Source organism: Cucumis melo, chromosome 10, assembly GCF_025177605.1.
Source record: "Cucumis melo cultivar AY chromosome 10, USDA_Cmelo_AY_1.0, whole genome shotgun sequence".
NCBI classification, from domain to species: Eukaryota; Viridiplantae; Streptophyta; class Magnoliopsida; order Cucurbitales; family Cucurbitaceae; genus Cucumis; species Cucumis melo.
Window position 1 is genome coordinate 10,377,249 of NC_066866.1, and position 64,670 is coordinate 10,441,918.

At 32.1% G+C, this 64,670-nt stretch overlaps 3 protein-coding genes and 1 long non-coding RNA gene across 4 annotated transcripts; 3 read left to right on the plus strand and 1 right to left on the minus strand.

The window, feature by feature from the left end:
* Positions 1-4,358: 4,358 nt before the first annotated feature.
* Positions 4,359-5,159, minus strand: LOC127151134 (uncharacterized). The gene is made up of 3 exons (XR_007823880.1): positions 5,037-5,159; positions 4,906-4,935; positions 4,359-4,798 (listed from the first exon to the last, which is right to left on the minus strand). It is a non-coding gene; the product is annotated as an uncharacterized LOC127151134 (long non-coding RNA).
* Positions 5,160-19,033: 13,874 nt separating this feature from the next.
* LOC107992138 (zinc finger BED domain-containing protein RICESLEEPER 2-like) lies at positions 19,034-20,011 on the plus strand. Its single transcript, XM_017047855.2, has 2 exons — positions 19,034-19,202; positions 19,329-20,011. The coding sequence occupies exons 1-2, from the start codon at positions 19,034-19,036 to the stop codon at positions 20,009-20,011; spliced, it is 852 nt and encodes a 283-aa protein (XP_016903344.2).
* Positions 20,012-44,037: 24,026 nt separating this feature from the next.
* LOC127151319 (uncharacterized) lies at positions 44,038-46,599 on the plus strand. Its single transcript, XM_051090805.1, has 6 exons — positions 44,038-44,232; positions 45,026-45,142; positions 45,232-45,488; positions 45,579-45,794; positions 45,870-46,079; positions 46,161-46,599. Exons 2-6 carry the CDS (start codon positions 45,031-45,033, stop codon positions 46,506-46,508), a joined length of 1,143 nt encoding a protein of 380 aa, XP_050946762.1. The 5' UTR covers positions 44,038-44,232; positions 45,026-45,030; the 3' UTR covers positions 46,509-46,599.
* Positions 46,600-47,328: 729 nt separating this feature from the next.
* On the plus strand, positions 47,329-47,772 carry LOC103502886 (uncharacterized). Its single transcript, XM_008467008.2, has one exon. The coding sequence runs from the start codon at positions 47,329-47,331 to the stop codon at positions 47,770-47,772; it is 444 nt and encodes a 147-aa protein (XP_008465230.2).
* Positions 47,773-64,670: the final 16,898 nt, after the last annotated feature.

The window sequence follows — 64,670 nt, forward strand, 5'->3', positions numbered from 1 at the left end:
GAACATATATGTTTTGGTACGAACAAACTATTTAAATAAGTACATTTGAACCAAAATTTGGCTACCAAACTTAGAAAAAGGCCTATAAATCAATCAATTGCCGCAAATATGACTTCATTGCTCCAATAGATTCTTGCAAAATCTAGTAAGAAAACAAAATAAAATTTTAGAGTATGACTCTACACATCAAGATAAGAATATATGAAAGGTTTATATTCAGTTCATTTAACGGTAGCACATTCAAATACACAACATATTCACATACACAGAACATACACAATACATACACACCACCAGTTAGGAGGACGTATTGCTATTGTACCATGAACTCCTGCACGAGCACATGAGGGAGAACACCTTTAATCTGCAAACATCTAACATAGTATATATAAATCAAAAATCAATTTAAGATCAAAGAGAGAAATGAAGTAAAAAAAAGCAGTAGAAGCATAAAAGTATCTACAATCTAAACCAAAATATTTTAAAAGGCAATACTAAAACTGATCACAAGAACCAAAGTTTGGAATAATGTGTAACAAGGAACAAACCAGAGTTTAGAAGTGATTCACACAAAGCAGGATTCTTGGTGATCCTCTGGAATATTAATTCGAAATTTAAATCCTTTCAATATGAAATTTGTAAGGTAATTTCCAAGGAGAAAAGACAAAATAAAAAAACTTGAAATCGCAATGACAGTACCAATTTCCTGATCTTTACGACAAATAAGAGATTTTGTGTCAGAATAAATTAAAGTTTTACAATTGATTGAGTAAACTAAGTAGAAAATACTCACACTCTTCAAGATTCATTCAGAACATCATTTACAAATCCAAGCAATCTCATGAAACAAATAGATGCAAAGACTACATTGTAGTCAACGAGCCACATAAAATTTAAGGAATTATTATATAAAAAAAAGTCGATAAAAAACTAGAAGAACCTATGCTTTCATTCAGGAATATATGAAAGAATGTACTATGACAAAAAAGGAAAAAAAAAAAAAAAAAAACAACAACAACCTAACAAATGAAACTCAAAGAACCCACAAAAAGTTTGATGAAAAGTGTCAAAATGTTTAAATATCATTCCTTAAGACTTCAAGTCTTAATCTAAGTAAGCATCTTAGTCACTGCCCCAAATTCAAATCTATAAGCAATGCATAATTTTTTAAAACAAAAGAAAAAATCAATGAACTAAATAAATGTAACATAAAATTTTAGTGGCAGGCAACAAAAAGAAACTATCTACAAAACTGTGTACTCCCCCCCTCCCCCCTCCTTCACACACACTTTAAATTCACACTTAAATTTACCACTCAATATTAATAATCTCTTCGAACGATTCTCTGTATGTCAATGAAACATAACAATGCAAAACTTAAACAAATAAAAATAAACTAAGCTTACAAAAAGAAATAATGATATACTCTGATAAATATTTACCAAGACCAGTATTCAACGCAGATTTCAGACATTTTAGAGACAAAAATATTACTTAGCTTTCATTTCAGGAATGACCAAAGGCCAAAGCTGATTACATCTAATATCATCCAAGCAGTAGAAACAACTATGGAGGATTTAGGCAGTTTATTGAGATTTCAAGAGAACGTGGAAGATTTGAAGTAGAAACTCCTACAGACGACTTTTGAACTTGCCTCACTAAAAATGGAAGCAAATGAAGAAAGTATTAAGAACAAAAAGAAAGTGAAGAGCTTACTTCTTCTACTGCATGCAACATATGAAGAAAGAGATGAAACAAGAGATCAACTGCAGAAACTGATGAACAAGATTATGCCAATTTTAATTAACTTCATCGTCCATCGTGCTAATCAATCTCAACTTCAATTTTTTTCTTCACAGTAGAAAAATATGACAAGAAACAGTAACAACAAACTTTAACTTCTTGCATTATTATCTAAATATAATAACTAGTATTCAATATAAAAAAAAACTGATTACACAAAACACTAAAATGATATAACATTCTACCTTAGTAGCTGATAAACAGGGTTGAAAGGTTCTAGCAAACGACTCAAAGTCACAAAAGTAACAAACTTCCAAGTAAATTGAGGCCATAGAAGTAAAAAATATCCAAATATGAAGTCAGACTTACATAAACCAAAGTGACAAAACGATATGCTGCTGTTCTGTTGTGGAGTCCAAATATTAGGACACCTTCCAATGCCAGAGTATGAAATTTTTCTGCATAAGGAAGACTACAAATACTTGAAAATGAATCCAATAAAGAAGTTAGACTAAAAATATAACACAGTAAAAAGTAAATGATCACTTACTAAATAAAGGCAAATGTCATCTTGAAATATTACCCTCCAATACCAAACAACCCGAAGTAATCTACAGCTCCTAGAGGCAAATGTCATCTTGAAAGATCATTTGCTAAACAACCTGAAGTAATCTGCAGCTCCTTGAGGCTTGTCCCAGAGTTCCTTAAAAGAGAAAAACGCACATCCATTTGTTCCCAGTGGAACCTAAAAGTAGCAAAAATTGCTAAATAACAATATTGGAAGATATAAGTCACTTAAATCATCCTACAAAGAAATTTGGTGCTTACTTGCAGAACCCTGCCCATCACTTACCTCCACCTCTTGTTGACCAGGTATACTTTTAGCGATCAATTGTTGAAAATTCTGCTTAAGAAAGATAGATGAGTCGTTTCCACCTTCATAGAGTTCATCGGGAGTACGACTAGATTTTGCAACCAGGATCTACACTTCCCTTGATCAGATACAAACAACCTTAAAGTTATGTTTGAAACCAAACACGATATCTTTTAATGGTTGGAATATAAAAATAAATCGTAAAAGTAAGTATTTACAACGCCATTGCTAAAGAGATGTAGTATTTACAACGCCATTGCTAAAGAGATGTCCAAATAGATGATTTAGTATCAATGCATCAACCACATTTGTCACCTATAAAAGATAGAATACTAAGAAAATTTACTAATGTTACCAAAGTAAAAGGCAAGACGGTCAAGTTGATAATACACAACATGTTAAAAGATTGATGTCACATTCCACACAATCAGGCAAATTATTAGTTTATCAAAAGATAATACAAACATATTAATAGATTGATGTGATTACCTTCAAGCAGGATGCAGAGTGAGAAAAAAAGTAGGGTAAATCGAAGTATATTTAGTTTAAACTCAGATGATTCAATAGTTCTAACTTAAATGGTTTTTCAGTTATAAGTTACACAAACTTTGCAATAAATTATTAGTTTATCAAAAGATAATAAAATTAGCAATAAAAGTAGGTTAGTTGGAACTAATCTAAAGCTAACCTATCTATCCAAAAGATTAATGTTTTTTTTTAAAACTTATGCTATAACTATTTAGAACGATAAAAAAAAAACTTGTCCCATCATTATCTATTCACTCAACAATCAAAATCAAACAAGAACCTCAAATTTTTAAACAAAACATTCATCTTTAACATCATCTTCACCCTTTTATGATGTCGGAGTTGAGCATTCACCTTTTGTGACGTCGGAGCTGAGCATTCACCTTCAAACAAATATTTGAAACTAACTCTAACCTTCTAGATCAACATGATCCTAAGACAGATCAAAATGTTAACAATTTGAACCTAAAACTTTCAATATGACTAACAACTTATATAGATTTAAAAATAAAAAAAATCAAGAGGGCACACCCATTAGAGAGAGCATTTGGACATCGAAATGGAAGAGGGGGCGACAAAACTTTTTTTCAGAAATCTAAGTCAATATATTCCTCAGAATAATTAGAAACTGAGAAATCAACATTCAACATGAAAAAAAAACTAGTAAAACAGAACCCAACAACACAGATCGAAATAGAAATTCAAGAGAAGACACAAGCAAATTTAGAATTTACACGAAAACAATCAGAGAGAGCATTTGGACATCGAAATGGATCACTCGAATACACAGCACAAAAGCCCACATAAAAAAAGAAAAAGAAATTGCAATCTACGAAAGGGAAAAAGGGAAAATGAAATTAATAAATGATACCGAAATTAGCAAGAGAACCTTTGCGCAATGATGGTGCAAGGGTAGAGGATTGTCCCTCCATCACAGACATTGGTATTCCAGAATCGTAGTCCATCGCAGAGGAACGTGGTCATGAAATCACCGCCCCGTTGCCAGCGAAGAACTCATCCCATCAAAACCCACTACCCAAATCCCTATTTCCAACACAATAGAGCACTTAGAGAGCACACTAGTAAAAAAAAGGCCTAGGATGACAGTTAAATGCTGTCATAAAAATATTTCGTGACAGTTATTTGCAGTCATTGATGCGGCAGTCATGGAAAGTATTTTATGACAGTTCTACAAAACTGTCACGAAATGTATTTTTCATGACAGATAACAAATGTCACGAATTCTTTATTTTATGACAGATTATAAATGTCGTTATTTAGATTTTATGACAAGTAATAACTGTCATTGTTTATATTTTATGACAGAGAATAAGTGTCATTATTAATCTTGTTTAATAGATATTAAATGTCATTATTTATCATTTATGACTTTTATTAACTGTCATCATTTCACCTACCATTCTTGCCTTATTTTTAATTGAATCCCTATTTTTCTTGTCGCCCTGCCATTATACGCACCAATACAATCACAAAGTATTATACAACATATCCATATGGAAAGAAATGGTGAACGCTTTAATATATATACTTTAATATATGTACAATTGTTCGTAAAATGTTTGTACAATGAAGCAATGGACAAGAGCATCCTGAAGCCAAAACCAAAGGAAACTCCAAAGAAATAAGAGCATCCTGAAATAAGCCAAATCCAAGTACTAAGAAATAAGAGCATCTTGAAGCCAAATCCAAGGAATGCAAGTTAATATTCTACAATACAAAAAAAAAAAGTAAAGACATACCTCTCTTTCATGATAAACTTTGTTAATATTCTACAATACACAAACGAATCAGCTTGAAATTGATGTCAGAACAAAAAAAATACATCTTCCTCGTAATTGAAATTTACACAATAGACAAGAAAAATACACACCAAAACTAATGGACGTCCACTCCCAAGATACAGCCACTTGAATAATATGAAGGACATTTCTACAACAATCAAGTATTAACTTCAAAATCAGTCAACTATATCATGCCTCAAAGTAAAATTGATGCAGGTTGCCTCTGCCTTAAAGGTGCCACAACACAAAAATGCATCCATCTTCAAACTTCATTTTTGTACTTGAGATTAGAAGGAAAATTGTGGATAATGTAGACAATTAACATTTTAGAAATGCTCTCACATATTTTAGAATAATACCAAATTAGCACACTTGGAGATGGATTCTCCCAGATATTGTTGCTTTTTAACCACCACCTGGATCAAATAAAAAACCCACCATCCAATTTCCTCTGAGAAAACACAAAAACAAAAAGGGGAAAACATAGAAAGAAAAAGAAAAGTTTATGTATATAGGATTGACGTAGGATTGTGTAGTAAGTGGATTTTTTAGAGAGAGATAGAGAGAGAGAAGGGCATTCTCATAGAGAGAGAGAAAAGGGCATTCTCTTTTCCTCTCCACACAAAAAAAAAAAAAAAAACTAAAAAAAGAGAAAAAAAAGTAACAAAACCAACCAAAACATCCATCCCTCCATTGTTGTTTGACAACTTTTGGAGAGGAAAACCGGCGAGGGAGAGAGGTTCAGAGGGAGAAGAGGAAGGAGCACGAAATTTGGGATGCGGCAGTGTTGTTGTTGTGCCCTAGTGGAGCAAGAAGAAGAGGAAGTAGATGGTGATGAAACGACGAGAGAACAAGAGGGGGCACTTTAACAAAAAAGAAACTCCAATTCCCTCTCTTCTTTTTCTTTCTTTTTATGTAATCTAAAAATAAATACTTATAATTTGATTATTTATATTTAATGACATTTAAAAATTGTTATAGATTCATGACACTTAAAAACTGTCATAAATTCTTCAAATCCGAAAAATTTCGTCTTTTTCCACAAAAAACGCACTTTATTTCGAAAAACGCACTTTTTGACAGCACATGCATTGAGTCTAGGTTTTTCTTGTAGTGATGAAACATATATATATTTATGTAAATCTAGTTAAACCTAGTAAATCAATTTCCATTACTTATATTGTCTCCTTCTTTCCACCTTAATGAGCCTTATTGTTCGTAACAAAAATAGTCTATTAAAATAAAAATCCACAATTGTTAAAGATCTAAAAAGTCAAACAACAAATGTGTGTTATTTAACCATATTTTATGTTTGGTAAAAAAGAATTATTTACTAAATTTAATTTTTTTAAGGAAAATGTCATGGATTGAAAAAATTGAAACTATTTACGACATATGATAGAAAAAACTTGTTTGATTGATTTTGTTATAGTTTGTAAATAGTTTTTTTTTATTAATAGATATCAGATGTCAATCGACATTAAAATCCATTTTTATACTAATAATTTTTTATAATGGTTCTTTGTTAATTATAAAAAGTAGCTTCTACGTTTCTATAAACATAGTAATTTTTAATAAAATTAATTTTAAAATTTTAAAATAAACTAAAATTTCGTTTTTAATACATTATTTTTATCATTTAAAATAAAGATTTATTCTATTTATCTTATCTCAAACAATTATTTAATAAAAATAACATAAAGATCCATTTAGTATTTATATTTATTTTTTGTATTAAAAGAAGCCTAACAAGCTACGTAAATTTGAAACGAAATCCAAAATCAAATTAAACACTATCTATTTCTACATTGAAGAATGGAGCAACTACAATCGTCAGTGCATCGTTTGTCAGTTCCACGACAGTCGCATCTTCTAGTTTTGCAGTAAACGTCACATTCGCAATTATGTTGCCGTTGTTGGTTGACATTAGGAACCACAGCATTATCAACATGAGGATTGGGATTGGGCGCAGAAGCAATGTTTAAAGCAATAGAAGCCACTGAAGCAGAAATTTTTGCAAGACTAGCTGAAATAGTGGTGAGATTGGCCATAAGGGTTCCAGGGGCAGCAGCCACAACAACTTCCGATGCAGCTTTCGTAGCCAAAGCAGAAGCTTCAGCACGATAAACGGCATCAGCTGCATCGCCAAGATTACCTGCTGCAGCTGCTTTTGTCGCATCTGCTGAAGCAACAAGAGCAGAGGTGGAACCAGACATAGCAGCCATAACGTTAATATCCTCCATTTGCGATGAAAACCCTGAAGAAACAGTATTAAAAGAATATATATAAAATAAATATAAAAAATTGTAAGCTGGCTAGTACTATTGTCTAAAACATAATGCATTGTTTGAAAAGTAATGTATGAAAAAATATAAGATTATTTTTCTCTCATGAAAAACCCAGACTCAATGCATGTGCGCATTTGATATATAACAACTCATGATTGCACCTCAAACTTAATTAAGCACTAATTGTCAGCAATATTATATATCTCAAGAAGCGATAATCAAGGTCTTTCCTTAAGGGTCTCTATCAGGTTAAAGGTTTGAGTCTACTTGGTTTAGGTTAAGTGTGGTAAAGTTATGTCATCTACAATACCCATTGAAAAACATTTTATTTTGTTATATCCAATTTCTTTGTTAAAATAAGTCTTTAATTCTGGAGAGTTTTCATCTTCTTTTTTATTTCTCCTTGAAAATATCCCTAACAATATATAAAATAAGTAATTATGAGTATCTCAGCAGCAAGTTTGTTAGAAACTTCCTATTGAAACAAATTCAAAATTTATTTAAAACAAATTAGCTCAACAAATAAATCAATTTTTTTTTCTTATTTTTCTTTTTTAAAGAATCAAAATTTCAATTAGGACTTTAAAAAACATATTCATAATGAAAATTTTGAGTTAACAAATCTAGAACTGGTTACGGTAATTCCAAAATGAAATCAAACTAAGCTTTTATTTCAAAATTTCAAGAAGATTAATTCAAAGAAGAAAAAAAACTAAAATTAAAATCAAGTCAATTTATGGAATTCTAAATTAAAGCTAATGAAAAATGTTTTTGGAAGCTTAAATAAATAATGGTTAATCATTTTAGAATGGAGATAAAAATAAAAAGAAAAGGTAAATAAGAATGACTAAAGAAGTTTAATTGTTTTTAGAATGGAGATAAAAATGAAAAGAAAAGAAAAATAAGAATGACTAAAGAAGGTTAATTGTATTACCAATTTTCTTTTCCTCTTTCAATATCTTTTCACCATTCCCTCTTACGTTCTACTTTCTTTGCTTGCTGCAGGTCAATGATCGTCGCTTTAAGCTCGTCGGAGAGCGAGGGATGCGAAAGTTGGTAATCGGCACACTCGTGTGGTCACCGGAGTAGTCCCGTTTGGGTATCCATGTGTTTTCTATTTTTAAATAAGCCATTAATATAGCTTAAAAGAGCATGATTTATGGAAAGATAGTTAGAGATTACGAGGGAGAAATAAATGTGAGAGTAGTGAAGAAAGGGAAGACTAAGAACAATGGAGAAAAATAAGGGGAAAAGGAGAATATACTTAATTCAAATCAAATGAGTTTGTTACTATTATTTTAAGCTCTCTTCATTATCTAATTAATGGAAATTTGGTATCCTTAAATTTTAAAAAATATTTATTTATATTTATAATTCAAAGTTTCAAATATATATAATTTTCTAAATATGGTGATAAAAAAAATTATATTTTAGATGATTTACTCGCTTAAACTTTTTTTGAAAAAATAATCTTTATTAATTAAAATTTTAAATATGTTTTTATTTTTAAATAACAATATTCGATTTCAAGAAATAAATAGTTCCGCCAATGTGACTCAACAACGTTGTTATTGATCACTAAATCTATAGTTCAAACCGTGGACCTAATCATACTTTAAATTAAAAATGATATTTCATTTTCATTAAATATTGATGACTGATATTTAATTAAGAAATAAAGTAGAGAAATTATTGAAATGACAAAAAAAAAAAAAAATTTAGAATTATATCAATAAAATCTCTCTTAGACTTCTATTAGTGTCATCAATATCTACTAATATCTTGATAGGTATTAATAGAAATAGGGGTGTTCAAAAAATAGTTGAAAATCGAATCGGTTGACAAATCGAATGTATGCAGTTCGATCCGATTTGTGTTAAATTGAAAATGATTCTTTTGAGATTCAGATCGGTTTAAGACATTAAACCGATTCTAAAACCAATGATCCGCTTTATTAAAAAAAAAAAAATTAAATATATAAGTATAACTTAGGGTAAAGTATAAATGTAACTTTGTACAAATTATTTTGATACGCTTTCAAAACTTAATGTTTGAAATTTTTATATGTCTTGTACTTAATTATTTGTACAAAATAATTTAATCCATATTTATTTTGATTAGAGAATGCTCTAGAGTAGACACGGACAAAAGCCTTGCCAACGGGGTTCATTGTAGAACTTTTATTTAGGTATAATGTTTATAAAGAATTTCAATTCTAATATTTATGTATAAGTGGTTCGGTTTTGATTCGAATTTATTTATGTATAAACGGTTCGGTTTCGATTCGGTTTAATAAAGATGAGCGGTTTGGTTTTGGGTTAGATTTTTTTTGCACTTTTCAGTTTGGTGCGGTTTTAGCTTCAAATCGAACCGAACCGAACCGCAAACACCCCTAAATAGAAGTTTATCAATACCTATAAATATATCTAAATGATATTTTGATATATTTATGTTCGAATGAAGTATTTAATTTTCAAAGAAGTAGGCCAAAAAAATCCTAGGGTTTCTGAAAATTTTATTTTATTCCACAAAAATTTGGTTGATTCTAGTCTCCAAAACACCAGAGATGATGGTCTAATATTTTGGAAGTTTGAAGGGAAAAATCCACCACAAAACTTAGTCTCGCAAAATCCAAAATTTTCTCCTAAGAAGAAACAGAAACTAATTTGTGAAATTGTTGTTTTATTTTTCTGGTTGTTTCCTCAATTTTAGAATGGGTTGTTTGCCTAACAGTTCAAAATAAAAACATTAGCATATACCTCTCCCTATCAGTTAGGTTTAATGGAGGAGTTGAAAAGTAAGAGAAGGATTATTAACATAGATGGGGGCATCAAGCCTTCACCGATTGAATGTTGTATTAAGGTAATATTCTCTAAAGTTGTTATCTCTGATTTGTTGTTTGGTGAAACTTGGAATGATTTTGTCATAGATTATAGTTCATCACTCCTAGACTTGTTCGTGCAATTTATCGATAATGATACGATGAATTATGTAACTACCTCAATTGTTAGTCCTTGCAATGGCGAGCCTACTATTCATTTCCAAAATTATTGGTGATATTTTATGTGAGCACCTATTAAATTCGATGACCAATGAGTTTCCTGAACTTCATTAACCTCAAGTATATGAGGAGGATAATCCCACTAATGAATTTGGTTTCAACCTTAAGATAGAGCAGTACAAATTGTTGAAAGTTACCTGTCAGGGTAGAGATGAATTCCATTGTATAATGGAGATTATGAGGTTTGGTAATGGGAGTGGAACCAAGGAATGAAGGCATTTTTGAATGCCTGTCCATTTACATTCAACCTGCATATTTCATGATGCTTACCTGAATGAAGTCATTTGTTAGGTGGGATGAGAGAGAGCAAAAGAGTGATGCGATTGAAAGTTGTAATTATCTCACTATTTAAACATGAGGTGTTTTATTAACAAATTTTATATTGAGAGCATGATGTTGTGATAAAACTCCAATAACATATCTGCAAAATTTGAAAGTATAACAAAATCTCATTAAACTTTGGAAGAAAATTTCTTGGATTGTTGTTTAGAAATAAAAATGTAATTCGTAATGAGGTGTTGGTAGAATATTGTGTGTGAGACCATAATTATTCTACCATTGAAAAAAGGAAAAAAGTTAATTTTTGCATTTTGACAAAAGAAAATGAACCATGAATGGTTCAAATTTAAAAATCATATGGCTGTATACCAAGTTTTGATGTAGTCTTGACATGAGTAAGATTAAGGGATAAAGAGTTTTGAAAAGAATTTTTATGTAAGAAGTATTTGATTCCATGAGTTGAATTGATGGTTTTGAAATTTTTTTATTTTGAATAAGCAATCTTGTTTGGATCGTTTTGGACGTGTTATTTCTATTGAATTTTGTACTTACCAAAATTAACTCATAAAAGTTTCTTATTTTCTGAGCTCTACTAGAATAAATTGAAATCTGTAGGAAAGATTTTGAAATTGTCTCGTCAAGCGTTGTACTCTGGTTCTAAGATATGATCATAGACCACAATAGATTCTTGAAAATAGCTTTTCGAGCGTAGTGCTATAAGAATATGTGACTCTTGAATTAAAGAAGAATAGACAGGAGACCTCATTTGAACAACTTTGTTAGAAGGACGAATAAGGTTGGCTGAAGGCCTTGTAGGAGTATAAGACTCCACTGGAGATCCAATTCTTATGTCGGAGGATTGTGATATGGATTAGGTTACTATTATAAACCCTAGATCCATTGCATATTCATTTGCACTCATTGGTAAAGGTGCAACATGAGATGAAGATGGACGATTGCCCCTTGAAGAGAAGAAGTTGCCTTTTTCTCTACTGTGTCCTCTTTCACTACACATTTTTTTTTAGAGAGATGTATTTAACTTAGGAGTGAAGAACTCCTTTGAGAGGTTATTAGTTAGGGGCTTTTGTTCTCTTTTTTATAGGAAAAACCTTGAAATCGAAGCAAGAAAAATTGCTTGGCACCTGACAAAAATTTGTTTGAACCCAAGATTTTAACTAAACATCCTTTTGTAGAAATTTTTTTGAGGCTATGGAATCCATTTCGATAATGATTTTTTTTTTTAATTAATTCACTTTGAAACTTTTTAGCATAATAACAATGGCAAGTGACTCCTTTTTCTTTGTAGAGTAATTTGTTTGAGTATTGTTCTAAATTTCTGAGTTGAATTGGATTACTAACTCAATCTTATCCAGACACTATTTAAGGATTCCTCCATACCCGATATTGAAGGCAATGATTTTGATGATAAAGATTTGCTTTTGGATTGATAAGACAGCTTAGACAAGGGATTGGTTTGACTAAAGTCTTAATTTTTTGAATAACTTTGGTATAGTGTTTGTAACGACCCAGCTTCTTAAGCTAAGCTAGTCATTACTTTAACCCAAAAAAAATCATTTAAACACAAAGATTATGAAAAGGAATGTTTCAAAAATAAACATCAAAGAAAAATTTAATTTGTCCCTGTTTCAAACAAAATGAAATTCAAAAGTATTTACGTTTTGAGTCACCCAAAAACAAATAGTCGTTCTACACAATAAACTCATTTCAATCAACATATGGTGTTCACGAGATCTTATTGTCCCTTGTCGGTCTACCTCTTGTATTTACCTTTACTTGAAAAAGTTAAACATGGAAATGGTGAATAACGTTGAATAAAAACATTTAGAGACCTACAACACACTACAAGAAGTGGGACGACTCCCGACGCATAAAAACGTCGACATAAGTGTAAATAACATTGTAAATTGAATTACCGACGCAGAAAGAGACGTTAGAAAGATCGTCAGAAGAAATGCATCGGGAGATCAATTCCCGACGCGTCACTAACAAAGCGTCGGGAATATACTTCTCCCGACGTTATCGTTACCGACGTATTCGATGCATCGACAAGAAGACATCCTCGACGTTCATAGTTCTGACATCAACTATGCATCAAAAATAACGATTCCCATCTGTATATTGGACACCATCCATACGTCGACAATAACCATCTCCGATATGACGTTTGCACCATATTCTTGACGTATGTACTACATCGAGAAATATTTTAAATATGTAATTTTTTATTTTTTTCTGAAATATTTACCTGAAATATTTTCTAGTAAGATTTATTTCTTGAAATATTCGCATTCGTTTTGTACTCAATTAAAGAAAATTCAAAATAAATTAGTACATTGCGAAATACAAACACAAATTCAACAAAAAAAAAAAAAAATTAAATGTTCATAATACAAAGAAGTTTAAAAAATGTAACAAAACTTATAATACAAATTAAAATATTCTTCGTTAAAAAAAAAAGTGCAAAGAAAGCCGAACTTCATAACGTACGTTTTCTAACAAGTGTCGTACGCCATTCTACACCGCGAGTTCTACAATTATACAAAAGTGGCTAAGTTTAATACATATATATGCATATCATCACTAAATACTGTCAATTCAAAAACTTAAGAATATTGGAAACATACATACGTACCACGAAGCTAGGGATTATGTGGTGGCCCTTGTTGTGTCTGACTCGTGTCTTCTATGAGCTTCCACATTCGCTCCACTTTTGAAGCTAATGCATCGTGATTTCTTGTCTGTTCTTCAATTTGTTGCATAACATGATCAAGCGCAGCTCGTAATTAGAGCTCTACCGTGGACTATGAACATGAGGTCGAGGAACTGCTCGCACTGGCCGTCTTGCGGGCCTTGGACTTGGGTCCCTAACCAAGACCTTTTGAATAGTCCGATCGTTTATCCAACACCGTCTTGCATATCTCATCCCCAAAGAGTGGCTGAGTACCTTCTAGGGTAGGCTGGGACTGGAGTTCCAACATTTGATTCTGCAACAAATTTAGAAATTAAGTTAGTAAATAAATATATATTATTAAAGAGGACAAATAAGGGAAAAGTGTTGTTTGGATAATTTACATGCGCATCCTCCGTGGCTAGCGACACGAACGTCCCGTCTCGAACGTGTGTTTGTCGAAACAACTTTACATGATCGACCAGCTCCGCTCTTTGCTCAGTGAGTTTGTGCTTTCGTTGTAGAAACGACTTCGACCTGCTGCTATGATTGTAAGGCTACTTCTGTCTAACAGCCTTTTTCGTCCCTTGTTGCTCTTACATGAAAACAATTATGTTGTTTATTTCTTATACATATTAAAAGTTGAAATCATAATTAACCATTACAAAGGATTTAGTTGCTCACTTGGAACGCACGATTCATGTAGTGGTCACAGAGGTAGTGTCAATCCTTATTACGTCTTACCAAAAGGTGTGGTGGGTTGGCACGGGCCTCCTCAGGGTCGCTATACTTTTTGAAGTGCCTGTGATAGTCACCCCAGAACTCTTTAAAGGTGTTGAGCATCTGATGCTCAACGAACCTATTTATTGCTTGATCATTAAAATCAAACACAAAACACCGCTACACATCACAAAAGAAAAAAAAACACATTAGCTTGGTTAACTTAAATATGTTTCAAATGAAAACAGAAATGTGTAGTGGACTTACCTGAAGGTCACCCTTGACGACCTCGATGTATTCTCTGCCTATATGTCTGCCAACTTAAGGCAGCAGACGGGAAATGTCTTCGCACACACAGGCCTATCGCTTGGTTGAAGCGAACGACTTGTGGGAAAATAGACTTTTCCATGCCAGGGGCGATCATCATTGGAATCTGCCCATTGGCTGCAACGTAGCTCTCTAAAACCAAGAGTCGAGATTGCGCACGTCTCCTAAGAGTCGAAGTCGCAGATGGTTGAGAAGTATCTGTTAAATAAATTATAAGAACATATAATGTCAGAAAAATGTTCAAATAATCGTAAGTTAAAATGTATACCATTATTAGACTCACTCGAATTTTCGCCCATCGACGACGACCCTCCCGCAGGGTTATTTAGCTTATCTGCAAACTCGAGGAACATGACATCCGTCTTGTCGAAATCACTAGGGAATGACGACATACTGCTTGTGGACATAGAAAACAAACATTCAATAAGCAAATACTAACACATAACTAGAATCGAAATATATAAACTACATAAATATGTGCGTATGTGGTTCGTCACTATCATTCGTCGTCACTTGCTCAACTTTCATGTGCAAATGTTCATTAGCATCATCGATGAAGTCGTCAGTGACATGACGCATAATCGGTCTTTCAATGATTTTGTGGGATCAACGTCAGTCCTGCACAAAGTGTCATCCTTGTTGTGTTCATCCACTCGATGACTGACAACGATTTTTAGTACATTTAGGTACTCATTCTCAACATCATCCACTTCTGGCACGTCTCATATATGTTTATTTTGGACGACTTGCACAACTTTCCAATTACTACCATTTTTGGGTCATCTAGGTAAAAAACTTGTTGTGCTTGCATCGTAAGAATTACAGATTCCTCGGCGAACAAAAAACGGGACGTGTTGAGAGATTTGTACCCTAATTCAACGTGTGTTCTTTGGCTTTTATTGATGTCCATGTCATACTATCGGCACTTAAATAGCCAAACATTTCTTTCCATCAGATATTAAACGTGCAACACTTCGTTTAGAACACCGTAGAAATTATTGTCGCCGCTTCCGCTTACATTGCTTTCACCAATGACCATCACTCCACTATTTTGTGTAGTGTGTCGGGAATCACGTTCTGACATGTGAAATCGCAGCCACCCACGATGTATCCATTGTAACAATGAACATTAAATGATGGTCCGATCACAAGTGAGAAGAAATCGTGAGATAGATTTCCAGACTCAAGCAGTTTTATAACTTGAACTCAATATGACAACGATTATACACATTCACGTGCTTAAATACGTTACATTTTGATGTCGATGTATGAGCCTCAAATCCGTAGCATTTTGAGCATTTTGAGCATGTCGATGTATGAGCCTCAAATGTTTCTTGACGGGGATAATTATGAGTTTAATTTGTGTAACAACAATGTATAACAAATACTCAACAACTATACCTAAGAAATATGAAGCTAAGAAATGCTTACTTGTGATACTTCGATATTTTGTCTACATTGTTGATGATGTACCAATGGAAGAGGCGTTTCTCTTCTTGTGATAAAGTACGAAGACTTGACGCACCTAAGGGTCGTACTTTCTGCTTGAAAATTTCAAACTCACCAATCACCTTGTCATCTGGAATAGTATCATCATTTTGCTTATCTCTTGTGAATCGAGTGTCTATACCACTTAGGTAACATGGAAAAAAGGTGTTTGATTCATTCATCATATACACTTTTGCAATGGACCTCTCGAGACGTGCTTTGTTTCAAACATATTGTTTTAAAGTGCATAGACTTCTTTTAACTATAACCTCGATTTCATATGGTAAGTGAATGACTAGGTGTACCATAACGCTAAAGAAGGCAGGAGGAAATATTCTTTCCAACTTACAACGTATGATTATGATGTCTGTTTGCAATTTATCCAAATCACTTACTCTTATCGTTTTGTCGCACAAGTCACGAAAAAATTACATAGTTCGGTAATAGCAGTGTACACATTTTTCGGTAAGAATGCTCGAATACCAATAGATAGCAGTCGATGTAATAAAACATGACAATCGTGCGTTTTGAGTCATGATATTTTTCCCTCACAGATTGCAATATATTAAAAACAAATTTATCAGGAAACTTAACTGATTTCAGGAACTTGCAAAACTAAACTCGTTCACTACTAATCAATGTGTAGCTCGCGTGTGGCGTGACCAATTGGTTACCAACTCGTTCACTACTAGTCAACGTGTGTTCTTCTGTAAATCCTTTTCTTATCTTCAGATCTTGTAGGTCCAACTAAGCATTCGTGGTATCCTTGGTTTTCCTTCGATATTTAACAACATACCAATCAAATTGTCACAAATACTTTTCTCAATGTGCATTATGTCAAGTTTGTGACGTAAAAGTAATCTCGATCAGTAAAAAAGTTCAAAATAAAAAAAAAACTTCTCTTCGTCCAATTAAGAGCTCTCTTTCTGTCCTTATTCTTTATTGAAGGATGTTTACTCATAACTGGAGACTCCAATTGATCTAGCTTTTCTAAGATTTCGTACCTATTCATTACAACTAGAGAAACTCTGCGCTCTACCTTTCCATCGTGTAGCTTACTTCTACGCTACACGTGGTTCTCTAGAAGATAGCATCTATGTCCCATGAATGATATTCTACCTTGTATCCCAAACGATGATCTATCACCCATGCATATGGGACATGCCTGATACCCCTTTGTACTCAATCCTAATAGGTTACCATACGCCAAAAAGTCATTAATTGTCCACAACAAGGTTGCATGTAGCTGAAAGAACTGACATGTAAGAGATTCATATGTATGCACCCTGAAATTCCATAACTCTTTAAGTTCTTCAATCAATCATTAGAGACACATCGATTTCCCTATTAGGAGATTTAGGATTGAGTATGAGCAATGACATAAAGAAATTGATCTCTTTCATGCATTTTCATGGTGGAAAATTGCAAGGAAGTAACACAACAGGCCACATACTTTAGGGGTGTAAGAACAACCCAAGTAACCTGAAAACCCGGACTACCCAACCCATATTATGTGGGTTGGATCTCGAGTTGGAGGGTTAAAAAATTCGGTTCAACTCAACCCAACCAAATTAATATAATATATATATTATAGTATTTTTTTAATAAATTATAAAGTTGAAAACATAAAACCCTAGGCGAGAAAAACACGTCGACACCAGCCTTCCTTCGTTCATTCTTCACCCACGCGACGCGACGCCGACTTGCCTCTTGCATCTTCTTTTGTTATTCACTTTCAACTTTCAAGTTTCAGCATATCTTCTTTCTTCACTTTCAAATTTCAGCCTTCCTTCGATTTTTGTTTCTATCTATAGTTCACACGTCCCTGTTCGATTTTGGTCTCTCTTCGGTTTCTACCTACAGTCCACTCGCCATTGTGAAGATCCACGAAGATCGCCGTGAAGATCCTTTCTCTTTAGTTACAAAAGGTTAGTACAATTAGATTTTGTAGAAAATATTAATATATGAAGATGAAATCTACTGGTTTTTTTTGTGTGTTTTATAATCTTCAACGAATTTTGTTTGTGGGTTTGATTTGTATGTGGAAAAAACCCATGTAGAACCTTGTATTTGCACCTCGTATTTGAAAGATGAAGCTTCTTCAATGTTAGCCACCACCATGGGAAAGTTTTTTTCTTTCTTCTTCTTCTTGTTCTATATTTAAAGTCTAGGACTGCACAAACTTTGAATGAAACATTGTTATTCTAAAATCATTTTTTCCAATTATACACCTATAAACCTTGATTTCTCTAATTATATTTATACTTTATAATTGATTTTGTAGAACCAAAAGTCTTTTATATTCTGGATAATTGTAGTTACGAGGTTAAATTTAATGTATGTTTCATAATTATATCTACTGGATATAGTTTGTATGTTCTTTTTATGTCTAATTGCATAATCTTTTACAGTTATAAAGTTAAAATCATAGTTTGTAACTACAATTAGCCATAATGGTTGATCTGATTATGTTATTTTTATATCTAATTGCATAATTTGATTATACTTTGTAAAAGATTATGTTTGATCTGATTTGGCAAAGTGAGTATGATTGTGGATGATTGTATGATTGATCTGATTTTTAGTTTTTATATTCTTTTAGACCATGGAGATAAGTAGTGGACAACATAGTGAAACTAGCCTGAGTCTTAGTTCTAGTCCTGCCCCTTCCACTAATAACGCAACAGGAACTGTAAGTTCAAGTAAACCACCACTACTTGATAAGAAGAGAGCTAGAGCCACTAAGAAAACAACTTCCACTGTATGGGATCACTTCATAAAGTTGGAAAAGAATAGTTCTAGGTGCACATGCAATTATTGTGATAAAGAATATTGTTGTGATACTGCTTCATGTGGAACTAGCACATTAAAAAATCAGTGTAAGAAGTACCCATATAAGGAAGTAGAATCAGGACAAACCATTTTGACTCTTCAACCTTCCACTGGTGGAAAAAGTGGTAGTAATTTTGTGACTACTATTTTTAGTCAACAATTATGTAGGGAAGCATGTGCTAAAATGATAATTGTTGATGAGTTGCCATTCAAGTTTATCGAGAATGAGGGATTTAGACATTTTTGTAGAGTGGCATGTCCTACGTTTGACCCTCATTCAAGAGTAACAATTGCTAAATTGTACCTTGATGAAAAGAAGAAGTTGAAATCTTTCTTAGTTAGCAATTTCAAAGTGTATGTTTGACAACTGACACATGAACTTCTTTGCAAAATGTTAACTACATGGTACTCACTGCACACTTCATTGATTCAGATTGGGCTTTGCATAAAAAGATTTTAAACTTTTGTCAAGTTGCAAACCACAAGGATGAGACTATTGGAAAGCTCATTGAGAGTTGTTTATTAGAATGGGGGATCGATAAAGTCTTTTCTATAACTGTTGATAATGCAAGTTCGAACGATGGGGCAATTTCGTAATTTAAGAAAAAACTTAGATGTTGGAACACCTTAATATTGGAAGGAGAACTGTTACACATGAGATGTTGTGCTTACGTAATTAACTTGATTGTAAATGAAGGATTGAAAGAAATACATGATTTGATTGTTTCTGTTCGTAATGTTGTACGATACGTTAGATCATCTCCTAAAAGATTAACAAAGTTTAAAACTTGTGTGGAGCAAGAGAAAATTGATTGCAAAGCTCTTGTTTGTTTGGATGTTCCAACAAGATGGAATTCCACATGTCTTATGCTTAAGCATGCACTTGAATTTGAAAAAGATTTGCAAATATTAGAGGAAGAAGAGTTGGATTATTATGACTATTTTGCAGAAGATGAACATGGGAAGAAGAGAATTGGTCCGCCAAGTAATTTTGATTGGAAGAATGTTGAAGTGTTTGTCATGTTTTTGAAGGTGTTTTATAATGTCACTAATAAGATTAGTGGTTCCTTATATGTGACTGCCAATTCTTTCTTTCATGAGATGTGGGGGATTAATGATCTTTTAATTAGTTGGAGCAACGAACATAACTCTATTTTACGTAATATGACTATAAATATGAAGTCAAAATATGACAAGTATTGGGGGTCAATTGAGAAAATTAACAAGCTTGTATTTCTAGCTGTGGTGCTTGACCCTCGATATAAATTGGACTATGTTGGCTTTTGCATTGAAAGTGTACATGATGATGCCATGGTTAAAGTTCTTGTTGACGAGATTGAAGCTTATTTGATGCGTTTGTATAATTATTACAAATCATAAGTTGATGGTTTTGCATTTCGTAATGATTTGAGTGGTCAAGATGTTTGTAAACAAGTAGAATCAAGTGATAGTTTGAGACTATTGAGTTCAGAAACTACAGTGGAAACTGACGCGAGTTGTAGAGTATTATCACACTAGAAGAGAAGAAGACAAGAACAAAATACTTTAGAATTGAGGAATGATGCTGATTAGTATCTATCTGACCATTGTGAGGAGCTAAATGATGTTCTGACTTGGTGGAAGTTAAACGAGGTTAAATACCAAATTCTATCAAGAATTGCCTAAGATATTTTTGTCGTTTTGGTGTCAACTGTGGCTTCTAAATCTGCATTTAGTACTGGAGGAAGAATTCTAGATTCGGAGTTCCTTATCACCTAAAACAGTGGAAGCTTTGATTTGTATACAAAATTGGATTCGTGGCAAAACAACCTTATTGGATATTTGTTCAGAGCTTGAAGAAATAAAGATTTGTGAAAAAATTGAGAACGAGAAGTGTTGTCTTCAACTTTTATTTTTATTGAACATTGTATTCTTATTTAGTTATATGACACTTTATAATTTTATTTTGTGTTTTTAGATAATATTAAGTCTTCCGTCACATCACAAATATGATCTAAACATCATCTATGGGTTGACAATTTTCATGGTAAGTTGAATACTCGTATTTTCTTCATTTCGTTTATTTTATATATTTAAACTACTCACTTGGTATGTTTTTTGAATTTTCGGGATAAATTTGAATGCTTGGGATGCTTATTGGATCTTTAGAAATTTATATTTGGCTTCTCAACTAATGTTTAAGAACTTTCTTATTATTATTAAAGTTGTATTTCATGAAAATTTATGGGTACGTTTGGATTTATGTATGTTTAAGAACTTTGAATTTATATATGTTTATAACTCTTGAAACTTTGAATTTATGTATCTATGGAACTTTGAATTTATGTATATTTGATATTTGAATGTACAATGATTTTGAACATTTTTTAAAAGAAGAACAATATTGAACTTTACAAAAATTAAAATTTAGAAACGAAAAAAAAAAACAATACAACCCGACAACCCAACCCAACCCATATTTTACGGGTTGGGTTGAAAACTAAATTCGAGTTATTCAGGTTGCCAACCCAACCAAACTGAAAATATGGGTTGGGTTGAGAATGTCTCCTAACCCAACCCAACCCAACTCGATTACACCCCTAACATACTGTACGAGGTACTCATATGATCGAATGAGTTAAACCCATCTGAAGCCAACCCCAAACGCACGTTCTGTGGATCAGAAGAAAAATCAGGAAATTCAAAATCAAAGTGCTTTCATCCCTCTGCATCAGCTGGATGTCTCAATACATCATTTGTTTCAACACGTTTATCCCTATGTCATCTCATGTCAGCGGACCCTTCCTACGATACAAACAAGTGCTGTAATCTTGGTACCAAAGGAAAGTGGCGTAATATCTTATGTGAAATTTCTTCTCTTTGTAATGATTAACCTTGTCCCGAGCCTCGCCACATGTAGAACAATGTTGTAAATCAGCAAACTCTTTCCAGTACAATACGCAGTTGTACTTGCACATGTGAATAGTCTCATATCCCAAGCCCAAGTCACGAAGTTTTTGTTTGGCTTCATAAAATAAATTAAGGATAGTACTACTACACATTGGAAACACTGCTCTGAAGAGTTTTAACAACATGTCGAAGGACTTGTTACTCCAACCATTTAGAACTTTCACATGCATCAACTTAACCAAAAAATTCAAGGAGGAAAATTCAGAACAATTGGGGTACAACTCATTACGTGCTTCATTCAATAAGTTCTGAAATATGTTTGTTGTATCTTCATCTATATCTACCCCAAGACTCTTTGGCATTTCATCCTCCAAACGGCCTTCCTCCGTCTCCTCTTCTTGTTCAATTGGGATTCAACATACCAAACATATCATCTTCTTCATCAAACTGCCTATTACTTGTTCCTTCATCAAAAGGGTTACTACTAGTTCCTTCATCAAAGTTTGATGTACCTCTAAAGCTAACTAACTCTCCATGATACACCCATTTTGTGTAGTAGGAGGATATTCCAATAGTCAGTAGATGTAGTTCCACACCCTCTAGTGAGTTCTAATTTAAGTTAATATATCTCTTGCATGGACACCTTATTCGTCCGTAGGCATCAACTGAAGCTTGACAACTTCTAATAATTGAGCCACTCCCTCTCTATACTCAAGGAAAAACTTATTCCTAAGTTTCATCCAACTCTTGTCCATCATTCAAGTCCCTAAAACATAAATAGGTTTGATTAGAAGCATATTCCTCTCATCTCACATCCTAAGCTTACTCTCTTAAATATACAATCTCCTAAAATTTTTACTAAAACTAATTTCAAACGACAGAGATTACCATAACTGTAGGAAGCCACCACAACCTAATTAACCACAAACAACTTCAATCTTTGCATCATTCCCACCCCTTCCAATAACACTACTTTATAAGCTACTGTACTACCACCTCTTTTCAAATCAACCCTTAGAAATACAAACAAATTCAAAACGAAAAAGGCTACCATTACTGCATGATAACCATCCTAAATCAACAACAAAGTAATTCAAAGCTACTAAGAAATAAACAATTAGAATTGAACTAAAGGGTACCATCACTATAAGATAGCCAAAACGAATCTTAACACAAATTACAGAATTTTTAAAATAGTAATAACCCTTGCCTCCCACCCCCCTTTAAAATTTCATCCACAACCCCCCCCCCCCCCTAAATTTTCAACCTATCCCCTTCATATATTCAATAAAAGTTACCCTACACCCTTGAAAAATTCAATGTATCAATCCTCCTTTCAAAATTTCAATTGAAGCCCCCCATTGAAAAATTTCAATTCAACCCCCCTTTAATTCTTAACCCATTCCATTCCGTTCAATTAATTCTAAACCCTCTTCATCCTCAAATTTCAACTCAAAATTTAAATTTCCCAACCCAATTTCTCAAATAACCCCTCTTTACAAAATTTCAACCCACATTCCAAAAATAATTAAGTATCCTAAAACTAATTCAATATTTAATCTTAAACTAACTGTAAAAAACAAAACTATAAACTAACCTAAACTAACTTCAAAACTAACAAAAGAATGGTTTGAAAATTACCGAAAATGGAAAAAAGCGATGTAGTGGCGAGGCAGACGACGACGTCGAGGGGCAAGGCAGACAGTGACATTTTTTCTTCTTCTTCTCCTTCTCCTCTCTAGTTTCTCTTCTCTTCTTTCAGTTCTCCCTTTCACAGAATTGAAACGAAATATATAGGAAAACTTTTGACGCACCACAAAGACGTCGTGAGTTTCACCCAGTATCGAACACCATTAATGAATCATCGAGAATAGTCTGAAACATTCTCGATGAATCACTAATGGCATCGGGAACATGTATAACAATTCCTGACGCCTTGCATGGGTCATCGGGAATCCTGCTCTGACATAATTATGAAGGAATGGAATTCCTAAAGCGAAAGCGTATGAACGCCGTGCAAGTGAAATTCAATTTATGAAACCAGTAAATTCAAAGAAAAATAATAAACATGCTTCTCATGGAGGAAGATGTGAAAATAAACTAACATTTGTAGAGCCAATTCTTTTTCCAAGCTTCAAGACACCACAAAATCTTCCTTGTTATTCTCCAAGTAAAGAATCACAGAAAGTTGTGGGCTTCTGTAATTTTGGTGAGGGAAGAAGTTTTTTTTTTTTTGGGAGAATTTTGTTTCCCTTTAAAATACAGAGAGATCCTAAGATTGTGCTAAAAAAAATTCCTATTTTTTTTTTCTTTTAAAACAATTTTTAACAATGGAGGGGGAAGTTATCAAAATAACTTTCCATTCTTTCCCACGTAAAATAACTCCCAACGGAGTTATTCATTCTATTTAAATATATATATATATATATATATATATATATATATATTAAATTAAATTAAATCAATATAAATTTAATCAATATATATTATATCTCATATAATATAAAATCAATATAAATTTAATTAAAATATATTATATCTCATATAATATAAACTTTATATTATATCATATATAATATAACCAATGGTTTAGATCTCTCATATAATCTATAGTTCTAATATGAATCGAATTCAATTTTAACCTGAATCTTATTCATATTATTATTATTATTTGAATCATATTCAAATATTAACTTCTCTCATAAAAACTTTACATTATAATGTATCAAATACATTATATTAATTGTATCATATACAATTTATTCCCTTTAATCAATTTGAACAATTCAAATTAAACCAAAATAAATTTGATTCTCATCTATCTTTATTGAGCTAACAAGGGGACCTTATGGACCTATAGTTTGAAGCTCCAATGAAATGAGATTAATTAATTAAACTCTTTAATTAAATTACTCTCTATTCATTAACTATTAGTCATTCCACTAAAGACTAATCGTTGCACTATTCTTACTGTAGATATATTTTTGTGTCCATTAGATATAACCAATCAATAGTGATATGACCCTTCACAAATTGCTCGTAAGTACAGCTAGGCCAAAAATTACCGTTTTGCCCCTGTAGTTACATCTAACTTCTTAAGTACCACTGATTCCTCTAATGAACAATAATTATAGTTCTACTATAACTGAACTCCTCTCAGGCCAAGAGAGGGTGTGGCGCCACATTGTTCAAGCCTTGAAATCAACCCTTAAGAGAGCAATTTCTCTACTTACTCTATTTATAGAGGAGTGAATTCCTTCTTGTGTAGCTGTGTTCACAACTCCCCAATAAGACGAATCTCCAAAATGGTAGGCATATTGAGTCGACTACATAAGTCACTCTCACCCATACAAATCAAAGGATCGCCTTCATAGGCAGGAGTTCACAACTCACTCAGGATTCAGGTCAAGTCACCTATAGTCATCCTGGTGAAATGTAGTCTCAACTAGTAACGGTGTTAATAAGAGAGACTATTCATTTCATGGTCCGGTCTTATTCAAACTCTTTGTATAGAATACCCCCACTCTAATGTTTCGACATGAGTGATTAGGATCCAATCATTTGTAGCACTTTAGAACAATTGTAACAGCTACAAAGCAGACCCTATTCGTAGTGTCACCAGGATAAGGTATCCAGCCTTATCCATTTACGACAGACCATTTAGGTTATCACTTAAACATGATCCAGTTGTATGTCTCCACATACATGTTTAGGTTATAGAAGATAACCTTGGATGTTAGTTTATTGCTTTTGTGAGTTAATGCAACTAAATGTCAAATAAAATAAAATACTTTATTTTATTAGATAAATAAAAAGTTTGTATAATATATACAATTACAGACTACAAGACCACGAGATTTAGGGCATCAACCCTAACAAATTAATGTTCAAGTTTGTCCCGATGCCCCATGCAAGCTGTCAAAAAATAGGTTACCCATTTTCACGTCAGTTGAGAATCGTCGAAAATAGGTGTGACCATTCTCGACGCGATATATAGAACGTTAAGATATGTTATATATTTATTTTAATTGTGAACAATTCCGAATGCCCTAGAACCACACATCGAGAATGGCTTTTTGTTTCCCAACGTTCTTTTTATTACATCAGAACAAGGTAATATTAATAGAATGTTTTCACCATGTCCCGACGTATGCAAAACGACGTTGGGAACAGGCGTCTATCCCGACATTCCTTCTGCCAACGCCGTTTTATGCATCGAGAACCCCCCGATTTCTTGTAGTGACAGGTCCTGTTAGTGGTATAACTGTTAACTTCCTATTAAGAGGTACCTTGCATCATAACAATCTTGTGATCCCGTAGGATACATGTCAATTAGTCTAATGATTCCGAAGGATGCACATATCAGTCTAGTGATCCCGAAGGATACACATATCTGTCTAGTGATCTCGAAGGATGCACAATATGTGGTGATCCCATATTACATCATGCCCACAAGGTACACTACCCCATAGATAAAACTAACAGTTTTTCCTCAATTCAAATAATCTCAATCTAGTCTATACAATCTAATACAATCAATTAAAAGAAATACATTCCAATCTATCTACAATATTTTAGTTCTACACATAAGCAGTCAAATTAATCGTACTAGTACATATTTAGTCATCAGTGTAGCGAGTTATTAATACATTCAAACTTATGCATAACCAGTCAAGACAGTTAAGAAATGAAAGATCACGCTATGCATAATCAGCTAATTCGTCTCACACGATACATCTCAATTTAATTTAGGGTCTAGTAGTAGAAATCCTTTAACTCGAGGTTAGCTAAAATTTTCTCCCTAATTAACAATTAAGAATTTCCCAATTGAACGGTTCATAAACAATAAGGGAAATTTTCGTAATTTAAATTAATACAATTGACAATTGGCTACTATCCAAAAAGTTTACCAAATGACTTACCCAAAATACCAAAATGGCTTAAGTTAGCTTAAAAGAGGGGCAGCGGCTTGGCAACTAATAAACTACGGAGAGAGATTGGCTTACGCAACTAAGGGAGACGAACAGTTGGCTCGGACGACTGGTGACCATTGCATACGTGGGTCGGACAGAGAGATAATTTGAACGAAAGTTTTACCTTGGATTGGAGGAGAAGACCGACTCAAGTTTTATGGTGACCGACTCATAAACAAAACATGAGGTTAAGAATGGCAGGGAACGCGCGCGACTTCAAATCTGGTGAGAGTTGTGGCTTGTGACAACGGAGAGGCTTGCATCGTGCCTAATTAATTGGATCGTAGAGGTGATCTGGTGGGACAGAACTCGATGTTGCATGATAACTTGTAGAAATACAAGTTATTATAGCCTTTTAGATAGAATAACAAGGTTTGCTAAAAGACAAAAGTGGTAGTTGGAGATGATACGACTTAACACAGAGGTAGCTTTCGACGCTGACATGTTTAGAAGATTAGATTTCCTGTCTAAATCTGCCTATATAAAGGACTCCATTTTCATCAAGAAGGTAGGCCTGAATAGGCCAAAAGAAATCTGAATTGAAGGGATGATAGCCTTACGCAACGAAAAATTAATAAAGACCATAACTCAAATTAATTTCGAAACCTAAAAATACCAGTACATTGGCAAAAACTAATTTATTTTTTGCTAAGCATGTAAAAAGATACATACAGAGAATTACATAGAAGTGGCAGAATACTTACATACGTTGATGTCTTTGGATCTACCAAACCTCTAAAATGGGGCACCATCACTTGGAAACCTTCCTATTCTCTAGGTTGAGATTTGGTTTGTGGGAACCAAAATTGGAGAAGGAGAAATTTTGTTTAGGGAGATTTTTCTAAGAGAATTCAAAATATGTAAATCACAGAACTCATCTATTTTGACGTACCGTACCAGTATCTCCCTCTTCTTCAGATTGAAGAAAATGGAAGTTGGAAAGAAAAACGGAAAACGTGAGAAAACCACCCACGTTCCCTATTATTTAACCAATTAAATTAATATTGAAATTAAATTAATTAATTAAATAAATCATATATTGTTTTGAATATTTGAACTCATTCTTGCTCCTCTAATATTTATCTCTCGTTAATTAATTTTGAATCATATCCAAAATTAAATTTATATAGTAAAGTTTATTTAAAATATAAACTTTATATTATAATGTATCACCATACATTATATTAATTTCCAACTAATATTTGAACTAATATCATATATTGTTTTACCCCGCAGTTACTTCTAGTCCTTAAATATCAGTGCTCCTCTAATGAACAACCTATTTATGGTCCAACCATTAAACAAAAATCCCTCTTGTGCCATAGAGAGGGTATGGCCCTTTGTTTAAGTCCTGGAGATACCATTTAAGGAAACACTTATCTACTTACCCTAAAGTCGGAAAAGAGTGAATTCCATCTTTTGTGATTATTTTCCAGCTCCCCACTCGATCTTGTCTCTGAAATGATAAGCATATTGAGTTGATAATCTGGTCACTCTCACTCGTACAAATCAAAGGACAATTCCTTACGAACAGGAGTTCATAATACACTTAGGATTAAAACTAAGTTACCTAGGCCATCCTAATGAAATAGAAATCCAATTAGTTAACAAAGTTACATTTAATGGTTACTATTTCGTAGTTTAGTCTTATCCAAACTCATTGCACATGATACCCTCACTTGCATGTCACCTACACGAACACGTTGGATCATTACGTTTGTCTCAAATACAAAATTGAGTTGTATCCATAGTGTTACTAGGATAAGGTACCCAACATTATCCCTATACTATAGAGCCTTTAAGCTGTATCACGATGATTGATCGCTGTATGTCTCTATATACTGTTCAAGACTCATTAAATAACTTAAGATGTTAGCTTATTGGATTTAGGTTATTAAGACAAAACTAATAATATAATTAATAACACTTATTGAACTTATAATAATAACCCTTTATTAACGGTCAATGGATTATATTTATTATTTACGAGTTTTAGGACATAAAATCCTACATGAATGGACCAGAGGCCGCCTATGTAAAGATTTAAATGTCTGTGAATCGGCCAAAAAACTAGAGAGTGGTGGAAAGAACTAGCCATTCTACCGTCTGTAAAGTGTCTCTTCATCTCTTCCAATCAGCCAATGAGTGAAAGCTAAAGGTTTCAGTGAAGACGATCCCATTCCCCATCTCCCCTAACTTGTAATGTCATTTCTATTATTTCCATTTTTGTATCTCATTGTAATGTATTTGTTTATATTTTACAATGGCCTATAACATAAATTCTTTAATACATTGCATATTTGTTCTAGTTTCAATCCTCCATATCTTTACTGTTAATCTATCTTTGTGTTATTGTAGTTTAAGTCCTCTGATAAGTTCTTGATAAGAAGGTTAGCTTATAACTCTTATCGTGTTAGCTGAGCTATAGTCATTACTTAGCTAGTGTTTTTGCCAACTACCCGATAGGGCAAGTAGCAAGGATATGATTAACACGCGCAAGGAGGAGTTTGGAGGCAAACTTCACCTTGGTGAGATAATTTCCATTATATCCCAAAAAGAGAAAAAGTCTGGTTATATGGTACCGAGAGGTTGTCACTCTTAAAAGAGAAGCTAGATCTTACAAGTGAAGCGTTCTAGACATATCTTGTTTAACTCAGCATAGTCCTTTGGATGCCGAGATGAGCAAATGTGGCGTTTAAAGACACTAAGGGATGATCCCTGTCTTTCGTATCAATCATGTATGGAAAGCAAGCTTTCACTGAAACCCTTAAGAAATAGCAAGCAACCTTGGGTAAAGTAAGCTCGTCCACTGAAGGGGTTGAGAAAACTCCATATAACGGTTCTGTGTTGGAGCAAGGAAGGGAAGAAAGGCCATTCAAGACGGTGGTTATCAATGGAGTACCAATTCAACTCCATAAGGATAAGTTTTGTGACCTTCTCGCAATCGTCTCTAGAGAAACTTCAAAGAGAGAAGAGGAACAAAAGGAACAAGAAGAACTAGAAAGGCTAGAAAAAGAAAAAGTAGAAAAAGAAAGGGCTGAGAAAGAGAGAAAAGAAAGAGAAGAAAGAGAGAAGAAAGAAAGAGAGGAGAGGGCAGAACAAGAAAAAGAAAGGAAAGAAAAGGAGAAAAGGGAGAAAAGAGACAGAATGGAAAAGAAAAGAGTAAAGAGGAGGATGAGAAGAAGAAGAAAGAAAAGGATGAGGCGAAAAGGAAGGAAAATGAAGAATGCGAGGAGGTGCAAGAAGAAAAAGTTAAAAAAGAAAGCACCTCCTTGCCTATTGCCGAAACTGAGGTTGAAAGGTTTGCGAAGAAAACCTAGGAGAAACCGAAAAAGTGAATTTTGGGTTGTTAAAAATCAAAGTAAAGGTGCATGACATTAAGCCCTTAGTAGAAGAAAAGAAAGAAACAAAACTAAGAGAGTGGGAAGAGCTCCTTAGAGAGGTGGAGAAAGTATCCCAGTGTGCGAAAAAGGGCAAGGGCAAAGAAAAGACGTTAGATGAGTACTACGAGGAGTTTCAGAAAGAGATTGAGGATTTATGTCTTTTGGAGGAAGAGGGGTCAAGGAATAAGAAAGAAGGAAAAGTCACGATGAAGAAGAAGACCTTGAGAGCACAGTTTGAGAAGAAGCGAGCTGAAAAGGAGAAAAGAAAGCCTCGAGAAAATGAAGGGGAAGAGGGTGCGGAAAGTGAATAAGAAGGACCACTCTCCTCTTCCCAAGTCAGCAAACCATTTATGATAGAGAATGGACTCTATCCATACAAAGGAACCATGCCATAGTTCCTCGAGTCACCCCATCACTGCGTTTAGATAGAAAAGATTCTTCCAAGGGGTGACTGTAATAAGACCTCTCATAGTGAAGATGTTCTACAAGGGATACATCAATGAAGAAGAAAGCTACGACATGGTCAAAGAGCAGAAAGTAGACTTTGAGCTAGACACAATTAATGAACTCTTTGGGTTAGAGGCCAACGAAGTACGACACGCAATTTCCAAAAACTCATAAGAACGAGATTTAAAGAATGCGTTGAAGAGAGTCACTTGGTCCGAGACAAAATGGGACATAACGCCAACAGGAAAGTACCAATTCTTTCCCTATAACCTAAATACAGAAGCTAGCATCTGGTTGGTTTTCATGAAGAAGAAGATCATGCCTATTCGCCATGATAGTAACATTTACATGGAGCAAATAATGTTAGTATAATGCATAATAGAGGAGATACCTGTGAAAATAGGCGAGGTAATTAGCGAGCACATCGTAGCATGGGTTAAGCATCCTCGTAGAGCAAGACCTTTCCCACACTTAATTGAGAATTTGTGCTTAAAAGCATATTCAGCATTAGACAAACCTTCTTAAGTAGAGGTGAAGGATGAGATTTGATCCTCCATAACCATTCACCGCATAATTTCCATCCACAAGAACAAGGATAAGCTAAAACGCCTCAAAACCAAACAAGATGGTAAATCATAGGTTGAAAATGTGGATGTTGAAGATAAAGACGAGAAAGAGGAAGATGATGTCCCACTGAAACGCAAACGCAAGGCAAAGAGGAGGCCTCAAGATCAAAAAGAGCAAAGTCCTCTGAGGCCAAGAACTCTAAGGAAACCTTGCAGCCTCCGTCAACGAAGAGTCCCACAAAGAAGAAGCCCGAAACCACTAATTTCCCCTCACCTAGTAAATCCGAATTCTCCGAAGCCACTAGCTCTCAAACTCTCACCAAGTCCAAAACGCCTCCACCACCTTCCGAAAAATCTAAATTGCCAACCTTAACCCAAGAAATCCAAAGGAAGGAACCTCCATATCGTGACAAGAGGAAAATTCTCTATCCCTTGTTGTCAAGCCAACCAACCAAAATAAAATCTTGAGTCCTAAAGATTCCAATTAGGATATCTTCCAAGATTCCCTTTCAGACCTTGTTGTGTTATTGATGACGCGTTAAAAAAGCAAGAAGATGGGGCGAGAAGCCCAGTTTTATTCCCAAAAAGAAAAAAAGTCCAAGAGGAGGTTATTGATGACCCACTCCAAAGGAAAAAACAAATACTCCCTGAGGTAGTTGGCGAGAAAAGCCTCCCCTCACTGACCAAATCAACTCCATAAGCCTCAACGCGAATAGATAAGTTAAAAAAGCTGGTGAGAGAAAAAGAAGGGGAAAAGTTTGATGAGGATTATATCTTCGAGTTCATGGATCATTACATCTTCAAGCCAATGGAGAAAGGAATTAAAGATATAATTCAGTGCCAGAGCAACTTGCAAGAAATGCATCTACTGAGTCAAAGACGAATGAGTGATTTGGAACTGAAGGTAGACAACGCAAATGCAAACACTGAACAATAAAATCAACTAAAGGGGAAATGACGGAAAATCAGGAGTTCCAAACCTAAATTCTTACAATGAGATAAAAAACGAGGCGATGGGAGAATAAAATGAAAAACAGACTGGTTTGGTAGAGGACTAGCCGCGAGGTGCGACACACAATTCATCGTATTATTAAGATATCAACATTTGTTAGTGTGTAGCACTATTCCAATGCCTCAAGTTCAAAAGAACATAGTAAGATCCCTGACGCATTTTGATCTGTCGGTTGAAGCTAGGAGGAATCAACAACCTCCACCACCACCACAAAATACACAACCATTACCTCCAATCAACAACCTTTAAAAGGGGATTGTTATGTATTTTTGTATATGTCTTCTTTTTGTAATTTTAAAATTTTGCTTATGTAAATTATATTCCTTGTATTTATGATATTTTCAATACAAGTACATACTTTTACAATATTCTTATGTGTTTAGTTTTGCTTGTCGCAAACTTGGCTCCCCGCATTTTAGTACTTCAATTTTTTCTTGCGTCTCAATGATAACTTCAGTGAGATAAACCATGTGAAATAAAGTTTCATTTGTTATTTAGGCATTTAACTTGTTAAGGAAACTTACTTAGGAAACAATTCTAAAGTTTATTAGGCAAGCAAGCTTTACTTCAAACCTCTTTTATAAAAATTTTCTGTGAATAATCTTATCATTCATTTTTAGCAATGAGGACATTGTTATCCTCTAAATTTGGGGGTGTGCGAGGTCTGAGCCAAAACTTTTGAACTTTTTGAAAATCCTATCAAGGCATTTAAAAATAAGGCATTTTAACAAAAGTTAAAGCAAAGCCAAAAAGTGTAAAATAACAACTCCAATATTGTCCCCTCTCGCTAAAATAGGAAACAAAGATTCAAAAGTAAAAAGTAGAGAGTTGATAATAAGAGGCGATAAGAGTTATAGTTGAGGAATGGACTGATAGAGTGCTTATGATTTCCCACTCAATGACAAGTGCTAAGTAAATAAATAAAAAAAAATCTTTCACCAAATAAAAGGATTCAAAACTCTTCGAGAACTTTAGCCATTTTTGAAAATCGAAAATAAGATTCTTGGTGGGAATGAACAAGGGTTTTTTGAGTATTAAGCTTGCTGCATTTTGAACTTAGAAATGTTTTTGTAGTAAGAAGTATGCGATGAGAGTGCGCATACTCTAAATAACGAATAAAACTAACTAGCATTTTGAGAAGTTTAAAATTGCAAGTAGAAAGGTGAGTCTTTAAGGAGGAATTGTACTTGGGGACAAGCATGATACAGAGTGAAGCTTGAGGACAAGCATTATTCTAAATTTGGAGGTGTGATAACTTGTAGAAATACAAGTTATTATAGCATTTTAGATAGAATAATGAGACCAAAGCACATAAGAAATGTGTCAAAACGCATACACTACAAGAAATCGGACTTTTTTCGACGCATCAAACGACGTCGGCATAAAAAATGTTAGAAATAAGGGGCTATCCTGACGCAAAAATTATGACGTTGGGAAATATGAATTTTCCTGACGCCATGTATAGTGTGTCGGACAAGCCATCGGGAATACCCCTTATTCCTGATGCGTTAATTGTGGTTGAGAAATTAACGTCGGGAAATATGGGTTTTCCTGATGCACTATGCATGGCGTCAGGAAAGGCATTGGGAATAAGGGGTATTCCCGACACTCATTAAATGCGTCGAGAAAAGTGGTGTTTTCCTAACGCCATTTTAGGGATTTCCCAACGATTTCGGACGGCGTCGGAAAATCCCTATATATTTTATTTCGGTTCTATTTTAAACAAAATCAAAATGAAGAAGAAAGAAAAAGTTAGAGAGCTGCCGCCGTTTGTTCGTCCTCGTCGCCGCTGCCCTTCCTCGTCGTCGTCCGTCGCCGTTTGCCGCCATCTGCCACCATATAGGTAAGTTTAAAATAAGTTTACTTTAGGTTTAAGATTTAGTTTAGGGTATTTTTTTTAAAAAAATTGTTTTAAAATTTTGTTTTAGATTAGATTTTTGAATTGAAATGTTGTTAGTGTGTAATATTGTTAGTGTAATTGAAATTTGAATGAGTAAGGTGTTATGGTTGAATTCAAATGAAGGGGGGAGGGAGGTTATGGTTGAATTCAAATGAAATGGGGGAGGGGGTTATGGTTGAATTCAAATTTGAATGAGGGAAGGGTTTATGGTTGAATTCAAAAGGCCTTGGTTGGGGACCCAAGCCGAATGCCGCAAGACAACGAGTGCAAGCAGTTCCACGACATCTTGTTTGTCGTCCGCACAAAAAGAGATTGAATTACAATCTAAACTTAATGAAGCTTTGGAACAGATTGAAGTGCAAGATAGAAATCACGCAGCGTTAGCTTCACAAGTGGAACGAATGCAAAAGTTGATAGAAGACTTGACTCGGACACAGCAAGGACCACCGCATGATCCCTAGCTTTGTGGTATGTATATATGTCTCCATTATTCTTAAGTTTTTGCAATGATAGTACACATTGAACATATAGATATATGTACTAAACTTACTTAATTTTGTATCATTGTAAGACCCAAGGTGTAGAATGGCGCGTACGAGCCTCGTTAGGTGACGTAAGACTTTGTTTCCAATTTTTTGTATTATGAGAACTACATTTTTTGTATTTGAACACTATTAATTATGTTTTTTAAACTTATTAATTATCTTTTTTTTTTAATTTGTGTTTTTATTTCTTAATTTAATAATTTATATTGAATTTGTTTTAATTTAATCTAAAACGTCTGAAAAATATTTGAGCAATCTGAATGTCATTATTTTACAAAAATATTTAAGGGAAAAAAATTAAAAATTACATATTTTTTAAAAAATATATAAAAAGGAATTCTGGACGCAATAAAACGTCAGGAATAGGATGCACAAAAACGTCAGAAGAAATCATTCCCGAATTCTCGACGTCGGTGGTTTTGTCGCCAAAACAGCGTCGGGAGAAGTATTTTCGACGCTGTTGACGGCATCGGGAAACACGAAGTCGGGAGAGGCATTCCCGATGCATGTTGGTCACGCGTCGGGAATGCCTCTCCCTACTCACTTTTCCTGATGTGTGGCCCGACGCCGCGAAAAATGTCGGCATATCCTTTCTCGACGATTTTTCGCTTTCTTCGACGTTTTTGTGCGTTAAGAGTACCCCTGTCTCTTGTAATGATAGCTTATGTTGTAAATTCATAAATATTTGAAAATACACTTTACATAAGCATTCAAACCTGCTTCACCCTGTTTTTAGTGTCTTAACGCAAAAGTATGAACAAAAGAATAAGCTAGCAAAACGCAAAGGAACTCGTGTAAAGACTAGGTGAGAAGACCACATTAGAATGCAAGAAGAGGTTCGCTAGAAGACAAAAGTGGTAGTTGGAGATGATGTAACTTGACACAGAGGCAGCTTTCGGTGCTGACATGTTCAAAAGATTAGATTTCTCATCTAAATTTGCCTATATAAAGGACTTCATCTCCATCAAGAAGGTAAGCCCAAATAGGCCAAAAGAAGTCTGAATGGACCAAAGTCCGCCCATCTAAAGATTTAAATGTCTGTGAATTGGCCAAAAACTAGAAAGTGGTGGAAAGAACTAGTCTTTCCACCATCTGTAAAGTGTTTCTTCATCTCCTCCCGTCAGCTAGTGAGTGAAAGCTTGAGGTTTGAGTGAAGACGATCCCATTCCCTATCTCCCCTAACTTGTAATGTCATTTCTTTTCTTTCCATTTTTTGTATTTCATTGTAATGTATTAGTTTATATTGTACAATGGTTTATTGCCTATATTCTTTAATACATTGCATATTTATACCAGTTTCAATCCTTCATCTCTTTACTGTTCATCTATCTTTTGTGTTATTGTAGTTTAAGTCCTATGATAAGTTTTTGATAAGAAGGTTAGCTTATAACTCTTATCGCATTAGCTGAGCTATAGTCATTACTTGGCTAGTGTTTATTGGCAACTACTCGAGAGGCAAGTAGCAAAAATATGACTAACACGTGCAAGGAAGAGTTTGGAGACAAACTTCACCTAGGTGAGATAACTTCCATCATTTTTGTATCTCAAAAGAAGAACAAGTGTGGGTATATGGTGTTAAGAGGTTGTCGCCCTTAAAAGAGAAGCTCTATAGGTCTTCCAAGTGAAGCCTTCTAGACATATCTTGCTTAACTCAGCTAATTAGTTATTTTGATGCTGAAAGGTGAGCAAGTGTGGCATTCAAAGACACTGTGGGGTACTCACCTTAATCATAAGCTAGTTAAATGAGCTATATCGCATCAAGGTTCTTTGATTTCTTAATCGCCGAGTAATACATAGACTTTCCTTCACTCTTTTTTTCATGAAAGTTAATTCATCTTTCCATCTCACATTCATCTTAATCCCCCTTTACAGATTCTCTAGTGTAGATAAGTAGATATAGTTTAAACTTACACTCATTTACATTGTGTAGCTTATTCTTTTATATCGCCTAAATGAAGAGTGAACCATAGAACTAAACTTTGATATCAATTCCCTATATTCAACCCTAGATCATCCAGGAAAACCTATTGCTTCGCTTATACTTGGGCAAACAGTAGAAAAACGTGTACTCAATGAGGACTTAGTGACATAAGAACAACAGACATAGAGAGCATACCACATGTTATGCCCATGTCTCATCGCATAGATACACTGCACTAAGAGCACCCTAAGTCCGAAATAATCAAAACAACCAGTGCACGACGATTAGACTTACACAGGACAGATGGCGAAAGCCTTGGTGTGAAGGAAAGCTCGAAATGGACAAAAAGGGAAAGGTTTCACGATGGAGCCTTGCTGACGGCTGTGTGCGGATGGTGGATGCTGCAAGACGATCATCAAAACAGTGGAGATTCATAGGAGAGGAAGGCAATGTGCGACTAGGGACATCATCATCATTTTTATTATTATTGTTATTATTGTTTCCTTATTAAATAAAATCTATTTATTTTCTCACCGAACTCCAAAAAAATAACCTCCAAAAGTTCAAAAACTTAATCAAATTCAACAATTGGGTTGAGAAAAATATCTCAAATTTTGGGACATTATAGTATGTTGGACCATAACTTTTATTTTTAACACGGATGGTATGTAGGAATGAATTGAGATTAATCTTTATTACTTATAATAGGTCTATCTTAAAATTTTATTAAAAAAATACTATAGTAACATTAGAGGTTTACTTTGGATAAATGACAATTTTATTTTTAAATTGATAAAATAGCAAAACATAAAATTTTTAAATAATAAATGGGAGAACAATGCCTTAAATGCCCCTACCTAATTCACAAATGTGATTTCTAAATACATTTGTAACAAAATCCAGAAATTCCTTATAATTAATACAAACTATGCACCCACATCCACAAATACCCTATAATTAATACAAACTATGCACCTACATTTGAGACATGACTGCTCGAGGACGAAGGCTTCTTCAATGGCGAGGAGAGCACGCCCTAGTACGACAACGTGCTACGGAGAAGGATGGATGGTGTGACAAGCTTCATGCGAATAGGAGATCGTGACGGCGGCTAGGTTCGCAGAGATGCGACAACGCGGTCGGAGCTTCGTGGACAAACACCGGTTGGAGTAGACACAATCCACTCGCTTCAGATTTGGATGTCGTGACGCAGAGGAGATGGCTGAGGGAAAGGGGAGCGGCTCGGGATGTGGTGGCTTGGGCTAACGACGTACAGAAGCTTGACGGAGAACTAAGGTGACGGTGGCGGTTTAGACGAACGAAGGGAGATGTCTTCATAGATCTCGATGGAGAGAAGAGAGGCAGGGGCGGCGATGGCCGTGTGATTTCAAAGAAGAAGAAGATGAGAGTGGGGGGGCTGCGGCTGAGGTGAAGAAGATGATGATGAATTTAGGGTTTTAAAAAAAATATAATAATAATGGTAATAATATAATTCATACATATTATATATATTATATTATACTATATTATAATATTATAAAATTTATATCTTTTTTTTTCTTTTCCTTTCAAAACCTAAATAAACACACAACAAAATAAATTATCTAAAATTAATGGATTTTACATTATCTTTGACATAATTTTAGGAATTCAACTTAAGAATCTAAAATTAATACATGTATTTTGTACCCTAATAATTATGAAATATTACAACTAATGACATATATTTAGGGATTGTTCAAACAATATAATATTTTTTTATTTAGTTAAGAATTATTGTTTACAAATACACTGTATTCGTGATATGTGATATTTTGTTTGATTTGTTTTGTTTCAACAAATGCACCGACATGGCAGAATCTTAGGAATCTAATGTTAGAGATGCAAAATTAATAATATAAATAATTTAGGAAAAAAATGTTAAAATTAAGAGAATGTAAACTTAATTTATTATGTATGTTTTTTTGGTAAATAATTTATAAAATAAAAAATGATGAGAGTGGAAGGTTGAATTTTGGCATAATTTTAGGTAGGGGTTGAATTTTGAATTTAAACTTAACTAATTTACCAAAAATAATTATTTGCATTATATTTGCCATTTAGGGAAGGATTGGTATGTGGTGCGTAAAAAATTGAATCTTTTAAATTATTTTTCGTTAATTTCTTAGCATTATCTTTGCCATGATTTTAGAGAGGGATTCAATTTTGAATGTATAATTGCAAAAAGAAAAATATTGAATATTTGAAATTCTTTTTTTGTTAATATTTGCATGGTATTTGACATGATTTTAGAGAGGGTTGAATTTTAAATCTAAACTTAACTAATTTACCAAATATAATTATTTGCATTATATTTTCCATAATCTTAGGGAATAATCGGTATCTATGTGCGTTTAGAATTTGAATCTTTTAAATTATTTTTTTTTGTTAATTTTTAATGTTTCTGTTAATAATTAATTGTTGCATTATTTTTGCTATCATTTTAGGGAGGGATTCACTTTTGAATGTATAATTCAAAAAAGGAAAAAATGAATATTTGAAACTCTTTTTCGTTAATTTCTTATTTTTTATCATAATAATTAATTATTGCATTATATAATTTTGAATCTATAATACTTTGGATAAAATATTAAATACTTGAAGTTATTTTTGATTAATTTGAAGGTAAAAATTGGGATAATTAGGGGATATTGAAACCAATTGAATATGTTTAGGGATGTCTCAAAGTATATAATAATTTTTTTGATTTAGTTAATAATTATCATAAGTGGGTGTGTTTACAAATACACTATAATCGTGATATATGATATTTTATTTGATTTTTCGATCTCACAAAATACACTGTATTTGTATATAGACAATTGTCATTCGTGGAGAGGTAATTTCGGGCCAAAAAATGGAAAAATATTTAAGATAGTTAGTTTTTCCATAAATCAAATTAAAATAAAAGTTTTCTATTTTTCTATTTTTCTATTTTCTATTCTTATATTCGTTATTTCCACAGATTCCTCTTTTCTTTAATCTCTAATAAAGTAATTTGTAAACGGGCCTAAGGTTTTGAATAAAGTAAGATACATAATTTAGACAGCCTAAAAACCTTTAATTTGCAAACGGGCCTAAAGTTTTGAATAAAGTAAGATACATAATCTGGGCAAACCTAAAAACCTTTGAAGTTCGGTTTTATCAAGAATTTGGCCCGACAAGTTTGATGAGAACTCTTTGAAACTTTAAATACGTAAATATTTTGGTGTTTTGTTATATTTATCAAAATTAATATATATTATGTATATAATATATAAAATAAAAATGTATAATTTTGCCAACCGAAGATAAGAGGTTCTGAGTTCAAATACCCCACCCAAATTGTATTTAAAAAGACTTTTTTAAAAAAGGTATAATTTTGTTTAGTGTTTTTTTAATAAAATTTTAAAATAGACCTATTATAAGTAGTAAAGATTAATCTCAATTCTTTCATACATACCATCCGTGTTAAAATTCAAACAAGTGGTAAAATGTAAAATGTTGCTGTTAGCATAAGAACATTTATGTACTCGTGTATAAAAATTACCAATAGGATTAAATATGTTTTACGTTTTGCTTTAATTATATTAAAATATAAAATATAAAAAATTTTAAATTTTAAATTTTAAATTTTAAATTACTCGCATGTCCTTACAAATTAATTACCAATGCATACACTATCTCTCTCGCAAGTAAATTAGAATTTTGTTGTGAATTCCAAACCATTTATTAATAACATCAAGATTAGCATGACAATGTTACGTATCCCAAGTTTATCAATTTTCATTAATAAGATTATATAATTAGATATTATTACCATGCACAAATATATATTTTTAAAATAAAATATTACAAAAATTGATAAGTAATAACAATGAGTTGAGATAATGTAAATGAAAATATACAAAATCTATAGTATTAATGTATATGGAATGTTTTTGCATTAATTTACAGAAATTAATAATAGGATATTGAAATATAAAAAAAAAGTGTCCTCTATAAGTATAAAATAACATTTTACCATTCACTTTCTACCTTGAGAAAGTAGCGTCAGAGTTTGATCTCGAAGTGGTGATTATAGGTAAATCTATATCCTATTTTAAGATATTAAGTTCTTAATTCTTTTTATATTGAAATATTTAATTTTAAACTGTCCTCAAAAGAAAAACTAGAAAAAAAAAACTATTTTAGAATTGATTCTTGAAATCTTTCCCAAGGTTTTTGCTTACCTACTTTTTAGGAAAGAAAATTATTCTCTAACTTGTAGAGATTTAAAAATTAGTTATAAATATAATTGATTTTATATTTCAAATTTCATTTTATATATGTTTTCAGATGCCCTAGATTCAGTTAAATTATATTAAAAATGATCAAAACAATAACAAATACAGTATTCTGACTGACTCTGTTATAAATTCAATTAGTTTTTATTAAATTAAAATATGTAGTATGTTATATGATATATTATAAAATAATTCTTTTATAAAAAAAATGGTTAAAAAATAGAATATTTGACAAAATATTTAAACTTTACAAAAAGATCGACCTAATTAATTTTTTTTTTCTTATGAAATGGAAATAGATCGTAAATTTTTTCTTTTTTTAAAAAAATATCAAATAATAATTATTTAAAAGTAATATAAAACAAATTGTTATATAATATAAATCTAGTATTAACTGTAATTAGTTTTATAATTTTTAAATATGTTTTTAATCATATTTTAAAATATTGTTTAAATTGGAAAATTTCTACATCTTCCTTAAACATGGAATATATTAGTTTGTCGATTCTCTTGATTGCAAAGTTCTCTGTTTTTTTTTTTTTTTTTTTTTTTTTTTTTTTTTTTTTTTTTAATTGTCTATCTAACATGTCCTTTTCGAAATTTGTATTTTTCTTCAATTTGATCTTTAAGTTAATAGATTTGCACTTTAACCTCAACTAATCATTAGATATTCATTTTCAATCACCGATGTTGACGTAAGTTAATTAATTTAAAATACCGATGAAGTGAGATGAAAATAGTGCTAGCTTAATTTAATTATATAATTTTTTAATACTAAGATAAAAAATTGGAACATTTTCAATATTGCAAAAGATTTCGTAATTAAAATATTTATAAAATATAACAAAATTTTAAATTTTTTCAATAATAAATTTCTATTAATTTGTATCAATGTCCTGTATCGACATCGATAGATTTTTATTAGTTTTTATTAACGTGTAGAATCTAAAATTTTTTTATATTGATAAATATTTTTAAAATTTTTACCGTATAGAATAATTTTTCATGAAAAATATGTATTTAGTAAAATACAAGGTTAAAAGTATATATTTTGAAACTTAGGAACAAAATATAAACAACACCTGTATGAACTAAATTGAAACTAAACTTAAAATTTAAAGATTAGATGTATAATATTTTGAATAATAGAAATTAAATAAAAAATAAATTTAAAATATAGGACAAAAAAAAAGAAAAAATTTCCTACCTTTTATGGTTTGAATATTATTGATTTGATAAGTTAAACATGAATATTGATTTTTGTATAATCTTATGTTTGTAGAAAGAAAAATAGTACTATCTAACTTTATTGTTATAAATTTTATTTGAAGAAGAAATAGTAATATATTCCTCTCCTTACATCTCAAAAGAATTAAGAAAGTCATGGATTTAAATTTGTTATATTAACTTTTAAAACACCTATTATGGATCACTCCTAATTAATTATTTCGAGGCAATCGCTATACATTATATGTAATATAAGTGGCGGATCTGTGAAGGGGTCCGAGGTATGTGCCTCCCCATTTCTTATTTACTTTCTTCTCCCAATTTTTCTATTTCTTTTTACTACAAATTCTTGTTTCCATTTTTATTCTCTCACACGTCTTTGTGTTTGTATACAAATATTTTTAAATCGTAGGCTAACTCCTTCCCGTTGGGTAATAGCTTCGTTTATTTTTTTAAATCAAACATATTTTCTTCTCATTTCTTATAATATTTTATGCATTTTTCAGGATAACATAGTTGAATTCTTAGTCAAATTTTTTAAAAACTATTTTTTTTAGTTTTCAAATTTTATTTTGAGTTTTTGAACCTTTGATAAAATGTAGATAACAAGTAAGAAATTTGGAGATGAATGTAGTGTGAATAAGCTGAGTTAAAAAAAAAAAAAAATAGAAAATGAAATGGTAACAAAATTGGCTTTTTAGTTATCGGTTTTTTTGGCTTTTTGAAAATTAAGGCATTTAAATGTCATTTTTAGATATAATATTTACTGTTATCCTATTTTAATTTATCGCTATTTTAAACTTACCTTTAAGTGCTTAGTATAAGTTTTAACCATTAGCTTTTAAAATTATGAGTAGTATATATTTAAACTTTCACTTTTAACTCGGATAAGTAATCTCTTAAAAATGCCCATTGATATATTAACTTTTAGTTGAGTATCTAAAAATCATTAAAAATGCTTAAAAGGAAATTCTAAATTTTGTAGGCAATAGTTACAAAGCTTTTTAGAAAGAAATTGTTGGGTACTACATATTATACACATAAATCAAACATACCCGTGAGCCAGTAGATACTAAAACCATATATGATCTAAATTTAGAAGCTAATTGCCTAAATTGTTAACCTCGTAAAAACTGTGTCCCTAAGCTAGACTTTACCGGCTATGTATGTTCGATTTGGCAATATTATATGTTTTTGAATATTATACGGATGAATTCAAAATTCTATTTAAATAAATTTGTGCCCTCATCTAAAATCATGGATCCACCATTAGATGTCCAAAATAAGATTTTAAACAAATAGAGTATAAATAAAAAAAAAAAAAAAAAGAATCAATTTTCTTTTTCTCAAATTTTAAAATAAAGTAATTTAAAATTTTGGTAGAATACAAATTGTAGCATATAATTCAAATTATTTTCGTATTAAGTTGCCATTTTTATCCTTGAAAAGTAAACTATATATTCAAATCCAAGTCATTTTGAGAGATATGTAATTTCTAACCAATTTATTTATTAGTTTTTTCTCCTCTTTTAAATTAAAATCATAGTATTGATAAATATTAAAATAAACTAGAACGAAAACATTTACAAAATATAAGAAAATTTTTAAATTAATTATGGATAGATACTAATAATAGACTTTTATATCAATATTTATTATTGATAAAATATGAGACTTTGCTATATTTTGTAAATATTTTTTTTTTTAGTTTTTTTTTACAAATAATTTCTAAAACTTAACATATGTATGATACAAAATTAACAAGAATTAAACAAATTAAATTTGAGTATTGACAATATTATTAAATAATTTATTGGAAGGCTCTCAAATATAATAAAATAAAATAAGATACACTACAAGAAAATGGCGAATTCCCGACGCCGAAAAGCACGTCGGCATAAAGAACGTCGGGAATAAGGGCTTTCCCGACGCCCTCAACAACGCGTCGGGCGATGCGTCGGGGAAAACCATCTTTCCCGACGCACCATGAAGGCGTCGGAAAAAATAAATCGGGAAAAGGGGTTTTTTCCCGACGCCGTGAACAGTGCGTCGGGAGCGGCGTCGGGAAAACCTTTTTTGCCGACGCAACATGAAGGCGTCGGCAAAAAGTAAATCGGGAAAAGGGGTTTTTCCCGACGCCGTGAACAGTGCGTCGGGAGCAGCGTCGGGAAAAGGGGTTTTTCCCGACGCCGCGTTAAACGTCGGGAAAACGAATTCCCCTTTTCCCGACGCGTTTTGAGGGATTTCCCGACGCCACGTCACTGCGTCGGGAAATCCCCTTTAAATTCGTTTCAGTTCTGTATTCACAGAACCGAAACCGAGAGGAGGAGAAAAAGAAAGGAGAAGAAGAAGAAGTCGCCGCCATCCTTTTGTTCCGCCGCCGTCCGTCGCCGACCGCCTCGCCGTTGTTCCTCGTCGCCGTCTGCCACTTTAGGTAAGTGAAATATGTAAATTTATTTAGTTTTTTTAGAGTTTTTTTTGATAAAAATTAGTTTAGGGTTTGTTTGTTTTTTTGTTTTTTTTTTGTTTCAAAGTTAAAAAAATGTATGTATTATTGAAATTGTTTAAAGTTCTTTTTTGTTTTTGTTTTAGTTTTGCTTTAGTTAATTAGTTTTAGGATTAGTTTTAGAATTTAGATTTTGAAATAGTTTTAGGATATAGATTTTGAATTAGTTTTAGGTTTTAGTGTTGAATTTGAAGTGGTTTTAGGATTTAAGATTGACGTTGAGATTGAAGTTGAAATTGAATTTGAGATTGATAAAAAATTTGAATGTGTAGAGATTTTTGAGGTTATATTGAATTGGGGGGGGGGGGGTGTTTATTGAATTTGAGATTGTGATTTAGGATCTCCAATTACTTAGTCGTTTGAACTTTGAGAAATACCTAATAAACTTTTAATTTTGTGTTTATACAAAATGTTTAACATTCTTCAATCTTATATACGGATGGTTTTAATGGGTCTACTCAACATATTTCTTAAAACATGAGATTTATGAGAATGTGTTAGAATGCTAAGTTTCTGAAAATATTAGAGCAAAGAGATAATTTAAAGCAAAGCTAGATTTAAGACTTGCTTAATGCAAGAGTTTCTTGATCTGATAGAAATTCTATGGGGAAGATTATCTTGTGTACAGTGGTCGTGTAATTATTATGAAATGGAATTACTACTTATCTGGGGAGAGGGAGGTTTAAGTTAAATTGAAAATGTTTGTTTTCTATGTCCATAGCCATTATGTCATATCGACGATCAACTTTTATGGAGACGGACGATATGTTCCTCCAGTTTGAGGACGATTTAGATAATAACATCGCGGGAGGGTCATCATCTGTGGGCGACAATACGGGTGAGTCTAAGAATTTTCTTCATTTTAACTTACAAATATTTCATGTTCTTTTTTCTAACTTTATATGTTATTGTCTATTTATTGAGCAGAGTCTTCTTCTCAACAAACGACTCCGACTCCTAGGAGACGTGCGCAGTCTCGACTCTTGGAGTTAGAGCGCCACGTTGCAATAAATGGGCGCATTCCGATGACGATCGCCCCTGGAGCAGAGAAGCCTATTTCTCCACACGCCGTTCGCTTCAGCCAGGCGATAGGCGTGTGCGTGCGAAAGACATTTCCCGTCCGCTGTCTTAAGTGGACGGACGTTGGGAGAGAATACATTGAGGTCGTCAAGGGCGACCTCCAGGTAATTAAATGCACTACACATTTATATATGATTTCATTTGAAACATATCTAACTTTAGCCAATCTAATGTGTTATGTTTGTAATGTGCAGCGATTCTTTGTGCTTGATTTCAATGATCAAGCAATGAACAGGTTTGTTGAGCATCAGATGCTCACGACCTTTAAAGAGTTCCGGGCCGACTGTCATAAACATTTCAAAAAGTACAGCGACCCGGAGGAGGCTCGTGCCAACCCACCAAACGCATTGGTTGGACGTGATGAGGATTGGCACTTCCTCTGCGACCATTATATCAGCCGTGCATTCCAGGTATTTGTCATGATTAATTATGATAACAAGTTTTTATATGTATAAGAAATAAACAATATAATTGTTTTAATGCAGGAGCAATCACGGACAAACAAGGCTGCTAGACAGAAGCAGCCTTACAATCATAGTAGCGGGTCCAAGTCGTTTAGCGGGTCCAAGTCGTTTCTACAACGACAGCATGAGCTCGCTGAAAGAAGAGGGCAGCCGGTCGATCGTGTGGAATTGTTCCGGGAAACACACGTTCGAGCTGGGACATTCGTGTCGCAAGCCGCCGAGGATGCGCATGTAAGTTATACCCTTATTAATTATCCACTTTTATTATATATTTTTGCGCGTTACCTAACATAATTTTTAAATTTGTTGCAGAATCAAATGCTGGAACTCCAATCCCAGCCTATCCCAGAGGGTAGTCAGCCACTCTCTGAGGATGAGATATGCGATCAGGTGTTGGGTAGACGACCAGGCTACTCAAAAGGCCTTGGTTGGGGACCCAAGCCGAAGGCCCGCAGAACGGCAAGTGCAAGCAGTTCGTCGACATCTTGTTCGCAGTCCACACAAAAAGAGATTGAATTACAAGCTAAACTTCATGAAGCTTTGGAACGGATTGAAGTACAAGATAGAAATCACCAAGCATTAGCTTCACAAGTGGAAGCTATGAAAAAGATGATTGAAGACCTAACTCGTGCACAACAGGGACCACCACATGATCCCTAGCTTCATTATGTTTATGTTTTTTCTATATTAAGAACTATATTTTGTTGTAGTCAACTTATTCGTATTATTAATTTTAATTCTATTTTTTTAATTTGTGTTTGTATATTTATTAATTTATTTAATTTAATCCAAAACGTCTCGAAATTTTTTTGAGCAATCCGAACATCATTGTGAATGTTTGAGCAAAATATTATAAGGAAAAAAGTAAAAATAAAATATTTTAAAAAATATATAAAAAAATATTTCCCGACGTTCATTACGTCGGGAAAAAAAACGTCGGAAAACAGGTTTTCCCGACGCCGGAATATGCGTCGTAAACCCTAAACAGGTTTTCCCGACGCCGTCATGCCGACGCATATTCCGGCGTCGGGAAAGCCTTTCCCGACGCTGCTTTGGTACGGCGTCGGGAAAGCCTCTCGCGACGCATTTCTCCCGACGTGCTTCCCGACGCCGTTTTGTACGTCGGGATATCCTTTTCCGACGTACTTTGCATTTTCGCCGACGTATTTGTGCGTCGGGAGTACCCCCGTTTCTTGTAGTGATATTTATAAATACGATAAAATATTATTATTTAACTGTAGTGGACGTCGAGAGGCATTGATACACAAACAACAATATTATATAGCTTTGTAATTTAAAACAATTATGATGGTTAAAACAATTATGATGGTTAATTTGTGTATAGGGTTTAAATTTTATGGAAAATATCAAGTTTGGTGGTTATACAGATTTTTTTACAATTCTTTTTGTGTGTGTAGAGATTTTGTTGAGAAACAAAAGCACAGGGTGTGAGATTCAAGTTTGAAGTAGAAGGGAAACGATGAATTGTGGGAAACAAAGTGGTGGGAGTCAATCAGCATCTTGGTCTTATGAGTGTACTATTTGCAAGAGGAGCTTCAAAAGTGCAAAAGCTTTAGGAGGACATATGCACATACATAGCAATGAAGAGATAGACACTAAGTTGAAGTTGCAATCAACATCGGAATCAATCCCCACAGACTTGAGATGGGTAGTCCCGTCAGCTACTGCAGAAGGTCGTGGCCGAGACCGAAACCGAGGCAAGGGCAGTAAGGAACAGGTCCGGATGGGTAAGGTAAAAGAACTCTCACTTTTCGGCAAAAAACCCTCGAATTTGAAGAAGCTGTTCGGTGAGAAGACAGGACAGTCATCTCAACAGGATAATGTCGTCTCTGAGGTGGATCTTGAACTTAGATTAGGATCTAATCCAAAAAAATCAACCTTAACTACATTTAAATTCTTTTGAGTTGGTTGAAAATCGCATTATGTACATACTTATAGTGTTTGGAACTATATGTTCCTAGGAAACCTTCCTAGTATTTAAAATTTGAAATTCAATATTACTAAATAATAACGACTCTTATGTCAGTTTTAATATTACTAAAATTTGATGATGTGAAGCAGTAAGATTGAAGTTTAAATACAGTCTTACATCAATGAAAACAATAACTAAATGGGAATAAGATGGTGAATTGCAATTATTTTTTGAGGGTTTCGTTTTGTATCCATAACATTTTTGGTTTTTAATTTGAAAATTAAGTTCTAATCACACTTTTATTTTTTACTTTTTTCTACTTTTTCTTGTTTTATTAACTACATACCACTTGTCTCTAGTGTTGTTAAGAACCAAACTAAAATTTAAAAACTAAAAAACAGAAAATTTAAAATTTATTTTTGTTTTTAAAATTTAGCTAAGATTTTAACTCTAGTTTTTAAAACTTATGTATGCCCTATCTTTTCAAAAATAAAAAGACAAAAAAAAAAAAATGGTTATCAACAAGATCTTAGTATTTTAGTATATATAAAATTTTCATTCCATGATTTAATATATATAAAATGAAAACTTTTGTCATGTGATCATGACAAAGTCTATTTTGGGGCCAATTTAAGATTGACGTGTGCTCCTGACTTAAAATTTAAAAACAAATAAATTGAAAAGTAAAAAAATGTCCCATGTTTTCCTTCGAACAATATATGATCACGACGAAAGGTTTGATCAAAAATTCAATGGTAATTAAGCCTAGAATACAGTTGATTATTTGCCAATAATCCAAATCGACCTACGATCCTAAAATAGTTGACAAGAAGAATAGCAAAATAGAATGTTATCTTAGATAAATGGTAAATTTTAATTTTAATTAATAAAATAGCAAAATCGAAAAATATGAAAAATGAATTGCTGCAACAATGTCTTAAATACTCGTGAAAAACTTATATACCAAATACAATTATTCAACAAACCACAAATATCCTATAATTAACTCAAACTCCTAAAAAACAATGATTACATCTACCCCTAATTTTTACCTTTTGAACACATTCAAATCAATTAATACTATATCAAAATCCAAATTTTCCCCCAAAAGCCAAAAATCACATCAAAGCTTTGTCCCCTTCAAACTTTCAAAGTCTTTTAAACTTACAAAGTTTTTCAGTAGTAACAGAAATAATTAGAGCTTCCAGCTTTGTCCCTTTCAAGCTCTTCAAAAAGTCTTCATAAATTCGCTCAAAGCAAAAGGATTTTCTTCTTGCCAAGTAGCTTTTTTATCAAAACGTAGATTTTTTTTAAATAAAAAGCATTAAAAAAATATGAATAAACTTAATTTGCACTAAAATTAAGGAATCTAATCTAAAATATAACTTCAAATTGTTATTAAAAATATATATTATGTATTATTTAATGATAATTACCGATGTTAATAGATTATTTAAAATATAATAACCCTGAAAATCTTATAGATATATTTGGTACTATTATAGAGGATGTTGTTGCAATCTTGTTCGGCAACAAAATATAAATTTAGTTAGAATTTGCCAAATTTGAAGGTTGTTTGCAAAATACACTGTTTTTGTGAAATTTGCAATATCCTACCTTTCAAATATGTTGTACTTGAAAATATGAAACGATTCAAATGCATCAATGTCAATAATCTCCATGTCATGATGTGAATTCTTGAGATATGGATACTTCACTGTTCAAATACAAGGTGTTTCCAGTCGCACCAGTTCATACTGAGTCAACAACCGCAAGTAAATCATTATCAGAAAATTTCGACAAAACTAACATAAGCCAGGACATATCCTTATCCTCAACAATCCGATGAGGTATGAATTGTTGTAACCATTCCAATAAACAGTCAAAAGAAAAACAGAAAGATCTAAAGATAGGAAAAGTCTACCTTGAATGCATTCTACAAATTCTTAAAACGAAGATGAAAACGGAACGTACACATCAACAACACGATAATCAAGATAACGGGAAGATTCAATCCATCTACCATCAAACACAGTCTTTACTCGTGGTAAAACCATAACAAAAATTTGTTATGTTCCTACTATGGTCTTCAACAACTAATGCTCACTACAAGAAATCGGGACTTTTCCAACGTACAAAGAGGCATTGGGGGACAGGATGTCAGGATAGAGGTCTTTCCCTGACATTGTTTTGTCTATGTTGAGGAAAGGCAAATACAAAATTTAATTGTTCACCTTTTCTGACGTTATTAGTAAGACGTCAGGAAACAAGATGCAAATCCCAAACATGTAGATGTAATGCATCAAGGAAGGTGAACAATTAAATAATATATAACTTTTCTCACAACGTGTGGTTTGCATGGTGTCGGAAATGGACATCCACTTTCAACGAAAGGATGTAGTGTAAAAATTGAAATTAATTGACGAAAACTGTTAAACATACAAAACATAACCTTTAATGTAAAAAATGCAAATAATATGAATATTTGTATTTCAAACAAATTTAAAAAATACACATCATTGCACGGAAAATTTCAAAATAATTAACATAATATGTATATATATTTTAAATATATATTTTCTATTTATTTGTTTTTTAATATAAAAATCAACAGAAAAATTATGGATAATCATAATTTACATTATTTTAGGAGTGGATCTAAAATTTTAATTAAAATTGTTATTAAAATATATTTTATATATTAATTAATAAATTGTTTAAAATATGACAAAGCGAAAATCTTATATATAATGATTTGTTATCAAATATAATATATATATATATATATATATATATATATATATATATATATATATTATGTATATATATATATATATTATGTATATATATATATATTATGTATATATATATATATTATGTATCATTTAATAAATTGTTTAAAATATAACAAAGTATAAAATCTTGTATAAATATTTGGCATTACTTTTAGTCGATTTAGTTAAAATTTACCAAATTTGAACGATGTTTGCTAAATACACTATATTCGTGAATTTTGCGTCTACTTCATTTTTGGAGCTATTCAAATATACAGTATCTAGAAATATATTGATTATCATTTATTCTGAAGTATATTTGGGTTTAATGTAATTAAAAAATGAAACAGGCAACGTTTTGCCATTTTTCTTTCTTTTTTTTTTTTTTTCTGATTTTTGTATTTTTTAAGTTGCTATTTAAAATTTAAAATAAAAAGGGATTTAGCATAGTTTTTAGGAGTCATTTTGGAAAATGACAAAACTATTTTTTTCTTTTGATTTCTAGCAAATGACATTTTCTGCACATGCATGATATTATATAAAATACCAAAATACTCATATTTTCGAACTATAATTATTTCGTCTATACAGTGTAATTAATCTATGTTATGCATTTATGAGTCTTTAATTATTTTTCGACGTGGTAAAGATATAACAACTCATATCATAACTTCTTCCTAATATCTCGTGACTCAACTAATTGATTCGACATTTTAACAACTTTATCCAATCTTACTGATTCCAAGATAACCAAATTATTATATTTTTATCAATTTTTTTCATGCCTTTTTGTATAAGTGAGAACTTGCTTATTTGTTTCTCAATGTTTCTTATTAAATTCAAATTAACTTATTCTAAAGATATAGTATTGTGTGTGTATATATATTTATATAATCAATTGTGTTTAGAAAGACTTTTTGTAACGACCCAACTCTTTATACTAAGCTGAGGTCATTACTAAAAGAAATAACAAGAGACATTATTTTTTTTTAAAGGAGGAAAATTACATTTTCATTAAAAACAGAATATTGAAACACTGAAACATAGACGTGGAAGCAAAACTGAGTCCCCATATGGTATGTCACGGATCCTTCTATGTCGCTCGCCAACTTTCCTCTACCATTACCTTCGCCTGAAATATTAAACATAGAAAGAGTGAGTATAAATATATACTCAGTAACGAACCTACTACTAGTCCCGCTAGGTGTCTATTAACTTCCCATTAGAGTCCTGAAAAGTGGTACCCAAGAGCTGGCACGTTCCCGAACACGTGCAATCTGTGATCCCGGAGGAACAAATCTTGTCTTCGGTGATCCCAAAAGAACACCTAGGACAAACTGGTCTTTAGTGTACCCGAAGGAAACACTAAGACAATCGGGCTGCGAGTGATCCCGTCAAATCGCTCGAATCATGTCTATGTCAATGCCAGACTGGCGGTCTCGTCGGACTACGCAGTCCTAAAAAGGTGATGATCCCAAAGGACACCATGCAGGTACGACTCTAATAGACAAAGTTAACAGAACATCCTATCCATAGCATGTAGCACAACATAACATCATAACATGGCATGAATATTAATCTCAACGTCCTTAATCATGTGATTAATATATCATGCATCAACAACCATCAACATCAATCTACCGGTCATTAACATAACATCAGTCATCATCATCAATCATCAACATAATAATCTCAGTCATCATTATCAACATACTACCAGTCATAACATGACATCAGTCATCAACATAAACTCAGTATAATGACAGTCATTATCAATAGCATCAAATTATGCATTTTAGCTACCATCAATGCATAATCATAATTACATGCGGTCTCTTAAATTTAGTTCGAAGGTCTAGTAGGAGAATCTCTTACCTTGAGATTTTAGCCAAACAAAATACTCTTAGTTGACAGTAAAAATTCTCCAATTAACTTGATCCTAATCATAAAATGAAAACTTAGTATCTTAATTAATAAAATTAGCAATTGGCTAACATCCAAAAATTCTCCCAAAATAATTAACTTTCTAAAAATTGGGGTTGAAACTAATTCAACCTTGATTGGGAAAAATCTAAGATTTAAATCTTAAAAAAGTTTTAGCCAATTGAAAAGGAACTCCAAATAGATCCAAAATTAAATTAATAAAATATTAATTTAATTTCATTGGCTTACCAGGTTACTTAGATAGAGGTTGAAAAATCCCCTTATCCTTGATGGAAAAATTCATCACTTTAAACCCTCAAGCTTCCAAAGAAACTAATCTTAACTACAACTGGTGAGGCGACAACAGCATAGAGTTATCTTAGAGAAGAAGATGAAGAACCTTTTTCTTTTTCATTTACTTTCTCACTTAAGCATTCCAATGCTATTTATAGACCCAAAATAATAACAATAATATTTATTATTATTATTTCTTTTTTTTAGTATATATATATATATATATATATATAATACCAAATATATACATATATCTTTATTCCCATTATTTTTCCTAAATAAATGCCTTAAATGCACAAAATCTTAGACAATTATAACCACTAATAATAATAATAATACTTCTTTATTATTATTATTTTTCTCTCACCAAAATCTACAACAAACATATATATTTATTTAAACAATTATTCTCTCTTTTAAATAAATATATATCGCTCAATCAAATCAACCATCTCTCTTCTCATGGATTATCTTCTTTTCCAAACAAATATAATTATATTCCATAATATAATTAACTTCACTTTTCCAAATTATTAATTAAATGTATATATCCACATATATATACTCAATTAAATCCAATTCCACCAAAACTAACTTTTCCCAACAAAATCTCAAATTAACTTAAATCCTCAATTAATTTAATCAATCAAATCTTTTCCAATAAATCACTTATAACTTCCAACTTGAATTATCTTAACCCAACCATAACAACTTCACTCCATAATCAATATTTATCTTTCTGCAGAATAATTAATTATCTTCCACAATAATTAATTATTATTTATCTTTCTCCAAAATAATTAATTATCTTCTACAATAATTAATTATTATTTATCTTTCTCCAAAATAATTAACTATCTTTCACAATCATTAATTATTGTTTATCTTTCTCCAAAAATAATTATCTTTTCCTTAAATAATTATATTTCAACAAATATAATTATCTTTTCCTTTAACATAATAATTATATATATATTTCCACATATACATATAATTATTGAATCTCCAACAAACTTTTCACCCCACAATTTAATTAAATAACATCCATAATTATTTAATTAAATTCAATCTCAACAACACTAAAAATCCACAACTTTACTCAATCCTCTTAACCTATCATTTAATCAAAAACTCAACAAACACCACATGCCAAAACCTTTAATTAATTAAATATTCATCCAACAAATATTTAATTAATTTCAATTCTCACATAATCAAATTATTCTCATTAAATGAATTCAAAATAACGCCCAATAAATTAATCTAATTAAACAAAATTAAGCTAATTAACTCCAAAATTATCTTAATTTTTGGGACATTACACTTTTAAACCAAAACATGTTCACTCGACTAAATAACAGTAATTAAATAATAATTTGTATCAATATTGATTTGATGTCTACAATTGGATGTTCATGTGATTGAAAAAATAACGTATCAACTAACATGATTTTGGGAGTGCCACATATGCATGGTATTTTTCATACAATACCACAATACTCATATTCGCAAATTGTAATATATAACCAATTCAAATTAACTTATTCTAAAAATAAAGCATTGTGTATACACACACACACATATATATATAATCAATTGTGTTTAGAAAGACTTTTAAACCAAAACATGTTCATTTGACTGAATAATATTAATTAAATTATAATGTCTATTAATATTGATTTGACGTCTATAATTGATTGTTCATATGATTGAAGAAATAACGTACCAACTAACACAATTTCGGGAGTGCCACACATGTATGGTATTTCATACAATACAAAAATACTCACATTCACAAACTATAATTATTGAAGATTTTAATCCCTATCATAACCTCTTTCTAATATCTCGAGATTTAACAATTTTTTTTTGAAGATTTTAACTACTTTATTTATTTATTTTTATTTCAAAATAACCATATTATTAATTTTTATTGGCTAAATCTTCTCATTTTTTATTTCAAAATAACCTTGAATCTTTTGACCCTTAATAATTTGAAAATAAAATTAGTTTTTGTATTAGATCTTAATTTATTTTTAAAATTTGAATTTTTATTTGAAAATTAAAATTAGTTTTCATATTAAGATCTTAATTTATTTTTAAAATTTTAAATTTTTTTCGAATAGAATAGTCTAAGATATTCTGTTTTTTAGATAAAATCTCCCAAATTCCATCTATATTTTATTAATTAAACAATTTTAATAATTTTAAAACAGTTAAAATTTCCCCTATGGGACAAAAAAGATGCAACTTTTGTATTTTTATTCTTACGAATGAAGGTTTTTGTTCTTCCACACCAAGCGTGATTGTAGGTTGTAGACTTGAAAATCATATATGGAAGAGAAAAATGAAGATAGTATTTACGTGCTTCAAAGGTTTATATTCTTCTTGAAAATGCATATGAAGTTGAAGATGAAATTGAAACTTCCATTGGAATGGTAACTTGCAAAAAGGAGGTTGGATATTGACTTGTAAAATGGAATGTTTAGAAATACTTTTAAACCAAAACATGTTCATTTAACTGAATAACATTAATTAAATTATAATTTCTATTAATATTGATTTGACGTCTATAAATGGATGTTCATGTGATTGAAAAAATAACTACCAACTAACATGATTTCGGGAGTGTCACACATGCATGGTATTTCATAAAATACAAAAATACTCACATTCGCAAACTATAATTATTTCAATATATGCGTTCTTATCAAAAGTCTATCTAGTGTAATTAATTTGTGATATGCACTTATGAGTCTGTAATTAATTTCAACGTGTTAATAACGTATACAACCTCTTCCTAATATCTCGGAATTTAACAATTTTGTTGAAGATTTTAACAATTTTGTTAGGGTTTGTCTGCTTGAAGAAGATGAGATTGGCGTTTGAAGATGGAAGAAGAAGATGAGGGTGGACATTGACATTCGAAGAAGATCAAAAAAGAAAAATGAAAAATGGAGATGAAGGAAGATGGAAAATCATGAAATGGAAGATGGAGAATCGAAAAACAAAAATGAAGAAGAAGGGTTCTAATTTTCATTGAACAAGTAAGTAACTATAATTATGTTTCAACATTCATTAAAATGTATTTATTTTATTTTAGTTTAAGAAAGTAGCCTACGTTTTATGTGTATAGGGGTACTTTGGGGTTTTGCTAATTCTTGTTTATTGTATTTTTTTTTTTCATTTTGCTATTTTTGAAAAAAAAAAAACAATTTTGCTATTTTTCAAAATGACAATTTTAAAATTGTTATTGACCCTTAAAATTTTGATAGTTCTAAGGTTATTTCGTATTGAAATTTGTTGTGCTCAATCATCAAACCAAAGGTCCAATCACATTCAAGTCTATGAAAGAAAATTGAACCAAGAAAAGATTGGGTCCTAAGTCAAATTTATGGGCCCAAAAGTAGCCAACTCAATCTCATACAAGGTGATTGGGAAACTATTGATAATGGTCTTTGCCCTTTATTTTGAAGAATGAAGGAGAAGAAGATCGAAAATTCTTAGATAGCATTTGGGAGAAAGAAAATCTAAAATTATTATAACCATATCTTACTATTCTAAATACTATTTTATCCTCTCCAATCAGTAATATTTAATATTGTTTAAAAAATCTCTTCATTTGTTACAATATTTACAATTTGCTATGTGTTTTTACTATTTTACATTCATTTTCTTCCTACGAATGTTTACTATTTCATTTTCAAACTAAAATAAATTACATCGCAAACACATACTGCTATAACACAAATCAAAATAATCTACTCAAAACACATAAACTATTGTAATCCAACTATATATAATAATGTCTAATGACTATAATAAGAAGTTCCAAACATCATCCTAAAGCTCTAAATTATAAATATCCAAAGCTATATGTAGCTTTTAAGATTATGACTCTTTAGAAGATTTGAAATTTAAAGACTTAGAAGACAAAAAAAAAAAAAAAAAAAAAAAAAAAAAAAAAAAAGATCTTTTAATTTCACGAGGACATTAAACCAGAAGTTCATGACTTTGAACATTAAACTTCCTCTAATGTTTAAGAGTGACAACACGAAAAAAAAATAAAGTAGTTCTATTAATTTAAGTTGATGGTTATTATTGCTATTAATGTGTTTGATTTGTTATAATTATAGGTTCCATGAGCGTAAGCGAAAAAATTCAATGACAAATCTAAAATGGATCATAAAATGATCAGACGAACTCGAAGAAACGGGTCGAAATTTAAAAAAGTCATTCTAATGATAGTATTGCCATGTCAGGCCTAGTGTCACAATGCTATCAGATAGTGTCATGACACTATGACCCTATGACCCTATGACCTTGATAGCAAGGTGACATTTAGATGAGCAGAGATCTATGATTGAATATTGTGTAGCACCATGACACTGTAAAGTACAAAGTTGCGACGCTACCGCAATTTTACAAGTGGAAATGATGCAATTGACTAAAATAATTTTTTTTTATCTTAGTGGTTAGCATCGCAACGCTCCCAGACAGTAGTATTAAGATGCTAAGGATCATTCGCCAACTATAAGTAAGACTCTCCAAACTCACCAAAACGATCTCACTCAAAACTCTTCTCTCAGGTGATTTCTCTCCTTTCCCATCATTCTTATCCATGTTTCTTTGTTGTTTAATAACTTTTAGGCTAAGGTAAGATTATCTAACTTGGATTTGGTAATTTCCTTATCTTAGCTCCATTGTGAGAATTATCTATGATGTATGTATTGTATTATGTATGTATTGTATCATATTTGATCTTCTCTAATATAATGATTATATCTATATATTGCCATTATATCATGATCTTATTTTGATATTATACCAAATTTATGTCTTATTGTTGTTCAAGCCTAAGGATTTTACCCTAACTTCACTATAATAAAAAATCACATCTTTTAGTTATTAATTGACACCCAATTCTTGATTATGTGATAAAATGCTTAGATATATTTAACCTTCATTAGGGCTATGGATCATTGAAAGCAAAATGTCAGCTTACTTGCTTAGCATGCTTGTGAACAATGTTATCTCATCAATAAGTATTGTTTTCATCGACTTTTGAGTTAAAATCATATTGAATAGCTAGTTAGACAGTGAAAAAATTAATTATACAGCCTAGCATTAACCTTTTATCTTAATGCAATTAACTGATATGTTTGGACGAATTCGTCTTGCATGTTAATTAATCAGTTACATAGGACAAGTGATTATGAATTCTAATCATCTTGGCGCGGCTTACACATTAATTAACTTAAACTCGATGATCAATTAACTAAGTAAGAGTTTACCAACCCACTTGGAGATAGGAATCTTAATTACTATTGATTTTTACCTTCGGTACAACAATTACAAAACCCCATTTTTTCTTTTTATATTATAAGAAATTTAATAGACAAATCAAAAGTTCCCTATATTAGTTCAACCTCAACAACTATCTATATATCATGATATCAACAACTATCTATAACTATCTAACGAACTTTCACTCTCTATGAACTTTGGTAATTATCTATCACATGCCAACAACTATCTACAACTATCTAGCAGGAAAACTATCAACATAGTATGTCAACAAACAAACTGATTTATAAAAAATTTATTAGTATACATCTCTAATTGATAGACATAATAATAATGGTCATCACTGCCTATCGATGATAAGACTACTACCACTGTCTATCACTAATAGAAAGTGATAGTAATGTATCACTACTAATTATTGATAGATAGTTATGACCATTATCACTCTCTATCAACATTGACAACTCTCTCATGATATCAACAATTATTAACACTTATCTAGCACTCTATCAACCTTGGATGCTATCTATCATATATCAACAATTATTTAGAACAGTGTCCTAGCAAGAAAACGTTCCATATAATATCAACAAAACAAATTGATTTGTAAACAATCTATTACTATCTACTATCTGTAGATAATGATAGTGACCTATCAATGTCTATTAGTTATTCACAATGATATAAAACTATCTATAAGTGATTCATTAACATGATATCAATACTATCTTTCGGTGATTTATCAACACATATCTTTAAGTCATTTAAGTGCTAGAGCACTATCACTTTCTATCTAAAATATCTATAAACAACAAAAGTCCAGTTAATTATTGTTTTTGTCTCATTAATAAAACATGATGTAATGCTCCAAATTTCGAGGCGAGTTTTAATAAATCGAGCCGCGAACCAAGCTGTTGAGCCGAGCCAAGCCGAGTCACGAGCTGAACCAAATCGAGCCGCTAACCAAGCCGTTGAGCCGAGCCGAGCCGAGCCGTTTTTCCAAGCCAATCTCTCGGTTCACCGAGCCGCGTAAGCCGTTCTATCCGTGCTGAGTCCCAATGAGTTTTGCTAAGCACAATGTGAGGAATTTCTGACGTTTTCAATAGTCAATGCGAGTTTAAATGTCGGATTAAAATGTTAACTTATTGGTTGGGTTAACTGTTGATCCCCTGAAAGTGTTAGCGAAGTGACGCTCAAGTTCTGTGATGTTACGGCAAGTGTAGTTGGAGCCAACTCTCCTCTATTTGGGTAAGCCGGTAGATGTTGCTTGGGAAAGTTTTGTAATGTGGATTTTTGGTGATGTCATTGTTAAACTCTTATGTTTGTGTTTAGGTGGATTCGTTTGGACGTGGAATTGAACAAGGATTTTAGCTACAGTTCAAGTAAGGGATTTCTTACTACTGGACCTCAGATCGAGACTGGAAACGTAGTAACCCACATGTGAATTATACGATAGCAACTGTACTAAATTGATTGATGCATGTTTGCCTAGAAAACATTATTAATATGCACTCTTGACTGATTAAAGGTGACGTGATCGTTAGTGGTAGCCTATGTACTTATATACGTTAATGAGTTGTTCTACTGATAGGCACAGATGCCCGATGTTCTGTGTATTGTAGTTATGTTGATGGGCTGTGCTGTTAACTGGAATAGTAATGTCGATGGATTATGAAAATCTTAATGTTATGTAAAGTTGAAGTTTGTGATCGGGATACTGGTTATGAAGTTATGTCATGGAGAGACTAAGAGTTCGAAAATCTCATGTGTAGATTGTGTATACGCCGTTGAACTGTGTTGTAGACTGAATATGATTGTTATGCATAATATGGACGTTATGCATAACATAGATTACCTGTAGATGTGCTAGGTTTGAACTGAGACGAAGTACAGTCAGGTGAATTTACAAAGTGATGATTTAACTAGTTGATTGGATTTAAGGAAATGTCACGTTGACGTGTGAATTAGATATACATATAGCGACTGAGGAGACTGTTGATTAAACCTAAACTGTCTGACTGGCTAAGCTTATAATTGAACTGTTAACTTGAACGTTATTGTGATGTGACTGTTGTAGACGGTTTAGTATGGACTGAGGGGTAACGGTTAACTTTATCTATCGGGTAGCATACCTTACAGGCACGGTGTCCTTCGGAATTTCTCGACTAATATGTGTATCCTTCGGGATCACTCGACTGATATGTGCATCATTCGGGATCACTAGACTGATATGTGCATCCTTCGGGATCACTAGACTGATATGTTCATCCTTCGGAATCACGAGACTGATATGTGCATCCTTCGGGATCACGAGACTGATATGTGCATCCTTCGGGATCACTAGACTGATATGTGCATCCGCCTAGATCACTAGACTGATATGTGCATCCGACGGGATCACTAGACTGATTGATGTGTGCGTTCTACGGAACCACTAGACTGTTTATGTAGGGTACCCTTTAATAGGAAGCTAACTGTTATTACCCTAACGGGCCCAGTAGTGGGTCCCATACTAGGTATATTTTATACTTACCCTTTTTCTCTTTAAACGTTTCACGTAATGGTATGGCGAAGGGCAAGAAGGGTGTGTGAAGGCCATATGGACGCGTCTAGTTTCTTTATGCTTCCACTGACGTATTTGTCATTTTCTATTTCTTTTGAGTATTAAAGGGAGCCATGGTTAGAACATTTGATTTGCTGTTTTGTTTTGATAACGTTGTGAACTATATTTTGGAACTTTTGGGAATGTGATCCAAAATAGGGCCCGAAACTGTTTTTGTGATATTTCGAATGTTTTTAATAAATCGTAACAGGTATTTCATGAGTTTGTGTGTTTTACGGTCGAGTCTTAGCAGTACGTAGTGACCTCAGCTTAGTCCGAAAAGTTGGGTCGTTACACATGATTATCTATCATTGATGTTTGATAGACATTGATAGAATCCTGCCAACTATAACTCTCAATCAACTTTAATAACTATTTATATTTGAAGAAACAACGAAGAATCAATGAAATGGTGTGAAGTGAAAGAAGAAGATGAAGAATTAATGGAGAAGAAGAGTAAATAGTATAAAAAAAGAAGCACAATTAACTTGATGACTTAAGTAGAGTAACAACAAAAATAACAGATAGTAAAAACAATAATTAGAACACCAAGAATTGGTAACCCAGTTTGATAACATAGCATCTATATCTGGGGGGTATTTGACCCATAGAATGAGAGCATTATATTGCCAGATGAAATAATATATGGGTACACAATAATAGCTTACTATACTAGCATCAACACGGAATACTATCATGTTGTACATAGTGAAACTTAATATAGTGATACGCAATTCATAGATAAGTTCACTAAGATTGCCACATGTACACTAGAAGATGACTCCATTTGAATTTGACATCACTAGGCAGTGATACAGCCCGAAGGGATAAAAGCCCTACGTAGCGGAAAGTTTAACAGAGACCATTGCTCAATTTAACTGGAATCTAAAAATACCGGTACATGGCAAATAAATACATAGACTAAATTAATGTAAGGTGACTAAGCATGCTTCTAAAAAAATACAAAGAAGAAAAAAAGGGAATTTACGTTCGTTGACGACTCTTAATCTATCAAACACCAAATTTGGGGTACCACTACTTGCAAACCGTCCTATTCTCTGAGTTGAGATTTTGGTTGGAACCAAAATTGAAAGGGGAATTATAAAGAGTAATTTTTCTAAGAGAAAAATGTAGAGTACCACCTTTCAGAGAAAAAACATTTTTTTCTTAGTCGTCCTCAACCTCCCTTTTCTTTAGGATGAAGAAGAGGGAGTTGAGAGATTTTGGGTTATGTGGGAGAACCACCCACATTTCTTATTTTAATTTAATTAAAAATAAAATAAATTAAATTAATGTTAGGGGAATTTTCATGAATATAACAAAACTGTAAACTATTTATGACCCGTATAACAAATCTATCAAGACAAATTATTTTTTTAGAATTTCTTATTTGCCCTTACTCTTTTAGAACAATCTTTCAAATCCGATAGTTCTTCTTTCCGATTTTTTCATGATCATCGTTTCCGAGTTATTCATCTCGTCTTTCATATATCTTTCATCTTGATCATTCTTTGCCTTTTTCGTAATTTTTGACAACATTCGCTCTCATATTCATCGTCTTCGATAACATTATTTTTCTTCTTGTCATCTTGGACAATCAAAATCATCTATATTGCTCTGTTAATATCGTCTCAGTGATTTTGGTTTCGATGAATATTCTAAATATTGTTTTTGTTTGAACTATTTAGTTAATTATAAAATTTCGTTCAAAATTATATATTTCGGCATCAAGATAGAATGTTTAGAATATGTAGGTATTAATGTAAGACATCATGTATTTCGTTATGAAGATCGTTGAAGATTTTGATGATTGTTTACGTCGAACTAAGAATTTATATTTCAGTATAAATGTCGTTTTTTATTTTTGTTGTTTGTAAAAATTTAAAGTTTTTTTCGTATAGAACTTTTAAGAATCACTATAAGAATTGTGTATTTCATTATGAAGATCGATAGTTTGAAGTTTTTTACGATAATTTTCATTAAAATATTTGATTGTTTACCTATATCAACATCATCATTTATCAATATAGAGACGATCGTTTGACTATATGAACACAATCATTCATCTTTATGAACACGAAAACTTTCAATATTTTATATGATCAGCGTCTTTAAACGATCGTGTATTTAAGTCAATACTATAGTTTAAACGATCAGTGTCCTTAAACGATTGTTTAGTTTATTCTATACGATGGTTTAATTTATTTTATACGACCGTTTATTGTTGTTAAATGATCGTTTAGTATTTATTATCTTTTTTGCACAATTGTTTATTTATTTTTTGCATTGTGTTTATTTTTATTGTTTAGTAGATTTTATTCTCTTACTCTGTGATAGATATCTATCTAATTCTTCCTTTTATCATTAAATACTTAATTATATTTTCATTTTTTCTATATTAGAATGTCTATTCCTATTATTGTTTTTTATGGAATTCAATGGAATGACTACAATATGTATAAGAATTACTCAACGTCTGAAATTTTAGTAGATATACGAGTCAACTTTAATTCTTTGGTTGCTTTGACATGTGAACAAATTGAATTGGATGAATCAGTAGAATTATCTGTTTCACTTGATTTTAGTAAAACTAATGTTCAAACTGTGGTGCCAATAAAGAAAGACAATGATGTTGCTTGGTATTTAGCTTTTGCTAAAGATGCAACTAGTAGACATCCATTAGTTACTAATGTAACTGTTAGTTGTTTGAAAATGTTTTCTTCATCTAGTAGTGTACGGGAGAATGTTGATATGTCATTGAATATAAATTCTTCTTCTTCTGTTTCAAATGATAAGGATATAAGAGACATATCTTATTATGCTAATTTAAAGGAAAAATGTTTATTTGAAAGTAAATAAGTGCTTTCAAAATGTTTTTGCATAATAGCAGTGAAGACCAACTTTCAATTTAGGACTACAGTATCAAATTTGAGGTCTCTTGAATTTAGATGTTTGTAAGAAGGCTGCAAATGGTATGTTCGAGCATCTCGTTATAAGAAGAGTGATTTGTGGATGCTACGAAAATACACTTCTGACATGATTGTTCATTGAGTACTGCCCAAAGTTAATTGGCAGTTGTTTGATACATGATTTTAGATTCATGCCTACTGATCGTTTCATTCTTAAAGAGATTGTGCATAAAACTCGAACAAATCTTGGAGTTAATATAAGTTACCAAAAAGCTTGGAGGGCGAAAGAACATATGGTAAAGATATTACACGATAATGCAATTGAATCGTATGCATTGATTCCAAGATTCTTTGATAAATTGGTTTAAATTCATTTGCAGATAGATGTGGATAGACTAATATCATAGTCTATCTAGATAGACCAATATTAGCATCTTTCACATTCTTTCTGTTCTTTTTTGTTTGTGCTAATAGAAATGTGTTTGTAATTATTATAGGTACATACACTGCTTTAAAAATGGATGATGGTTGTCATTTCAAGTTTTTCTTTATCCCTTTTGGTGCATCAATTGAGGGGTGGAAATATTGTATATCTATTATTTATGTTGATGAGACATTTTTGAAATGTAAGTTTGGTGGCATCATATTAACAGTCTTATCACAAGATAGTAACAATCAAATCTCCCTCTTGGTTTTGCCATTGTAGATTCTAAAACTGATGTATCATGGACATGAGTTTTTTAGAAGATACAAGGTAGTTTTTTGAAGCGAGCTAATTTAGTCATTGTTTCTGATAGGCATCTTAGCATCCCTAAAGGAATTTTAAGAGTTTTTCCTAATGTTAAGTATTGTGTGTGCACAAAACATCTTTTAAGTAACTTGAAACTCCATTTTAAGGATCCACTACTTGATAAATATTTCTTTAGTTGTGCTTATGCCTACGTCATTGCTAAATTTGAGTACATCACATGAGATGCATAGAATCTGTTTGTCCAAATATCAGAGATTATCTTAATAGTGTTGGTTTTGAGAGAAATGGTCTTAGACATATTCACATGGACAAAGGTATAGAATGATGAC

Coding starts and splice junctions, on each gene's coding strand:
- LOC107992138 (XM_017047855.2), top strand. CDS start 19,034: ATGGTACTCACTGCACACTTCATTGATTCAGATTGGGCTTTGCATAAA. Junction 19,203..19,328: donor TATAACTGTTGATAATGCAA/GTTCGAACGATG, acceptor TTGTAAATGAAG/GATTGAAAGAAATACATGAT.
- LOC103502886 (XM_008467008.2), top strand. CDS start 47,329: ATGAATTGTGGGAAACAAAGTGGTGGGAGTCAATCAGCATCTTGGTCT.
- LOC127151319 (XM_051090805.1), top strand. CDS start 45,031: ATGTCATATCGACGATCAACTTTTATGGAGACGGACGATATGTTCCTC. Junction 45,795..45,869: donor ATATCAGCCGTGCATTCCAG/GTATTTGTCATG, acceptor GTTTTAATGCAG/GAGCAATCACGGACAAACAA. Junction 46,080..46,160: donor AAGCCGCCGAGGATGCGCAT/GTAAGTTATACC, acceptor AATTTGTTGCAG/AATCAAATGCTGGAACTCCA.